The 72,089-nt window shown below is 35.2% G+C and overlaps 2 protein-coding genes and 1 long non-coding RNA gene across 11 annotated transcripts; 1 reads left to right on the forward strand and 2 right to left on the reverse strand.

The window, feature by feature from the left end:
* The first annotated feature begins 6,306 nt into the window (after positions 1-6,306).
* Positions 6,307-18,215, forward strand: LOC130589524 (exopolygalacturonase-like). Its single transcript, XM_057390797.1, has 5 exons — positions 6,307-6,504; positions 10,639-10,941; positions 16,341-16,636; positions 17,100-17,319; positions 17,952-18,215. Exons 1-5 carry the CDS (start codon positions 6,307-6,309, stop codon positions 18,213-18,215), a joined length of 1,281 nt encoding a protein of 426 aa, XP_057246780.1.
* A 10,024-nt stretch (positions 18,216-28,239) lies between these two features.
* LOC104898908 (uncharacterized) lies at positions 28,240-53,853 on the reverse strand. 9 transcript variants are annotated; one of them, XR_007276123.2, is made up of 7 exons: positions 50,506-53,853; positions 42,563-42,634; positions 41,119-41,189; positions 40,282-40,471; positions 40,126-40,200; positions 28,598-28,691; positions 28,240-28,489 (listed from the first exon to the last, which is right to left on the reverse strand). It is a non-coding gene; the product is annotated as an uncharacterized LOC104898908 (long non-coding RNA). The 9 variants fall into 9 exon arrangements; XR_008970116.1 differs by having other exon boundaries at positions 28,247-28,489; positions 40,126-40,471; XR_008970118.1 differs by lacking the exons at positions 28,240-28,489; positions 28,598-28,691 and having other exon boundaries at positions 40,018-40,471; positions 50,506-50,594; positions 51,238-53,853.
* Positions 53,854-61,034: 7,181 nt separating this feature from the next.
* LOC104898985 (extensin-like) lies at positions 61,035-62,377 on the reverse strand. The gene is made up of 4 exons (XM_010686123.2): positions 62,258-62,377; positions 61,897-62,166; positions 61,651-61,803; positions 61,035-61,529 (listed from the first exon to the last, which is right to left on the reverse strand). Exons 1-4 carry the CDS (start codon positions 62,375-62,377, stop codon positions 61,035-61,037), a joined length of 1,038 nt encoding a protein of 345 aa, XP_010684425.2.
* Between the last annotated feature and the right edge of the window lie 9,712 nt (positions 62,378-72,089).

Genomic DNA, 72,089 nt, shown 5'->3' on the forward strand with positions numbered 1-72,089 from the left:
GAACTCGTGCCGGTGCGGGCCTGAAATAAATTTTCTTGATCGTGACAGGCCCGCGGCCCACGTAGCGAATAGCAGGCCAGGCCGAGCCTCGAGCGGGCTCGTGCTTGGCCGGGCCCAAATCGTGTTGGGTCAGGCCGACCCGCGTGTCAGCCCGATCCATCCCACCTCTACTCACACATAATAATTGGATAAACGAAATAAACTAAGAAAGAAAACAAGATTAACAAAAAAAAAAAGATAATACAAAGAAGATGAAAACCAAAACTAGAAATTGATTTATTATCTAGAATTTGTATCTTAAATTACTAATTAATGAGACAAAGCAACTCTCAAAAGAAAACTAAATATCTACACACACACGCACGCACGCACGCGCACACACACACATACACACATACCTACGTACGTACATACATACATACATACACACACACACACACACACACACAAGGCCGGCGAAGGGCCTGTGCAAGCTGGCCCTCAACACAGGGCCCAATATGTCAGAGGGGCCCCATACAGTGAGAAAAAGAAAGGGTTGGAGAAGTACTCACAAATCTGAATGTTTGGAGCAGTGGTTCTCGATTCTCCGCGCTATTTTAGCAAGTTTGCAATACAGTATTGTAGGACCCGTGTTCGAACTCTATCATCATCGTTTTTGGGCCTACTTGAATACTTCTATGTTTCCTCTATGTTTTGGTGGGAAAACCTCCTTTTCCTTTTTTTTTTATATACTTCTTTCATGGAAAATCTTCAGTTTATTTTTTGGAACATGGCTATTAATATTTTCCACCCTTTTATACTCTATTATTTTTCTAAAACTAGGTGTCTTTTGAGCTTTGCCTTTTTTTTAATCAATTCACCTTGATAATTATTCATGTCCATGTGAAACGAAAATTTCCATTCCAAAAAAAAAAAAAACATAAGTCATCTACATTCTACACCTTACAAGTATGTCACTTATATCATATAAGTCTAGAAAACTTTAAATTGTTTATATGATTTTTTTTTTCATTTACCAATATGTAAAATATATAAAATTCTTTGGTTGTCCAATTATAATATAAGGAGTACTAAAAAAAGGTTGCTTGATTATGAAAAAAAAATGAAATATATCTCAAAACTCTTACATGTGATTTTATAAATAGCACATGGCCCCCAAATAGTTTAAGACGGCCCTACACACACACATAGTTATTCTTTTTTTGACAACTAACATTTTCTAACATAAAGATCATTTTTTCTTATATAGTTTGTGTTATGAAATGTGTTTATTCATACTTATATATAGTTTTAAAATACATTTAGATTTCCCTTTGGAGCATTTAGATTCATTGATAGGTTAATTATTGAATTTTACGTTATGTTATTCTACTCCTATTCAGTATATTTTCTTATTTTTGATGAATTTCAGGTATTGAGAACATACTTGGAGTATAATTAGCTAAAATTGAGTATAAGGAGCATTTCGAAGAAGGTACATTGCATAAGGATAGTTTGGATATGTCATAGTAGGAGCTTGGCTGAAAGCAAAGTAGAAAATCATTAGAACGTACAAATGTGAAAAAAAGTGTCATGTCAATAGTTCTGACTATAAATTTTAATGTGGTTTAAATAATTTAATAATTTCAATGGATTTAGATGGTAGAATTAAAGATATATGATCCGTGGCTCGCCCTGAGGATACTTCTATTCAAGGAGTTATGTTTTCTGGACATTCAAATTGTGTTTGGTGCAATTTGTTACCGTACACGCGAATCATTAATTTCGTGTATGTAATGATTATTAGACCTTCACTATTTTGTAACTTACTTTCCTTTTTTTATGGGAAAAGAAAAGTGCATTAATCAATCAAGGGATTTGTAACTTACTTTTCTAATCATATTAATTAAGTTACTTGATATTTTTAGATTAGTAAGCACTTCTTGTTAAGAAAACACACACATTTTCTGTGTCTCATTATTATTATTCATAGTTTCAGTATTAGTCTTCCTCTTTTGCTCTCTAACTTCTTAGTAGTAAACCATAACTTTATTATTCTTCATTAATTTATTAATTCTATTATTTCATTCTCTTTCTTTTTATTGATTTTGTTAATTATGTTTTGTAGATTTATATTTTATTATTTATTTCATGATTGAGTAGTTTTTATTTCCAGGCTTGGGAATCCATGTTTATATTCTATGAATCTTGATTAATGTTATAGATGATTCGATTAGTCGTTGTTATATTAACTTTGTTTATTTTGTTAATCTTGCAACATTATCAATTGTCTAATTAAATCTTGTTAATGATGAACCATAGGTTGAGCGATAATAACCTTTAGAGGCAAACCTACAATTAAACAATTTAAATATGTTAGCGACCACCATACTGCATATGTTGATTTGAGAGCGTTAGAACCAACCGAAGGATTAACATGTGCTCTAAATATCTGATCAATTGAACTACTACTAATGATATTTTGATAGATTATAATTATGAACATGGTGAACCATTGTCCGAGATACTTTTAGTTTGACTTTCTTTTCTTATCAGTTATAATGTTTCATCCCTCTATCTCTGATCTTGTTTAATTTTCCTATACCTCAGAAGCTATGTTAAAACTAAATCTTTCTGTGAATTCGACCCTACTTACCTCTATATTATTATGAGTTTTGGGTAGGAATTATTTTTGATAGGTGTATGACAGCCTATCAAAATGCAAAAACAAAACAGGTTTAAGGTCCAAAATGGGTCTCAAGCTTATTAGAAGTTTTGATTTTTTTTAAACTAGCGATCATCTACACCCATTCTTTTAGTTAATAAATTGATAAAATATGAAAATTATAGTCTAATACTTCTACAAAACATTATAAACTAAAACATCCACAACAAATTCACTTGAGTCCCTATCGCCAATGGATAAAGTGAAAAGTTGAGGGCTTGAGAACTTTAGTCACTTCACTCAATGGCTGCCTGGAAAACAAAATTCAAATGTTCGGGATAAAAGTTTTTACTAGTCTATATATATTTTGTATTATCAATTTAAAATATGTATATATTTCCTCCATAACAAAAAGAATGTAAAAACTAGGTATTATTTGTAAGGTATAAAATATTCAATTGTTATGTTCATTCTATTATGGAGGAAGTACTTAACATGCAAAATAATAAAGGGTATATAGGGTGAGTCTATATCCTGACCCAAACCCAAATTTGAGCACATGGACGGAGATATGATCCAAACCCATTCGGTCCCAACATTCTAGACTATTACCCTAAAAACAAGTCACGTCCAACCGAATCTGGATCGGGTCCAAGGTCAATGCCCATCTCTAACCTGATTTATTTCAGTTTTCATGCTAAAGAAGGTTCAAGAAGTGATATAAGTAATTTCGCACTATTAAAAGTCAAAAACATTTCTTGAGAAACCACTACTAAAAAAAAAACACCCGCACAAAGGCCCTGTTTTTTTTAGGCTGAAATGAGGTGAACTAAACTGAACTAATCATAATTTAACAGCAGTAATTTATAATTGAAAACTGGAGTACATTTATGGTGGCTACTAGAAACAGTATGTTGTTGTGGATATATACGATTAAAAGGGGAACAAGATTGGCTTGGCTCAATTGGTGTGGATTTACCTTATGACATCAAGCTTAGGGGTTTGAATACCACTAAGTGAATGAGAGTTGGAGGAGTATCCCCCTTACCTTTCCCCCCTCCTTCAAAGTGTCTAAAGTTTATTCATCTTACCAATATTAAAAGAGTCCTAAGTTTATTCATCTTACCAATATTAGAAAAACGATTAAGAGGGGGAGGTGGCAAAAACATTAAAAGTTATTGGAAGGATTGATTCCTTCAAAGTGTAAAGTGCAACTATCTCTGTTTCATAATACATGCACCATTCGCTTTTTCAAACACTTCAACGCTCTTATTTCAACATTAATATCTGTAAGTGTGTAATTTAATATTTGAAATTATAAAAAATTGATATTTGAAATCCTCGCACTGATAATAATTTAATAAGATCCCACTTGACTATGTTTTTTCTTACATAAATTTTAGAGAAAAATTGTGAAAGTTGGTTGATGAATTGTTTTCAATTTGAGAAATGTGCATGTATTGTGAAACGGAGGTAGTACTATATTATCAATTTATTGAACTGAAAACTTACATGGACCTGGTGCACACTAACTTATTGTGCATCATGTTGGTAATTGATATTAACTTCATATAGTGAGTTTTATAGAGATATAATGAACTTATATTAATATAGTGGATAATTTTATTAACTAAAAACATATAGTTAAATTATATGCAAAATAGTGGAGGATTTTGATTTTAATGTTTTATCATTCAGGAAGATATAGGTTGTGTATATATATTAACATGTGCTTTAAGCCTTTAACATATAGAAAGATGTAGTTTCTACATGATATAATGAGTTTATAAATGATGTAGTGAATTATTACATGATATAGTGAGTGTATGAATGATATAGTGTTTGTTCATAAATGATGTAGCTAGTTTATGAATGATATAGTGAGTTTTTTTTTTATAATATAGTGGGTTTCTGAATAATATAGTGGACTATCCCTGAATGATATAGTGAGTTTGTGCATGATTTAGTATGATTATGAATGATATAGTAAATTTATGCATGATGTAGTAGCTAGGTTTTTGGATGATATAGTGTGTTTTGAATGATATAGTAGATAGTTTAAAAATGATATGTGCTTTTGGTGTGGTGCATATTAATGTTAACGTGAACCACATCCATGCAAATTAGATTGTTTATTGAATAAAGCCCACAATAGTAGATGGGAAGATCCAAACAAATACATACTAGAATTTTTTGCACGTGATGCGTGCTTGAATTTTTTTCGAAACAGAAACTCGATTTTCTTCGGCATAAGAGTCAAAATTTGAACATTAGACGTACGAAGTATAATTGTTTTTAGTTGCAAAATTTGATTGGTTTAGTTTCTGTCACTTAAGTTTCTCACCATTCTTTTTCTTTTCTTTTTTTACTTTCAAAGTTAAATTCTATGAACAAAATAGATATTTTATTGAATTTATTTATGATTTCTAATATTATAATTTTTTAGTTGATTTTTTAATTATGTTCAATACTTTATAAAATTGTAAAGAAAATGGACACTTTGATTTCAAGTCAATTTTTTGATAGGTTGTAGTTTGTAAGTGAATTTTTAAGTTTTTGTAAAGCTTCCTCGTTTTAGTGATTTGCATAACGCAAATTATGCAATTTTCTGATTTTAGTTGACCTGTAAGTGATTGTTATAATTATATTTTTGGAATTTTTGTTTGAAGCCCTTTTTGATTTGTAAGTCAATTTGTAATTTAGAATGAGAAGGGCGTAACATAGTCTCTTAATTCGGGGACACCATAGTTCCGCCCATTCCCTTATATTATAGAGATATGTTGTACTTTACTTCTTGAATGATATTTTACATAAACCTTTTTACCTTGATAATTAATCGCTATTATATAATAGAAAATGATGGGTCTAAATATATGTAAAAGTTTCATTATATATAGGAAACACTATAAAAAAGTAAATAATGTTTTTGTATGTATTGACGTTCTAGGTTATTAGTTTAGTTTGTATGTAAATTTTAAATTTTAATAAAGTTTCCTGATTATTTGAGTGATTTGCGTGATTTTTATAACATGATTTTCTCAATTGTATGAGTGATTTGTAAAGTTTATTCTTTTAAGTGATTTGTGAGTGAGTGTTGTAAATTAATTTTCGATAGTTTTCTTTTAGTGCTGATTTTGATTTTGACATTCCTTTTGCAATTTAGAAAGGAAAGGGGGGCAAAATAGGCATTTCAAAAAAGGACACCATTGCTCCCCCTCCCCATATAATAGAAATATCCTTGTATTGTTTCCAAATTTTGAGAGTGTATCTGTAATTTGAGAGCCAAAAGAATACAATTTACCATATTATGCACCAAAAGAGCATACGATTTTAAAACAAGGGAAACGGTGATTTTGCATTGTTTTTTTCTTTTCTTAGCGCCAATGCTTCTTGTGAACTTCTAAATTAAGAACTATATGGTCAAAATCCAAAAATAGAATTTCCCTAAGAATTCTCTCAACTTTTGAATAAAATTAAACAGCTATAAAAGTAATAGAAAATCATGGTGAAGGTTACAAGTGAAAGGACATTAATAACAATCGATATATATAGAGTACAAGCCTATTATTCATCCATGCTGAATATCTTGCAAAAATAGAAAAACTTTCTCTTCATATCTCCTTTGTTGTCTTTCTTTCTTGTTATTTGGTTCTATGATAAAAATGGCTTTTCAAAGAGAATCATCCAGTAAAAGGTTCTTTATTGTTTTTGGCTTGGTTTTCTTCCTATACCAAATTGTAGCTGCTAGGCTAGTTACTGCTCATCCTAGCGGTCCTGCCGTATTTGATGTCACTAAATTCGACGCAAAAGGAAATGGCAAACCTGAATACACTGAAGATTATGAAAATGCCAATTCGCTGGTAAGCTCTACAATATCGTTTCTTGTTGCATCATTAAACCACACTTTATACGTCCTTTGTTCTATATTAATTGTATTATTCCCTAATAAATTCTCTATACCACTCTCTAATATTATGACATAGGCTTCTTTCATATATCTGTTTTTTTAATAGCTACCCACCTATTGTAGATGGATTTTGTTTTAGTATATAGGATGAATTTTTATTGAGAAATTTCCTAAAGGTAATTTGAGGTCTGACTTACTTCTCAAAAGTAACTTATTACAATTTGAATTTCAAAAATTAAGTTTCAAGAGTACCTTAGAAAATTAATTCAGTTGAGTTTCTCTGTGTAACGTGTCAAACCTTAGGGGCATATAAGGATATTCCAAAATGAAAGGGGTATTTTAAAAATTACACCAAACTTGAGGAGTATCTCAGGAATTTTCCATTCTAAATGTTCCAAACATACATGTTGCGCTGCAATTATAGTGAAACGCTCGAAGTAAATTATTTGAATCTTAAGTGTAATACCCCTCATGATTGCTTTGAAAAGATTTAGCAAGCTGCTTTAAAAAGTTATGCCTTGACAATCGTAAATATCAATGTAGATTAATAAGAGACGGAGATAATATACATTAAGGTAAAATTTGATATGTAAGAAAAAGCAATAACAGAGAAGACACAAATTTTTCATATGATGGAACAAATCTCTTTGTACATAATATTATTCACATGATAATAATTCACTGCACAAGTTGCATACTTAAAAAATTAGGTTACACGCATAATCGGTTGTGCAATACTCGTAAATATCCTATAAAAATTTATTTTTAACAATTCATACTACTTGTCTACCTTAACCTTAGACCGGTGAGGATCAAGAAACTATACGACTTTCCTCGTATCAACTAGTAGATATTAGAATATCTTTCTAAGACTTTGAAACATCCAATTAATCTAAAGGAAACATAAAACAACTTCAAAACTCAAATCACAACTCACCTTATGTAGAGTGATGCCAAAACAACTCTGGAACTTGATTCCTCCACTCTATATATATTTGTTCAAACACTATAATGGATCATTGTATTATGTGTACTCTTAACGTAATAATACAATCACGATGTTTCGTAATCCTCCATATAGTATCAATTACATACTATATAGAAGACTAGCTGAAAATGACCAACAGTCCCTATATAATTCAGTTCACTACACAGCTACCGGTTGTGAGAAATCTAGAGAGGACTCTCCCTTCTCTCTAGACTTCTCTAGAGAACCCTTTCACCGCCCCTTCCACCGCCTCTCTCAAAAGTCTTCCACCACCTTCTTAAATCTACAGCGCTCTTCTCCACTGCTCTCGCCTCATAGTCTCCTTCTCAACCATCTCCACCCCGATCTGCGGAGATTTGCCTCCATCATCAAGAGACCCATCAGCTCACTGCCTCATCGCTTCTCTTGGCGGTGCCGAGGTGGTGTTTGATGGTCGTCGCACCACACACCCTGAATTCTTGGCCCCCTATCTCAAGTTTTTTTGTCAAGATCTTGAAAATTTTCAGATCTGAAAATTTTTGACTCCCTCTCTTCGTCGGTGGGGCGATCTAGCCTCCACGAAGATGAGTGCTGGCCTAGTTGATGGTTCTTCATCGACTCCGCCCTCCGCCGCTGTTGGCTAAGCTCATCCACCACTGACGAGCGTTTTCTTCGCCAAATCTGGTCTTCGTCACCGGGATTGTCCACTTTACCCGCTTATGTGAAGTTCGAAGAATTGAACTCACGTCTTTGGCTCTTGTACTGCCTCCTTAAGGAGCTAGATCTAGATTTTCTTGGATTCTTTTATTTTTTTTCTTTTCTTTGTACTTTAGTTACTAGTGGTCTCTCCCTGAGATAGGGATTCCACTAGGTTAGGTGTCTAGTGATTTCTTCCTGAGATAGGAATTCACTAGTCCCTCCATTTACCTCTTTACAAAAAAAAAAATATATAGAAGACATGTGAAAGAGATTTCTTGAAAATAGGGAACTATAACGTCATATATGCATCTTTTATTTTATAATATTTTCCCCTCAAGCATTTCACAAATTAGAAAGTTGTATCAATAATATTCCTTGGGCTTTAAATAAATTCCTGCTAAATATTTCTAGTCCAAATCTATGCATTATGGCAGACAATGTAAAAACAAGAATAACTAAACTTAATTCATAGACAGAGAGAGATAGTTCCAATGAGGTCCACAGAGTTTAATGGTACAACATTCATTTAACATACCATGAAGATTATTTAGTAAACTATCTAAATAAGAATACAAGAAATCTGCTTCAGTACAAAATTTTCAAATCTAAGGTTATACATACAAATTGTTATTCAAAATCGAAAAGTAATACTACCTCTATTTTTTTTTATCTTTCTTACTTGGAATCTTGATACTATTCATACTTAGATAGAATCTTCTCAATTTTTTTCAATTTATAAGAAAATGTATAGTCATGTGGGGTCTTGTTTGATACGTCTCAATTAGTACATTATTAATATTCAATCGTTATAATTTATACTAATATATAATGAAAGATATTTAAGTTCAAAGATGTATATTAGGAAGCACGCACATGAAAGTGAGAATGATAAAAAAAAAAGGAAAAATTGATTCTACTTTCCAACCTGTGGGTCGTTCGCTCAAAATAATTCAACCTTTTGATTATTATTTAATAATCCAACCTTTTATCCCAATCCGCTCATAATGCACCGTGAGATCGGTAACCTGTTAGAAAGGTAATTTTTTTTTATTCTCTCCTTGAATCTCCTTCTAGCTTGTTCCTCCTTCCCTCCCTTGCCTCACTAGTCATGAAGAACCACCCCACCCCCCACTCCCTGCTCATGATCCTCACCCCTGCTCACGATCCCCTTATCCCACCCCTTTGCGAACAACCCCTACCCACCCTACCCCTTTGCGAACAACCCTTGCCCCACCCCCACCGTCCAGTCTCTCTTGTTACCCCCCTTCGTCACCAACATCCTCATTGTCCCCCTCTTAAACCTCTTCGTCCTCCTCCATTCGCCTTCACCCTTTTCGTCGACCTCCACTTGCAATCTCTGAGACGAGACGCGGATTTTCTTCACGGGCTGGTGATGGTTAGTTGAGGTTGGGGGCATTTTTCAAAGTGAGGGAGGTGGGGCTGGAGTTGGAAATTGAGGGAGTGGGGTGAGTTGTGGGTTTGGGATGGTGAGGTGAGAGAAAGAGATTTGTGTGGGGGGGGGGGGGGGGTAGGGTTTCACAGGGGAAGAGAGGGATTTTGGCGGCTGGGAAGGAGATCGAGAGGGTGGCAGTGGGTGGGCAAGGAGAGAGAGGGGGTGGCAAGGGGTGCGGGTGGGCAAGGGGAGGGAGGGAAGGGGGTGGGGATGGGGGTGGCAGTGGGTGGGAAAAGGGAGGGTAGGGTGGCAGTAGGTGGGGGATGGGGTGGGTTGGTGGCAGTGGGTGCGCAAGGGGAAGAAGGGGGTAGTAAAAAATGTTTAACTAAAGCACTAAGAATCAGAGCAAGACACGTGTGCAATTAACCCATTCTCTTGGTTATCAACCTTTTTCAACAGGTCACAGTGCATTATGAGTGAATTGGGATAAAAGGCTGGATTATTAAATAATAATCAAAAGATCGGATTATTTTGAGTGAATTGCCCTAAGGTTGGATTATTAGAATCAATTTTTCCTAAAAAAACAGGGGAGTATTTTGTAAGTATTATGAAGTGACAAGCTGTCATGATCAAATATGAAAAAGATGAATCTAATGAGAAGATATGGTAAGTAATGGGATATTGAAACTAAACTCGTTTTAGTTATCACTCGTTATTTCTTTTTTATTATTATCAAATTTATACTTCGTAAATTTCTTTTTTATAATGACACTTGCTGATTGTTATATTTTGAAATTACTAAATTGATATTTAGAGAATATGCATACAATGAAATAAATCTGATAGAGTCATATATGATAATACTATTATATCACGTTAGTGATATAAACATAGTATATATATGGATTCAAAATGAAAATGATGTTTGATGCGCGTATATCATATATCTTAGTTAACATTCCTAAGACTTCACCACCTAAATTACTTAGCATTTAATTTCATAATTTGAGATTGTTTTCTAAATGCAGTCATTTATTCAAGCATGGCAAAAGGCTTGCAACAACATAGGACCATCAAAGTTGGTGATTCCTAAAGGAACATTTGTAGTTGCACAAGTTTTATTTTCTGGACCTTGCCAATCTCAAGTAACCGTCGAGCTTCAAGGAACTATCACAGCGGACCCTGATCCTAGTGTATTTCCTAATCAAGAATTAATCGTCTTCCAACAAGTTGAGGGTGCCATATTCACTGGTACTGGAAGTATTAACGTTAACCAACCGCAACCACCGTGTGATTCAGAAAAGAGTTTCACCTTTATGGAAGTGATGCCTGTGAGTCAATATATACTCCCTCTCTTATTTTTTGGTCGCAAGAATTTGATCTTGATAATGTATATGATTATTATTTTTACTTTATATTCATATCAATTTAAGTTTATCAATAAGTTCTTTTTATTGAAGACGAACTCATGAGGGTGCGTTCTCCTCAACATAAAAAATTAAGTTTCAGCTCAAATAAGTTCAGATAAGTTGCAATAAGGTTCAATCAGGGCAATAAGTTTCAATCAGGTCTTATAAGGTCCAATAAGTTCCAATCAGGTGCAATAAGTTTCAATCAGGTGCAATAAGTTCCAATCAGGTCTAATAAGGTTGAATAAGTTCCAATCACGTCTAATCAGGTCCGATAAGGTCCAAATAGTCAATGTTCAATAAACATTTGTATTATTGTCTATTATTTTATGATTCATAATTTCATATCACAATTAGTTGATTATGTTATTATTAGAATTTTAATTAAAATACCATAATGATTATATAGTATAATACTTGTATTAGTGTCTATTATTTTATTAAATATTTGTATTATTGTCTATTATTTTATTATTCATATTATTATTAACTGATTATGTTATTATTAGAATTTTTTATTAAAGTACCACAATGTATAGTATTATACTTGTATTATTGTCTAATATTTGATTATTCATATTACTATTAGCTGATTATATTATTATTAAATAATATTATAATCATGGTCAAATAATAAAGGGTAACAATAATAATCATTATAATAATTACAATATTTTGCAATTCGTCTTTAAATAAGGAGTTAATTCATTCTACTACCTTCAAGTAAATGAAAGTGGAGTGAGATTTTTTCATATGTGCCAATTTTAACTTGTTAGCAATAAATGTTAATCAACTTTTGATTATCTACTAGTGCTTTATAAAATCAAAACAAGAATATTAGATATATTAGTGGTGAAAGTTATGTATAGGAAAATATATATATATATATATATATATATATATATATATATATATATATATATATATATATATATATATATATATATATATATATATAGTAAATTTTTTTTGTTAAATTAATTATCATAAGAGATAATTGATAATTTTTTTTAAAGGACGAATTTTAATAATTATTACTTCATAATAAATTTTAAGGGGTAGTATTTACGTTAGGGGTAATATTTATGTTATTAATGGTCAATTTTTTTATCTAATAAGGTCAAATAAGTTTCAATCAGTTCCAATAAGGTTTAATAAGTTTCAACCAGGTCCAATAAGTTTCAATCAGGGCCAATAAGGTCTAATAAGTTTCAATAAAGTTAATAAGTTCCAATCAGGTCCAATAAGTTCCAATCATGTCCAATCAGGTCCAATCAGGTTTAATAAGTTCCAATAAGTTCAGTTAAGGTTTAATATATTGGATTTAGCTAAGTTCAGGACCAATAAGTTGAAGAGAACACACCCTGAATAAACGAAAATTCTGGACCATAAGAATAATACACCATCATAAGACATTGTACTAAGATGGATTAAAACTTAGAACTTCGTAAACAAAAATCGATATATTGATGTCAAAGTTGGAAATTCAAGTATCTAAATCCATATTATTAAAAAAAAGGAACTTTTGAATGATTTTCGGAGGAAAGATTGACGTACTTAATAGAAATTTGTAGATGCACACGGAAGTTTTGATAGACATGAATAACATAATAAAATTTCATTTTTATTGATTACATCAATAAGAATTGTATTTATATGTATGAGAGCTCATATCTCTCACTTATTTCTTTGTAGAACCCTTATTTGTCGCCTTCAAAATATTTATAAGAGCTCTCTTGATTAGCTTACCTCTCAACTCATGCACATACAACATATTTATAGTTGTTGTATCCTAGTTTCTAGATTTGTTTACACTTGTCTAATATTAATTAATATTCACATATCTTTGATTTTTCCAAGATATTTCTAGATACATCATTAGTTGATTTTTCTACTTAATACTTAATGCAAGAATTTTCTAGACTACATACATTATATTTTTCATTACACATCTAAAATTTTCTAGATTAACATCTAACACTTCCCCTTAATATTGAAAAATCTTGAACTCTATAAATCTTAAATATGTTGATGCACCTGTCATCAACGACCCGACAAGACCATGTACTGAAATTATTTTTGTTAGCGCACATGTCACCAACTATCCTCAACTTTGTTTGTTCTTCACATTTTGTAGATCTTTAACTCTTTGCGTTGATACTCTTGTCACCAAATTGCTCCTCCTAATCTTAACTTTTTCATAATTTTCTCCAAAAATGTTTCTTCCTATTGCTTCTCATCTCCAATTTCTACTTTTGTTTGAAATTTTGTTGGTACTCATGTTACAAACCTCCATCTTCTCAATTTTATGATCTTTTCGTTGGTATTTGTTTCTTCAATTTTTTATTTTGTTGTGGTGCTCATGTGACCACCCATCACTATTAATGCTCATATATGTCATTAGGAAATTCCAAACTTCTCTTTCTGAATACTTTTTTTCTCTTTCCAAATCGTTAATGCTCTTGTCACCAAACATACTATGCTAATGCCATTGTAATTAGCATCCTTCAAACACTTCCCTTTTCTAATTTTTTTTCTCCAACATTTAATAAATTTTTCCATTTTAATATTCATTTACTAAAATTTATCAATTTCTGCTTTTCTTGTTGATACTCATGCCATCAACCTCACTCCTCATTTTTATTTATTTTGTTAGCGGTCAAGTCACTAACTAACTAATTCCCTAATTCTTTTTAATCTTTTTTTTCTTTTACATACTTTTTCAATTTTTATTTCTCCTCAATATTTTATCCTTAATGTATCTTCACAATTTTTTTAAATCTTCACCTTCATTTAAATTCTTCTAAATATTTTAAACTTCACACTTACCTCTTTTAGTTTGCTTCAACCTTCAACTTCACAATTTGCAACTTCTAGCTTCTTCTTGCTCCTCTAACGTTGGCATTATCACGTTTCAGCTTATATACCATGATAGAAATTTGGGGTTACATGTGGAAGTTGTAGTGGACCTGAATAATATAACAAAATTTCATTTTCTAGTGATTACATTAATAAGAATTGTACACTATATTTGTGAGAGTTCATATCTCTCACTTATCTATTTGGTAGAACCCTTGTTTCTATCCTTCAAAAATATTTAGCGAGACCTCCCTTGATTACCTCACCTCTCAACTCATGCATATACAGCATATTTATAATTGTTGTATCCTAATTTCTTGATTTCTTTACACTTTTCTAATATTACTTATTTCAATATCACATATCTTTAAATTTTTCCATGATATTTATAGATACATCATTACTTGATTTCTTCACTTAATGCAAGAATTATTTTAACTATATACACTATATTTTTCATTACACATCTAGATTCTTCTAAATTAACGTCTAGAAGTACTCAGAAAGTCAGACTATGGTTTTCCTTTCTAGTGTTTTCGATACCTAGATTTTCAACTTCAATATTCTTAGGGCCTGTTCTCCCCAGCTTATTTTCAATTCAGTTCAGTTCAGTTCAATTCAATTCAGTTCAATTCAGTTCAGTTCAATTCAGTTCAGTTCAGATCAGTTCAGTTCAGACCAGTTCAGTTCAGTTCAGTTCAGCTCTTGACAATACTTTTACTCTCACATATCACTATTCCTTTCAGTTCAGTTCAGTTCAATTCAGTCCAGTTCAGTTCATATCAGTTCAGTTCAATTCAGTTCAGTTCAGTTCAATTCATTTTAGTTCAATTCAGTTCAGTTCAATTCAGTTCAGTTCAGTTCATCTGTTTTATGCCGAAGAGAACAGGCCCTTAGTGTGCTTTTGTTGCCATAGTTCCTCGGACTTTTTCTCGTACATATCTTTAGAACAATTTCTACTAGCATATTTTGCATGATATGCGTACTTGTGATATTAACTTTCTTTTTCTCTCAATTACTTATTCATCTGTGTTAATTTTTTTTATTCAAACAAACATTTATAATTATTTTTTTAATACTTCCTCCATTTTTTTTTTTACTTGCAACACTTTTTTTTCATCAACTCCAATGCAAAATTTGGATAGGAGAGAGGTAGAGAGGAAAAAAAAAGAGGACCTCATGTGATTGGAGAGAGATAGAGAGAAAGGAAAAGCAAAAGTAAAAAGTGTTGCAAGCAATTAATTATTTTCCTTTTAGGAAAGTGTTGCAAGCAATTCATTATATCCCTTTTAGAAAAGTGTTGCAATTAAAAAAAAAACGGAGGAAGTATGTTTTTCTTAAATCAACGTTACGTTGGTTGTTTTAGTTATTTGCTCATCATTTTTCAATTATAGTATTGAGAGAAGGAAATATAAATCAAAAGAAAACTTGTGCTCAAATAAACTGGAACAATTTGTGTATCAGGTTCAATTGTTGAATATTCATAAAGTGGAAGAGTTTGAGTTATATAATAGAGATTATCGAATAATAATAATAAATATTTAGATTTTAAAATATTATCAGTATAAGCATTAATACGAAATTCAAGGTTTTTTTTCTTCTAGTTGTGTCATCAAGTTATATTGTGAATTTAATTTTTATCAGACTTTTTCACACATATATAAGAAGAGGTAAATTATTCTCCATAATTAAAAATTTATATTCAATTTCATTGTTAACATGTTCATCATAAATGGCAAGTGAAAAGAAGAAAAGTTTATCTAATATATATGACAATTTAACTTCATTAAAATCATATCAAACTTTGTACGGGACATCATCTCCTCCTTTCACTTATATAATAGAGATTTGATTGATAGCTCCTAGTACAATGTAATCCTTTATTATCAATTATTCCTGTTAAAAAATTCAAATAACGTTTCTTACTACCAGTAAATTTTTAATAAACTTGATTTACTAATGCTATTGTGATCATTTGCTCTCGCATGTGCATGCTTGTCTGTTAAAGCATTTTTTTGTGGAGAATATTCTAGTATCATGTTCCATGCATGGTTTATTAAGTGTATTAAATATTTATTTTAACAGTAGATAATATTTTCTCCATTATAATTGACAATTGTACATATAAGGAATGATAGCACTAGCTAGCGTAATTGTCAATGGTTGGTTTGGTATAAACTGTTTCATGGTAATCTTTAAACAACATGCATTATTTTATTGGTATGATGTAATAAAATCTCTATTGGATTCTCTTATGCGAGTAGAAAATACAATGTAGTACGGAATTGAAGTTGACAAACATATATATTAAGTGCAAACTTTAAGCAATAAATAATTCTGTTTAGAGAAATTATTATGATTTATTGTTTTATAATACATACTATAGCACCCTTGTTTTCACCATTTATTCCAGTTACTTATTCTAACAAATACATTCTAATCTTATAATCATTATGCTGCAGAGTATCAAGTTTAGTAATGCTACGAGTTGTGTGGTTGATGGTATACATTCCTTAAATCCTGCACAATTCCATGTGTTGGTTGAAAATAGCAATAACATATCTATTGTCAACGCCAACTTTGATGCTACTACGGTTAAGCCTAATACTCGGTCTAATGCAATCTACGTTAGTGGATCAAGTTTGGTATCAGTAGCCAACACTAACATCAAAACTGGCGATGAGTGCATCACAATTTCAGGAGGTTCAGCTGATATATCTGTCACTGGAGTTACTTGTGTTGCTGGAAAAGGAATCAGGTAATGACTTTTTTCTTTGTTGTTATTATCTTCTTCTCAAATTATCAATAATTTAACTACTTGTGGTCATTGTAAGCCAACAAATAATCAAATAATATATATATATATATATATATGTGTGTGTATGTGTGTGTATATATATATATGTGTATATATATATATATATGTATGTATGTGTGTGTGTATGTGTGTGTATATATATATATATATATAATATATATATATATATATATATATATATATATATATATATATATATGTATATATATATATATGTGTATATATATATATGTGTATATATATATGTGTATATATATATATATATATATATGTATATATATATATATATATATAATATATATATATATATATATATATATATATATATATATGTATTTCATAGCCTTATATAATCAAGTTTCTTTTATAGTAATTTCTCTTTTTTTATAAAAATAAATTACAGTGTTGGAGCCCAACTAGATGGTTTTCACCCTGATTACAATGTGAAGGGGGTAAAAGTTAAGAATTGTACTTTCAAAGGAACGTCATTTGGTGCAAGAATCAATGCTCGACCAACCGATAAAGTTGGTGAAGTATCAAACATCATTTTTGAAGATTTAGTTATGGATCAAGCTTTGAATCCAATTGGAATTAAGCAAGATTATCTTCCTTTACCTGACAAGGTAGACTACGTATATTCTTTCAGTAATATTTTTCATGTAGTTATACGTTACTACTTTGGTATTTTGAGAATCAAGGTTGGCCTAGTGGTTGTAAGACTCTCATTCGACCTTGGTGATAGTGGTTCGATTCTCACCACTTGCAAGATGGATCCCCCCACCCACACCCCCCTTATTGCAAGAGATTTCTCCTTACCTATTAAAAGAAATCCGGTATTAGATTTTGAAAAACATTTATATATATTTTGAACTTTTTCTTTCACATGACCTAATTTTGAGAATTGATTTAGCAACGTGTCTCCATCACTTAATCAAGGATGCATGGATTTAAAATCCTGGTGAAGGCAAGGCACATTGATATGCATAAAGTTCTGTTGTATAGGAGTTTTACTTATAATTGTTTGTTTTTTAAATATTTTTTTCGAATAATACTATACCACTAACCCTAATATAAAACAAACAAATTTATTATCCTCCCTCCCACATTAAATATATATTTATCTTAGTCTCCCACTAATATAAAAATGCTTGAAAAATATGTTTACTTACTCATTTTGACTTTTGGATGGATCATTAATTTCATTTGTAATCTTTTCATGTTACAAAATAAAAAATATTCTTTCTTTTGTGTGTAGCCAAATCTTGCAAAGATCACAAATGTCCACTTCAAAAACATTAGGGGAACAACAACAACAAATGCGGCAGTCTCTTTTGTGTGCAGTAAATTGGCTCCATGTGATGAAATAAAAGTGTCTGATGTGAATCTCAGTTTCACAGGAAAATCAACCTTAGTTGATAAATCATCCTTAGTTGGAAAGGTTGCCAACATTCTTTCAACTACATGTGTAAATGCAAAAGTTAAGTTTAGCGGGAAGCACGATGGCTTGAATTGCGCATAATTTGTTATTCAATACTTTTTGTTTAACATTAAGTGATCATTATCAGCAGTAACAATGAAAAAAATGATCATATGATAGGAGGATTGATGGTTGTGTGTATTGAAACCCTTCAAAATGATTTATATATACGATGGTTATTAGGAATTTAGAGTAGGACCTCTTCTTTGTAAATTTTTTTTCTATTTATATCTAGACAATATATAATTAAAGAATATGTTTTCAAACAACAATTAAGTTACTTCTTATCCAAAAAATATGTTAAAAGGCAACTCAAATTGTGACCAAAATAGCAGCTTGTGTACATTTATATAAACCACAATTGCAATTATGTATGTTTGTCATAGGCCTTGTACCATTCGCTAAATTAACATGCGTGTAAATAATTTCATTTGTCCTACTTTTTAGTTACTCGATATGAACTTAGCCAATTTTTAGTTCAACCTAAGTATTCAGGTTTGCAAGGATGATTCTTCATTGTTCATTGCAAAAATATGACCATCATATCTAATAATGAAAGTAAAGTGGCCTTAACACCACAATTAGTTCTACCAACTCAACCTCTCCTTTTCTTTTTCATTTGCTTTGCAAAAATTATAATTACTTATAATAATTTTGTAAAAACCAAAAATCAAAATCATGAAAATCAATTTAATATTATTCTGTCTCACCAAATTATTACTTAAATTGTCAAAAAATAAATCAAAAGATTCGTCAAATAATACTCACATTCGATTTCTCTCTCCCTCAACACCACTTCACTACTACACCTCATCCACAAAAACAGTTCACCGCCTCTATATAGCACCTAACCACCAATTAGACAGTCATCGTCTGGAGCCAAAAAACGGAAGATGTTGAGCCGACAAAGAAAGGATATTACGCGACCGTCACCGTAAGTAACTGTTTTTGTACTTTTTCGCCTGAAATCCCAAACACGAGCCATGGCTCACACATCCACATATCACGATTGAGCCATGATTCAAACGTCTTTCGTGGACGATTGAACTACGACCCAAACCCCATCTTTAGACATTTGGGTCACAAATGACAAGGAAGCGAGTGCTTTTCTTCAAACCCCGTGTCTAGACATTTGGGTACAAATGGCAAGGAAGGGAGTAATGTGACCCAAATGTGAAAGAAGGGACTACTCTTCTTCTTCTTCTTCTTCTTCTTCTTCTTCTTCTTCTTCTTCTTCTTCTTCTTCTTCTTCTTCTTCTTCTTCTTCTTCTTCTTCTTCTTCTTCTTCTTCTTCTTCTTCTTCTTCTTCTTCTTCTTCTTCTTATTATTATTATTATATTATTATTATTATTATTATTATTATTATTATTATTATTATTTTATTATATATTATTATTATTATTATTATTATTATTATTATATTATTATTATTATTATTATTATTATTATTATTATTATTATTATTATTATTATTATTATTATTATTATTATTATTATTATTATTATTATTGTAGCATGGAATCAACAGCTCTACACCGGACATGTGGACTCATCTGAGACGCATATGTGTCTCCGGCCTACAAATGAAAAGTAATAGGCCAAAAGAAGAGTAGATGAAGTACATATCCCTATTTGGGGAAAGTACTAGCCTAACTCCTTTGCTTGGTACACACTCAGACCCAGGATCTCAAAGAGCATTGGCATATGATTGGATGAGGTGTACTTCTCAATCATTTCTTGCCACGTGTCATACTCCCATTGCTTAGCGAATCAGGTGTTCTTAAATTAGCTAGGGTGATCTTAAGGTAAAACAATCACTCCAAACACTATAAATAGTCCTTGAAATCAAGAAAAAAGTACGTTTTTCAGATCACTGTACTATTACTCTATCACTATTTTATTTCTCTACTTTCTCTCTTTAAGCTTTCCTTATTACTCGTGATACGTTACTTAAGCTTCGAAGGGAGATCCACCATCCAAACCTCCAAGGTGGGTCCCTTTTTGCAGGTTCGGGAACGAAGCTCAGGCTCGGGATCATTTGACTAGGATATCGTTGTACAAGTCTCCATAAAAGAACGTGTTATAGAATAGAAGTATATTTACTAGTTTGAGGACTACGTAATATTTGGCGCCGTCTATGGGGGAGACTCAATGATGACTGACTATCACTCACCCAATATAGCATGAAATCAAAGTTTTGAGGTTCGAGTAAAAGACACAGTAGATGATGAAAGGCCACCACGAGGAAGGGATAGGCCTCCGACTATTGTCAACCTTCCTGGACGAAGTCGAGAGCCTGTCATTTAGGAGAACCTTGAGCGTCTTGTGACTGGTGCCCATCTAGAAAACGTCTTGAATTATTTTTTCAGACTAAGATGGTTACGATTGTTCAGGAGCAAATCAAGAGCAATATGTTATTTTTTCATGTAAACCCCGATCCACCTGCTGCCAACCCTCTTAGGGGGAATTCTCAGGAGGGTCGTCCAGGTCCAAGTCAGCATGTTCGTCAGGAACTATCTAACAGGCCAGCCAAAGAAAGGAAGCCAAAAGTTAGTGAGTAGCGAAGGAAGATGAACTGGAAGCTGGTAGTCTGAACTCAAGATACCGTTCATCCAAGCGGGCATCAGATGGAAACAGATGCTCGAGATTATCTGGAGGCAAAGAAGGCCACACCCTTGCAGCGTTCGGCCACAGGATCCACCCCATATATAAGGGATCCCTCGTAGAGGTTGCCATCCAAAACTGAGGGATGAAGTTTGGGACCTTCTGCTGTTCGGCCAAGGCAGGAAAAGACAATGTTACAACCTATGGTATACAGGCGACCAAGGCTCGCAAACACCTCCTCTAATCTAGTACTAAAGGAATATCGTAGGGAGCACATACCCACTGAGGGACAGCTGGGAGCTTTCTGGATTAACAGGTCGACTCCATTCTCGGCCAAAATCATGGAGGCACCCCCTTTCCAAATGGTTAAGCTTCCTACAATAGACCCCTTTGATGGAACAACTGATCCGGATGATCACTTATCTGCATACAAATACAAAATGTATATCCAGGCCGTGGATGATGCCACGGGGTATAAGAATTTTCCAGGCACCCTAAAAGGTGTGGCTAAAAAATGGTGTGGTTACAAACACCAAATGTATGTAAGAATTTTCCCCTAACTCATTGAATAATTTCACAGAACTTAGCTATCTTTTCACTAGTCACTTTGTGGCAAATCGGCAAGCACAAAAGACTAGCATGCACTTGGTTAAGATCATCCAAGGACTAAAAGAAGCTTTGAGAAGTTTTGTTAATAGATTAAATTTGGAGTCTTTGCAGATTTAGGATCTCAATGCTAGGGTGGCTTCTGACGCCTTCATTATAGGCTTGAGGCCGGGAATCTTTAAATTCGATCTTGTGAAGAAACAGATCACTACTTTAGCCGAGGCTCTCAGAGAGGCTGAAGCATTCATTCATGCTACTGAAGTTTGTGCAGAAGCAAAGTATACATAGACCAAAAAGGTTAAGGAAGAAATTCAGCTAAAGAAGAACAACCCTAGAAAGGCCGAGACATGGGGCCTGACTTCTACAGGCACTTCGTCCCGACGAAGCAAAAGCAGAGAGTAAGAAGGATTTTGATTGATACCAGAAGTTCAACGGATATCATAAGTGTTGATTGTTTGTCTAGACTAAAATTCGACGAAAGTAACTTAGTCCAGTCCATCACCCAATTATCGGGTTTGTGGGAGGAGTCATCCACCCAATGGGAACAGTTACATTGCCAGTTCGAGTTAGAGAAAAGGAGGCGTCTCAAACGTTGTTTGTTATGTCTTTGGTCGTTAGAGATTTGACTGCTTACAACGTCATACTCGGACGGCCAACATTGAATCATATCAAGGTTGTGATAGTCACCCATATCATGCTCATAAAGTTTGAATATGATGGTGGCAAAATTGGATCTTTATATGGAGATCAAGAGGCGGCCAGAGAATGTTATCTCACAACTTTGAGACCCTCATCATGGAAAGGGGAGAAGCCAAATCAAGTAAAGATAGTTGATGAAAGGAAAGCGGCCGAGTATGTAAAAGGCTAAGTGGACGCTTTGAGGTCGGTGGTTGAAAGACCTTAGACGCAGATTGCTTCGCTGAGCAAACCGTCCAACCTCTTGCCAAGAAAGAAAAGGAAATACATGACCGTCAAAGAATGAAATACCTTTGTCAGAAGAAGTGGTGGCTATCATGGTCGATGCGCTTGAGCGTCTAAAGCCTGTAGAGCACTAGAGAACGTCTGTTTGAACAATGATCGTCCAAAAAGGACGCTGAAGATTGGGGCTGCTCTTTCCCCCAGTCTGAAGGAAGAGCTAGTAGGGTTGTTGAAGGAATTCGAAGATGTGTTTGCGTACAATGTTGAGGAAATGTCGGAAATTGATCCTAAAGTGGTTGTTCATAAGCTGAATATACACCCAAGTTTGAAACTGGTTCGTCTGAAGAAAAGGCACCTTGGCCCGGCCAGGAATCAGGTCGTTGACCAAGAAGTGCAGATTTTATTGACGTGTAATTTCATTCGGGATACTCATTACCTGGATTGGATAGCAAATGTTGTAATGGTACCCAAGCCCAATGACACATGGAGAATGTGCGTGGACTACGTCAATCTTAACAAAGCTTGTCCTAAGGACAACTTCCCTTTGCCTAAGATAGATCGGTTAGTAGACTCCACGATCGGCCATGCTTTGCTGAGTTTCACAGATGCCTACTAGGGGTTCCCCCAAATCCCTATGTGGCCATAAGATTAGGACATAACGTCATTCATCATAGAGAAAGGGCTTTATGGATGGTTGAGGATGCCTTTCGATCTTCGAAATGCACCAGTCACCTTTCAGCGGCTAGTCAACACAGTTTTTAGCCGCACCTGGGGAGAAATATGGAAGCTTATATCGGTGATATGATATTGAAAGGCGGCAGGAGCAAGGTCATATTGACGACCTGAGAGAAACCTTTGAGACCGTTTGAAAATTCAAATTGAAGTTAAATCCCCAGTAATGTGTCTTCAGGATGGTAACAAGGAAATTCTTAGGGTTCTTGTTTGATCAAAAAAGGATAGAAGCTAGTCCTGAGAAGGTTCAGGCAATTTTACGCATGACATCACCATCCAAGATCAAGGAAGTACATCGTCTAATAGGGTGCTTAGTAGCTCTTGGACGGTTCTTATCCAAGTCAGGTGATAAATGTCGTCATTTCTTTTCAACAATCAAGAAAGAAACAAAATTTGAATGGACGAAAGAAGATGAGCAGGCCCTTCAGCAGGTTAAAGATCACCTCCGTCAACTACCCCGTTTGGTCAGTCCAGCCGAGGGGGAAAAATTGTTTGTATACCTGACCGTCTCACCTCAAACTGTAAGTGATGTGTTATTGGCCGAAAGAGAATCCATACAAGTTCCAGTGTACTTTGTGAGTCATGTGCTCAAAGATGCGGAGTGTAGGTATTCGCTAGTAGAGAAGTTTGGCTTGGCACTTCTTATAGGCAGCAGGAAATTGAGGTCGTGCTGTTTGGCCCACATTATACTAGTCTATACTGACCAACCCCTGAAGTAAGTTCTGCAAAAGATGGACGCCTTAGGACGAATGCTCAAATGGGCGATAAAGTTGAACATGTTTGATCTAACTTTTGTGCCCAGAAAGGCGATCAAGGGGTAGGCTTTGGAGGATTTTATAGTTGAGCTTACTCGGCCAACTATAGAACCTATAATAGATCGAGATAAAGGAAGGAAGCACTAGAAGTTCATGGTGGATGGATCATATACCGTCAATGGGTGTGGGACAGGAATAATTTGTCAATCTCCAGAAGGAGAAAATTTTGAATATGCACTAAGGTTCCAATTTAAAGCATCTAATAATGAAGAAGAGTATGAAGCGCTTTTGGCTAGGTTAAAAATGTGCAAGATGGCTGAAGAATTAGAAATTGAGGCCAAGTCAGACACTCTGCTAGTCGTCAGTCAAGTAAATGGATATTTTGAGTGTAAAGAGGCATCCATGAGCAAATATATGCGCCTAATCAAAGATGATGTTGAATCTTTAAAGTGGTTCGTTCTTGACCAAGTTCCAAGGTCATAAAATCACCACGCAGATGCTCTCTCAAAGTTGGCCAGCTCGACTGACTGTGATACACCAAGAACAGTATTTTGGGAGGTAAAATCAAAGAAAAGTATTGATCAAGAGCAAGTAATGTTTCTCAACCGAGAGGCAAGTTTGAAGGAGCCTATTATAATTCAAGAAAACAGGCCATCTACCCTCTGATCCTGTAGAAGCTAAGTATGTGAAAGCGAGAGACAAATGGTTTAAGCTATGGGAGGAGACTCTATACAAGAAAGCATTCAAATGTCCTCTTCTCAAGTGCATCACCGAAGAAGATGGATTTGAGGTACTGAAGGAGCTCCGTGAAGGAGCTTGTGCTTCTCACATAGGGGCAAGAGCATTGGGGGAAAAAGCCTTAAGGACTGGGTATTACTGACCTACCTTAAAGGAAGACGCCCTCGTCTATGCCAAAAAGTGTGATAGTTGTCAGAAGCACGTTAATATTCACCAGAAGTCGTCCAATTATTTGACTCCAGTTTTGTTCCCACTTCCTATTGCCAAATGGGACATGGACATCCTGGGACCTTTTCCCATGGCAGTTGGGCAGAAAAAGTTTGTGATTCTAGCTGTAGACTACTTCACTAAATGGGTTGAGGCTGAAACTATTCGGGGAATCACAACAAATGATGCCAAAGGTTTCATTTGGAAAAATATTATAACGAGATTCGGCATGCCACAATCCATCGTCTTTGACAATGGACCACAATTTGTGACACCAAAACTCAAAGGCTGGTTGGCAGAGCGAGAGATCAAGGCTCAATTTGCGGCTATAACTCATCCATAGGCCAATGGGAAGGTAAAAGCATTCAACAAAATCTTGTTAAATGGCATTACAAAGAAGCTAGAAAATGTTAAAGGACTATGGGTGGACAAATTGCAGTTGGTATTATGGTCCATCAGAACTACAACCAAGAATTTTACTGGGGAGACCTCGTTCATGCTCGTCTATGGCACTGAAGCTGGAATACCGATAAAAATAGAAGAACCTAAATTAAGGGTCATGCTATACACAAAAGAGGCCAACTCGGCTTCCCTGCGCACGACCTTGGATAAGGTACCAGAGGTCAGGGGTAATGCATTGCTATGAATGCAGTTGTATAAGTTTCGAATGGCTCAGGATTTTAACAAGAGAGTCGCCAGACGTCCACTCAAAGTAAAGGATCTGCTCCTAAGGAAGATGGAAGTCGTCGGAAGAGCCAAAGAATTGGGCAAACTGACACAAAACTGGGAAGGACCCTATCGAATCGTCCAAGAGGTGCGAAGTGGTATACCTTTCGTCTTCAAGACATGAATGGTTGTCCTATTCAGCAAACTTGGAACTTAGATACCTTGAATGAAATATCACGTCTGAGTCATCAAGAAAACGTTGTGATTAAAAGATTTTAACACAAGTGCTTCGGCACAAAAAAAAAGAAGAGATAGATACATATACATGTACCTTAGTAACTAGCCAAGCAAAATTCATATAATACAATTCTACTTTCTCTCTATATTGCTTCTTTAATTTTTACTTAAAGTTATTTACTTAGGGGCATCTTACCATGAGCTTAATCAGTGGTCTAATAAGTAACTTTAACTAAGTAACACAGTAAGTAAAGGCAAAAACGTCCATATTATTAACAAAACTAGGAAATATTAATTTCCTTGACGCACATTGCTTCCATAAGGAGATCGGTCAAACCTGTTATAGATCTATAAGATTTGGTACGTGATAGATGGCATGCCATTAATCATCTCTAAAAAGAGCAGCATCAATCTCCTACAAGAAAGCGGCCAGAAATAGGAGACCTTAGTAAAGGGATCTTACTTTCAACCATAAGGCCAGCCAAGTAATAACTACCTTACTAAAGGAGCAAGTTATTACAGATAAAAAACGACTATATAAAGAGAGCTGGCTGGAGCCATAAGTTTCTCGAACACTCTTATCCTTATAAATTCATTATAATTACCCAGTACTGTTGGTCGTTTTCCTTCTCGGGACAAGGTGGCTTTATAGTAGCATCCGCTTCGTCCAAGAAGAAGGGGAGAGCCAAGATATAGAGTAATTCCGGTTCGAGTAAAGTTGAATCCGTCCGAGAATAAGTAAGGACAACAATCATCTAAAAAAGCCAGGACGAATTGCTATTTGACTAGCCTCGACTAAGGAAATGGCCAGTTCATGATCATGGACAGTTTACCTCGGATGGCTTGATACTTGGCTTAAAAAGCACAGAGGTGGGAACTAGTCTATAGCAGTGGTCGAGTGTCTCTAGCTCTTGGGAAAACCATGTTAAGCCCTATCTGGCAATCATTGGTCTTCCAATCGTTTAGACGAAGGGGTTTTTCTCTAAAAACCATTTAAAAGACAAAAGATGTCACTAAAGTTAGACAAGCAACGCTAACAATTGTAAAATTCTCTAAATAAGAGTCGTCTAGTAAAAAATAGTTTAATGATCATCAGAGTACTGTTTAATTGAAGCACTTCTATGATTAAGGACGAGTGACTTCAGCACTTGAAAAATTCAAGTATGAATTAAATTCGTCCATTAGTTATAGCAGTATTGGACGATTTATTTTTGTACTTAGAATTAAATTATCCTTAGAAATGGACGAGTGATTTTGGTACCTAGTAAACAAAGACAAAATTGGACAAAAAAGCTATGATATATATTGATTTGTTCAAAATATTACAACCTAAACAAAAGGAAAACAAAAAATGCATAGTTAGCTTTAACTTGCTCTCCCGACGAAGGCCACCTAAAGAAGGAAGCCGGCCTGAAGAAGTCAGCAAGCAGAGGTCAAAGGTTCTGGTCGTCCTCCTTAAAAGAGGAGATCCTCGTCCTAAAAATAGATAAAGGCCTGAGTCTCTAGACGAAGGCCACCTGAAGAAGGAACCCGGTCAAAAGACCGTTGGCCGCTTCCCCTTTGGGAAAGAGCCTCGTCCTAAAAGTAGACAAGGGCCTTAGTTTCCAGACGAAGGCTACCTGAAGAAAAAGTCGGCCAAAATACTGTTGGCTTGGAGTAAGCAGAAATTTCGGGTACCCAGACCCAGACCCGGTATGGAACCGCCGGGTTTGGGTCCAAAAAATGGACCCGGTTGCATCCGGTTCCAATTTTGGGTAGAATTTTGTCGGATCTGGTACCTGGTGGGTACCAGGTTTGACCGGTTCCGGCTCTGGGTACCCGGTTGGAGCAGGTCTGGGTCCGGGTACTGATAATTGGTTTTTTTCATATACTCATATAAAATTTGTAATAGGATAATACACTAGTAGAAAAATACTCAAATGCTCCGGTTAAAAAGCCCAGAAATGCTTCGTATTTGACGCGTAGCAGACGTCATACTAGCATTTGAGAATTTCACAAATGCTCCGGTTGAAAATCAGAGCATTTAGTTTATCCAATGCTTCGGTTGTGATTAAAACCGGAGCATTTGATGTATTTTTACATGCCTAGAATAGATCAAATGCTCCGGTTTATAGGAGAAAACCGGAGCATTGGTGGAAACAAATGCTCCGGTTTAAGCTTACAACCGGAGCATTTCTACAATTTTATTAAAAAAAAAATTATGCACAGGTTTAAAGCAGAGGCACCTTCTGTCATACATTATATCATACATATATATTCCAGCAACAAATTACATAAATTAAGCAACTAACACTTGAATTCTTCATTACTTTGTGTGTAAGTCAGAAAGAAGCAGATAACTTCCAAAATGCAAACATCCTATACTAAATCATAAAGCAACCCCTAAATAGCATAAAAATAATCATTATGCTTCCTTCTATTAGCAAGGAAAGATACAAATTTCACCCTAATCAGACTTAACACATATCAAAATCCAACTATTTATAATTGAACATAGCACTGCTTATCAAAAATTAAGCTCCTAATATCTGAACCAACAAAACAAGATAAAACCAGCAATTACATTGATAAAATTAAACATTTCACTTATGCATGTTTTCGCACCTTACAAAGTACAGGTGATAAAATTTATAAACATTTAATGAGAAGAGGCAAACTTTGCGCAATTTACTCGTGAATATCTTATTTACAGCAAGTGACAGTTCTAGTAGTGAAGCATGTTCACAGCATACCAAATGTCTATTTCGCAAGTCTGCGTGTGCGACAAGAACGAGTGACTGCAGCTGCATAGGTGTGAGAACCATTGAGAAAAGCCTCCTGTCTCTGGCATCACTTCACATCTCTATCCTTTTTCTACAAGTGGAACAAGAATAGAAAATAAAACTATGAACCAAGTGAATTTGGCAAAAGCCCACTTTCTAGTTGAATCATGAAATATCATTAAGAAGGAAACATCCTTACTTTCGGCACTTCCTCAAGTACAGGAATTACGTCAGTTTCAATAGTCTCATGCACTGCTGCCTTTAACTCCAACTTGGCAAGATAAATATTTCTCCTGCAAATAATTGGAAATGATATTAGCTAGGTTAGAAGGCAACTAATATTATGAGAAGACTTGCGAATATATAAGCAACAGTAGTTCCTGATTTCGCACCAAAACTTTACGAAATTCCTCAAGATTGGTAGCAAGAGTCTCCCACATTAGATTGGTTTCTTGCAGATCTAGACAGTTGTTGACCCTTGAGTTTTGAAGATGACTTAACCACAAAAGATATAGTGTATTTTATTTATGGTATTGCTAGGTAATTCATTCTTGAGCGAAGAGAATAGTTGATTGAGGATTAAAACGGAGAATTAATCAAAGATCGAAGTGAAGATGTTCGAGTGATGAAGTATCAAGCTTGGAATGAAGACTAGAATACATTATGGTGTATTTAATATCTTCATGTTAAGGTTGAGTGAAAGCTTAATTCAGTTTGTGATGAATTCTCAAAAGGAACTTGGTTCCGTTCCTATGAAAGGAACAGACACTAGCACAATTAGGAACAAGGTTAAGGAACAAACTTATAGACATCATTAGGAACATCTAAATAACTTCTAAGTAGTGCGCCTAACGTTTGTTGTGCGCCTAACAAGTTAGTTAGAAGTTTTAGGATAGTTTTGACTACATCCACTATTTTAGGGAGTCTGTTATTAGTTTGTTAGGAAAAGATTTAAATTGATTTTTCTGATTTTATTAAGATAAATATCTAACCGATTTTAATCTTATCTTTTATATTTTAATTAAACTAAAAGATTTTGTTTTCAAAATTAAATATAGTTTTCGGTTTTAAAAAGATTTTCGTTTTAAATATAAAAGTGATTTTCGTTTTAAACAAACTTATTTTTCAAGATATTTTTCTAAAAACTATTGAAAGTAAATATTTTATTTACTCCCCAAAACTTTGTTATCTCGCCTAAACTACTGCTACACATTTGTAGTTAGTGGTTAGTGGGCTTAGTTAATTATTTCCCAAGTCTTAATTAATTTAAATAGTTTAATTATTCCCCAAGTATCTAAAACCACGTAATACTTACTATTTCTTAGTTTTAAGTTAAGTAGTGGAGGAAGTGGATTAATTAATTCTCAAGGAATATTTAATATAAACTAATTAATGAATTAGAATCATGGACATCATGGGATAATGGATTAAGTAGTGGATAAGTTTATGTCTTGTCTAAATTGTCTATAAATAGGCGCCTAAACCTTATAACAAATTGTGTCTGACTTAGCTAATATTCTTAGTTGTCTAAAAGAGTCAGTGCCTTTCCTAAGAGAATTCATACTTACTTTATTCGAGTTATTACTCTTCCATTGTTCTTACAAATTGTATTTTTGAGTAAAGGGTTTGAGTGAACTCTTGTAAGTGTGAGAAACTTTGAGTGAAGCAAGAGAAAGAGAAAGAAAGTTCGAGTGAAGTTGAGAGAACGACAGTTGTGGGAACTGTCGTTGGGAACTTGAGTTAGTACTTAAGTTGGATCGAGAGAAAAGTAATAGGTTGTAAACGAGTTGTTTTGGCCTATTATAGTGGAAAGTTGTTTAAAACCCTTGTGGTCGAGGTTGTTTCTTCCTACTGGCCTAGGAAGTTTTTCCTCGCTAAAATCTCTCTCGTTCTCATTATTAGTTCCCAAGTTAACTTTTAATTCCGCAAAAAGTATAGTTTATTCTCACTATAATTCACCACCCCTCTTATAGTGATCATATTATACAACAATTGGTATCAGAGGGGGAACTCTAAAATCAGGAAACCCTGTTGAGTTCAAGATCTTGAAAAATATGAATACTAGAGAGAAACTGGAAGAAGGGTACTCTACGCAGAGGCCACCAATGTTCAATGGTAAGTTCTACACTACTGGAAGAACAGAATGGAGATCTTTATCAAAGCCGACAATTACCAGGTATGGAGAGTCATAGAGGTAGGTGATTTTGAAGTCACTACCACTAATGACAAGAAGAGGTAATTCCTAAATTATCTGATTTTGATAAAGCAGATTTCGAAAAATGGAAATTAATGCTCTTGCTATAAAACTGCTTCATTGTGGTCTTGGACCTCATGAACACAATCGTGTCATGGGATGCAAAACCGCAAAACAAATTTGGGATCTTCTTGAAGTCACTCATGAAGGTACGAGTGAAGTTAAGAGATCAAAAATAGATCTTTTTGAACCAATATGAACTTTTCAAATGAAATCAAAAAGTCTATCCAAGACATGTTTACACGCTTTACTAATATATTAATGAGCTAACATCTCTTGGAAAGTGATTACATTGAGGAACAGGTACGAAAGGTCCTAAGGAGCCTTCCTAGGGATCGATGGATGGCTAAGGTAACTGCCTTACAAGAAACTAAGGACTTTACAAGTTCAATTGGAACAACTTGCTGGTTCCCTTATGACTCATAGTTGCAATTGGACAATGAGAATGGAGACATGTCCAAGCAAAAATCGATTGCCTTAAAAGCTGATGAAAGTGAAGACTCAGAAAACTGATGAAGAAGAATCCTCTCTCATGGTCCGAAAATTCAAAAGAAGTTTAGGAACATGAAGAATGGAGATACAAAGGTAAGAATAAGAAATATTCTAACAAACTTGTTTGTCATAAGTGTGGCAGTTCGAGCACTTATCAAGGATGTCCCCAATGGGAACAAGAAAAAGGCAAAGGAAGGGAACGAAGAAGATAGGAACAAGGAATACAAAAGTTCCTATACTCATCTGAATGAAGAAAGCTATGGTTGCTGCATGGGGAGACTCTGACTCCAAAGAAGAATATGATCCTTAACCAAATGAGGAGACGGCAAATTTTCGTCTCATGGCTCTTGACAATTCCGAATCTAATGAAGAGATTGAATCTCTTGAGGCAAGTCTAGACACATCAAAACTCGTCTTAATTCTTTAAGTAAAGAAAAATTATTTGAGTTTATTGTTGAGCGTAAATGATTGCAAAGATGAGTCCATTAAACTAAAACAATGTCAACATGCTTTAAGTGTTGCAAAGGAACATACCTCTTGGCTTAAAAGTTTCGAATTGATATTGAGAAAAGATTTTTGAGTTGTTTGACAAAAATCTTAAATTAAAAGAGGATTTCGAAAATCTTAAAAATGAGAACTACTTGTTAAGCTTGAGTTATCACAATAAAAAGTTTATTCCTGAAGTGAGTTTCTTTTATATTAAGTCAGTTCCCTTGCCAAGTTTCAAATCTGAAATAAACGAGTTGAAAAATCATGTTTCGTTTTTGGAAAGAGAAAAAGAACTTGAGGGGAACTCACCTAATAGGAAGAGAAGAAAAATGCTACCTATTCCAAATGGATTAAGAACCCTCAAACAAAACGAACGAAGGTCTTGGTTTTAATCACAAAAAGAAATTTGAAAAACCTAAAAAGAGAGTTGATTTACCAAGTGATAAAGTTTGTATGTTTTGTGGGAACACTGGTCACTTTAGGAACTCTTGTCCTAAAGACTTGGTCGCTTATGACAAACTTGGAAACAAGTAAATAACTTGGAAAAAGAAATCTATTGTTCCTGAAGGAAAGGAACCCAAGAAAGATTGGGTTCCTAACTCTAACAATTAGTTTTCTTGCAGGTTGGAGTGAGGGGAACAACACATGGTACCTAGACAGTGGTTGTTCTAAGCATATGACTGGAGATAAATCAAGATTTCTCTCACTCTCAGCCTATAATGGTGGAAGTGTGACTTTTGGTGACAACAAGAAAGGTAACATAGTTGCCATGGGCAAAGTTGGAAGTCATCGTCACATTCCATAGATAAGTTTTTCTAGTTGATGGTTTAAACATAATTGTTGAGTATTTCCCAATTCTGTGATAAAGGGAACTGTGTGAAGTTTAATAGTGAAAAATGTTTAATGTCAACAAAGCACAAAGGATGTTTTTGGAAGGAACAAGAAAGGGAACACATATGTTGTGGATCTCAACCTTGTTCCCAAAAAAAGTTTACATGCCTTAGTGTTATTGATGATGATTCTCTTTTATGGCAATGCGTCTAGGTCATGCTAGTTTTCTTGCTTGACAAACTTCGTTCTAAAGAACTAGTTTTAGGTTTACCTTCATTAAGTTTCATTTAGATCATGTTTGTGATGCTGGCTAAAGGAAGCATGTTAGGTCCTCTTTCAAGTCCAAAATGTGGTAAGTACCACAAGACCATTAGAGTTATTCATATGGATTTTGTGGACCTATGAGGATCAAAGTAGGAGTGGAAAGAAATATGTGTTGTTTTGTAGATGACTTCTCTAGATTTACTTGGGTTATTTTTCTTTCTAGCAAGGACGAGACTTATGATGAGTTCCTTGTCTTTGCAAAGAAAGTTCAAAATTTGAGTGGTCAAAAATTGTTACACCTTAGATCCGACCATGGCAAAGAATTTGAGAACTTTAAGTTTGATGACTTTAGTAGAGACAATGGCTTAGATCAAATTTCTCGCCCCTAGAACACCTCAACAAAATGGTGTTGTTGAAAGGAAGAATAGAACATTAGAAGGAAATGGCTAGGACTATGTTATAGCTAGTGGTCTTCCTATGAACTTTTGGGCGAAGCTGTGAATACTGCTTGTCATATTATAAATCGTGCCATGGTAAGACCTTTTTAAATAAAACTCCTTATGAGCTATATTTTGGTAAAAAGCCCAATATTACATATTTCAGAACATTTGGATGTAAATGTTTTGTTCATAATAATGGGAAACAAAATCTTGGAAAATTTGATGCTAGAAGTGATGAAGCTGTATTTCTAGGATACTCTTCTAGTAGCAAAGCTTATAGAGTTTATAATAAAAGGTCTATGTGTGTAGAAGAAAGTGTGCATGTTATTTTTGATGAAACAGATAAATTGTTCAAGCACACAGGTTGATGATGACTTCAAATAATTGGTAAAAGATCAAATCTTATTGATGAGACTTTGGAAGAAGAAGAATCATAAAAGGGAACACATCATGTTCCTGTTCCCAAGGAAAAGAAGAAGAACTAGGTGAGAACACAAGTGAATGAATCCACTATTGTTGAACCTGGTTCCCAAGAACAGGGAAGTGAAGATAATCAAAGAAATCAAGTTTCCATCCAGTATTTCCAACCAAAGCATTGGAAAACTCATCATTCCCGTCGAGTAGAACTCATAGTCATATAAACAAGGGAACTCAAACGAGATCTCAAATTAGAAATTTTTGTGCTTTTCATGCTTTTCTTTCTATGATGGAACCCAGGAACCATGAAGAAGCTCTCACTGATGCTGATTGGATTGAGTATGCAAGATGAACTTCATCAATTTGAAAGAAACAAAGTTTGGCACCTTGAACCTAAACCTAAACACAATAAGGTTATTGGTTTAAATGGGTTTTAGAAACAAGTTGGATGAGTTCGGAACCATAGTGAAGAACAAGGCTCGTTAGTTTGTAAAGGATACAATCAAAGGAAGGTATAGATTATGAAGAAATTTTGCACCTGTTGCAAGATTGGAAGCATTAGAATTTTTATTGCATTTGTTGCTTTCATGGGTTTTAAATTGTATCAAATGGATGTGAAATGTGCATTTTAAATGGTTATCTAAATGAAGAGGTTTTCGTGGAACAACCTCCGTGTTTTGAAAATAAAGATTTTCCAATCATGTCTTCAAGCTTGACAAGGCTCTTTATGGGTTAAAGCAAGCTCCAAGAGCATGGTATGAAAGACTTTCTAAGTTCCTTCTTGAAAATGAGTTTAAAAGTGGAAAATTGAATCGAACCTTCTTAGTAGTTTAAATATATGTTGATGATATTATATTTGGTGCCACTAATGAATCTTAGTGCAAGGACTTTGCTAATCTCATGAGTAAAGAATTCGAAATAAGCATGATGGGTGAACTTAACTTCTTCTTGGGGTTGAAAATCAAGCAAATAGAAGAAGGAATCTACATCCATCAACAAAAGTACATTAAGGAACTGCTGAAAAAGTATGATTTGGAGGCATCCAAAGTAAATCATACACCTATGGGAACTTCAACCAGATTGGATGAGGATACGATAGGAACAAGTGTGGATCAAACCAAGTATCGAGGTATGATTGGCTCGTTATTATATCTAACTGCAAGTCATCCTAATATTGCTTTTAGTGTAGGGCTATATGCAAGGTTTCAAGCCAATCCAAAGGAATCTCATCTCACAGCAGTGAAGAGAATCGTAAGATACCTCAAAGGAACAGACGATTTGAGCCTATTCTATTCAAGAAGTGACATCTTTGAACTGAAAGGATTTGCAGATGCTGACTATGCAGGAGATATGGTTAATAGAAAGAGTACATCAGGTATGGTTCAGTTCTTTAGTCATAGTTTGGTTTCTTTGAGCACCAAGAAGCAAAACACAATTGCTTTATCTACAGCTGAGGCTGAATATGTTGCAGCAGCAGCATGTTGTTCCCAAATGCTATGGATAAAACAACAACTTCGTGACTATGGAATTTACTTTGAGTGTGTTCCCATCTATTGTGATAATTCTAGTGCAATTAGTATTTCTAAAGATCCCGTACATCATTCTAGAGTTAAGCATATCCATATTAGGCATCATTTTCTAAAGGATAATGTTGAGAAGGGCCTTATTAAAATGGAATTTTGTGAAATTGAGCGTCAAATTAATGATATTCTGACTAAGCCCTTAGATAGAGATAGGTTTGAAAAACTGAGACTTGAACTTGGCTTGATTAAGTTGAAATGATTGCTATAATCTTTCTCCCCATTGGTTTGACTCTTAGGCATTATGTATGTGTGAGCAAATTTGATGTTTTTATCTGTTTAAAATGCATCACAATCTTTATATGATTATTTCATATGTATGAGTAAAAATGTCAGCAAACTGCTCACCAAGGTCCAATAATATTCCCTTTATTGTTCATAAGACAATTATATGCCTTAAGAGTTGACAAGGGATTAAATGATTAATTATGTTCCAAAGTAGCAAAACTTGTTATTTCCATTCACTGTTTCCAAACGCTGTTCCCAGCGTATTAAGTGTAGGTTTTATTTTTCAAATTTCTAAATTCAAAATCCAAAAATATTATGTTCGGAATTTTTCTCCTAAAAATCTGATTCTAATCCCTTTATTCTCTCCTAATATTTCTTAAGTTAGTTGGGAGATATTATCTTTAATTTCTTTATTTATTTTTCTTTATCTTCAAACCGTGTACAATACACGGTTAAGTAAATTTATTTATTTTCACTTTCCTTCATTATTCCCTAATTTTCCCCTTCAACCAAAATAACACCTTTTCACTTCCATTAAAACCGGAAAATCTCCAAAAAATCATGAACACCAAACAAATCTCTCATTCTCTCTCTAACCAAAAACCCGAAAAACCCTCTCCCTCTTCCATTAACACCGAATCTCCAACTCCCATGGATATCTCTCCTAATCCATCAAAAAGGATCCTAAGAAAGAGGAAGAAAATTGAAGAAACAATGGAAATGGAAGTAGAGGAATCACATGCAAGCATTGAGGGGGAATCGACGGTTCTTGTGAGAGGAACAACCAAGGTTGCAAAACAAAATCCATAGCAACACGGTATGTTCATGGTTTATGCATTGATATTTCTTGGTGTAGAAAGGTTAATTTTAGTCAATTGCTTGAATTAATTAAATTTCAAGGTTGGGAACACCTTTTCGAAAATTGTTATGGACAATGTTTAATTCCCAAACTTATGGATGAATTTTGTGAAAATTTTTCAATTGATGAAGAGGGAAATTGTTCTACGCTTGTGAAGGGAACTCAAATTGACTTCAATGCTGAATTTTTGGGAAATCTACTCGGTGTTCCTGTGAGGAGAACCGATGTATATTTCAAGATACAAAGAGGCTCTTACCATTTTCTGATATTTCCTTTGATGAATTGATTGTGAAATATGGTGGAAAAAGAGGCACTACCTTTCTTGATCACAATCTTCTTTCACCTTACCACAAAATACTTTTCCACATTCTAAAGAAAGCCCTCTTACCTTGCCTTTCTAAACGTGCTCAAGTTAGCATGTTAGACTTGATTTACATTCACTTCCTAGCCTCCCATAAACACATAAATTTTCCTTCTTTGATGATTCAACACATGAGTCATTGCATTGAGAACGGTTTTGTTGTTGGTTATGGAGCTCTTGTTACAGAAATTTTAATTAAGTTTAATGTGAAGATTTCTGGGGTTCCAAATATTTTTGTGTCTACGGGAAATATGCTAAATGTTCATGCCTTGAATAATTTAAATGTGTGTATTGTGAATGGCGAAGTGATCAAAGGAAGAGCCAATGTGGATGAGGATGAGGATGATGATGAATGTGATGATGAGGAGGATGAAGAAATCGAACTTGAAGTTGAGAAGGAAAAAGAAAAAGAACAAGAGAAAACCGAAAAAATAGAAAAAGAAAAAGCAAAGAAAAATGAAAAATTGGAAAAACAAAAACAAAAAGCAAAAGAAAAAGGGAAGAAGGTGGTTGAAAGAGAAGAATTGGTGAAACTTGAAAGTTCTAAACTCTCCTTCACATGATGAGGAAGAAAGTGTTGATGAAGATGAACTTAGAGTAATCGCTAAAGAAGTGTATGATGCTTGCATTCCTCCTTCTAGGGAACAGTCTCCTGTTCCTATGGATACCATTACCCCTACTACTTCATCCCCACCAAAAACTGCATCTCCACCTCCTTTTGCACCACAAAACACTTCAATCCCTCCTCCTACCAAATCTCGTCCATCTCTTGTTCCCAAAGAAAAAAAACCAGCTGTTGTTCCCATCCCAGAGGAACACCCTGTTGTTCCTGATCTTAAAGAACAACCTGCCGCCACTAATCCTCCTAACACCTCTCCTTCTTCTTCCCAAAACCCTACCATTGGTGCCACTTATACCCTAGCTCATGCTAGAAGGTTGGATTACTTGTTTACATTGGTCATGGGTCACTCGGAAGCTATGATGGAATTTGCAAATAAAGCTAGGGAGTGAATGGGTTAGTGCAAGGGTTGATGAGCAAGGTTGACAAGGCTTCGGATGGTCAAAAGTTGATTATGGAGCAACTTGGTGATATGACCACATCCCTCCAAAAGATGAACTCGAAATTGATGAAGTTAGAGGATATTGTGCTCAAGCTTGATCAAACTGTTGCCAGAAATCATAAGGAAGTGATGACTAAATTGGATGATGTGGTAGAAGAAGTGGTCGAACAACCTTCCTCTCATAATCCTTAAACACGATTCTTAGTTTAGTTTTCTTATTATGGGGATAAAACTTTTTATTTTATGTCTTTTCTTTCTTTCCTTCTTAAGCATGCTACAATGGAACTATATTAATTTGATAATTCTATGTTAAATCTTTTTGCATGTGTGCGTCTCTTGAATGGCTAATATTCTTGGAGTGCGGTTTTCAGATTTGAATGTGTTATTTTCTTATACTAACCAAATTGTTTCTAACAAAGTTTGGTGGTGTGATGTATTTTGGTAGATACATTTCATCTTTTCAAAATCATGGACTAATATTTTTGAAGATGCCAAAGGGGGAAAGAGAAAGGCACTAAGAGTACATACTTATCTAGTCATGGTTCATGTCGTTTTTTTTCTTACTTCCAAAATAAAATAACAAGTCTATTAGAATTTGTTTAACTTAGTTGAATTACTTTGTTAAAAGAGTTTTATATGACTTTTGTACATTACATATTATATTATTATATTATATTTTATGCCTTTTGTTGTCATCTTCAAAAAGGGGGAAATTATTGACCCTTGAGTTTTGAAGATGACTTAACCACAAAAGACATAGTGTGTTTTATTTATGGTATTGCTAGGTAATTCATTCTTGAGCGAATAGAATACTTGATTGAAGATTAAAACGGAGAATTAATCAAAAATCGAAGTGAAGATGTTCGAGTGATAAAGTATCAAGCTTGGAATGAAGATTAGAATACATTAGGGTGTATTTAATATCTTCATGTTATCATTGAGTGAAAGCTCAATTCAGTTTGTGATGAATTCTCAAAAGGAACTTGGTTTCGTTCCCATGAAAGGAACAGACACTGGCACAGTTAGGAACAAGGTTAAGGAACAGACTTATAGACAGCATTAGGAACACCTAAATAACTTCTAAGTAGTGCGCCTAACATTTGTTTTGCGCCTAACAAGTTAGTTAGAAGTTTTAGGATAGTTTTAACTAGATCCACTATTTTTGGGAGTTTGTTATTAGTTTGTTAGGAAAAGATTTAAATTGATTTTCTGATTTTATTAAGATAGATATCTAACCAGTTTTAATCTTATCTTTTATATTTTAATTAAACTAAAAGATTTTGTTTTCAAAATTAAATATAGTTTCCGGTTTTAAAAAGATTTTCGTTTTAAATATAAAAATGATTTTCGTTTTAAACCAACTTATTTTTCAAGATATTTTTCTAAAAACTATTGAAAGTAAATATTTTATTTACTCCCCAAAAATTTGTTATCTCGCCTAAACTACTGCTGCACGTTTGTAGTTAGTGGTTAGTGGGCTTAGTTAATTATTTTCCAAATCTTAATTAATTTAAATAGTTTAATTATTCTCCAAGTATCTAAAACCACGTAATACTTACTGTTTCTTAGTTTTAAGTTAAGTAATGGAGGAAGTGCAATAATTACTTCTCAAGGAATATTTAATATAAACTAATTAATTAATTAGAATCATGGACATCATGGGATAATGAATTAAGTAGTGGATAAGTTTATGTCTTGTCCAAATTGTCTATAAATAGGCGCCTAAACCTTAGAACAAATTGTGTCTGACTTAGCTAAATATTCTGAGTTGTCTAAAAGAGTCAGTGCCTATCCTAAGAGAATTCATACTTACTTTATTCGAGTTATTACTCTTCCATTGTCTTACAAATTGTATTTTTGAGTTAAGGGTTTGAGTGAACTCTTGTAAGTGTGAGAAGCTTTGAGTGAAACAAGAGAAAGAGAAAGAGAAAGTAACTTCAAGTGAAGTTTGAGAGGAACAACAGTTGTGGGATTGGGAACTTGAGTTTAGTAACTTAAGTTGTGGCTCGAGAGAAAAGTAATAAGATTGTAACCAGAGTTGTTTTGGCATATTATAGTGGAAAGTTTGAGTTAAAATCTCTTGTGGTCGAGGTTGTTTCTTCCTATTGGGTCTAGGAAGTTTTTCCTCGCTAAAATCTCTCGTGTTCCCATTGCTAGTTCCCAAATTAACTTTTAATTTCGCAAATAGTATAGCTTATTCTCTCACTATAATTCAACCCCCCCCCCCTCTTATAGTGCTCATATTATACAACAGTATTTGCCCTTCTGCTTCTGTTTCAAATTAACATATATAGTTTGCTTCTCTATGACCGATCACTAGGTTTCCATCATACATACCAGTAGTACCAGCAAATAATATATTATTAATATAATATTCTGCTTACAATTACGTAATATAGCAGTACAGAGCATTAAACACCAATAAGATATTCCAACTATGTCTTAGCCAACCTTATCTTTACGAAAATTAGAGATTTGGTCCCCTTGCTTTAGTGCATCATTGATACTAGAACCCAAATCAGGTTGCTATAAGCAAAAAAAACATATTAAACCAAAATTTAGTGCCTATATAATATCATTAAGATACAATTCAAACTTAGCTTTTACCATCAAAAAATGTACAGTTGGATCAATTTCCTTGTATCCGGATATTTCTTCTCTCCACAAGAAACTGCAACACCTCACACTAGTGGGAAAATACTCAAATGCTCCGGTTAAAAAGCCCGCAAATGCTACCCGTAGCAGACGTCATACGAGTATTTGTTTATTTCTTCAAATGCTCCGGTTGTTCCTAAAACTGGAGCATTTGATATATTTTACAAGCCCGTAATATATCAATTGCTTCGGTTGACAAAGCAAAAACGAAGCAGTTGACAGCATAAATGCTCCGGTTTTAAGGAAACCCGGAGCTTTTGAGACCCCAAAAAAATAAAAAAAAAATATTCGCATTTTTTTTTACCAAAAATGATGCCCAAACTATTACATATACATAAAAGCTTGAATTTCCATGGAAATTTCTGTTATTGATACAAGATATACTGAAAATAATTTGAGGATACACTTTACAAATAAAGTACATCCTAACAGACTTGTGGCTACTCCCAGCTGGTACAAACAACTCTTTTCTTGGTTTTTCCACATATACTAACCATTGAGCAACAAGGTTCAATAGTACATGCAGTAGCATAGGCAGCAATGAGATGATGTATAACAATTTAAAGCTCATTAGTTTCTCCTTAGTTTAGTGAGTGAAAAGATGTATAACACTGCAAAATTAAATCACGCAAAACTGCTCTTAAAAAGTCCAAGATCTACAGCTAAAGTTGCTAACAGCTTAAGAAAAATGCACAAGAGAATATGCAGCACATATAATCAACTCAAGTGAGAATCTGAAATGTTTGTGAGGGGAAGGGTGAGAACAATGGCTCTAAACCAACATGTTACCTGCAAAAGTAAGTGTGAAAAACGGCAACAACATCATCTGGCCCATCTGAGAGTCCTCCGTTCTCCAAGTCCTGCACAATACTCAAATATGAGACAAAAAGTCACGAACAAGAACCACAAAAAAAATAAATTGCAGATGCTGATATTTTCAAAAAGTGCAAAAATCTAAATAATTGGAAAAAGAAAAGGGAAGAGAGCATCAAAATAGCAATAACATGTCATTAGAAACCATTCTAGTTAAAATATGCAATAATGAACCCAAAACCCATGTATACATAACGAATACTTCATAAATAAATTGAAATGAGAAAACAAACAATGAAATACTTTAGATGGCTGCAAAACTTTCACTAGCAATCACATAAATATGAAATATTCTAAATGTTATGGGCTTGCAAGAGATACTAGATTTTACATTGCTACTATTGCCTTTACATTGTCAACCTCTAAAATTGCATCTATTATAAGCTTCAATTATGTAACCAAAGCCTAGTTCTTTAGCTCTTTATTTTTTCTAACTCCTTGGCATGACTAACATTTAGTGCACTACATCAAACGCTAGTTCTTCCTATATAATGTAAAGTCTAAAACAACCACATATTGTTCATTTTCAAAAAAGGAAAAAGTGTTTTTCATACACAGGTAGGGATGGGCATGGGTCCAGGACCCTACCCGGACCCTGTTAGACCCGACCCTAATTTAAGGGTCTGGGTCCAACTTTTTCAGTCCCTAAGGGTCCGAGTCTGGGTATGGGTCCAAGTAAATTTTTTAGGGTCCGGGTCCGGGTTTTAAAATTTTGGACCCAGACCCGACCCTTAGACCCTAAACTTATTTAATATATACATTTTAACTTTTTTTTTTTAAAAAAAAACTGATTTTCTAAAAGACTAAAACCTAAACTAAAACACCAAAACACCTATTCTGAACTCTTATGTAAGTTGTGTTTGTTTCGTTTTTTTTAGTTTGTATGTTTGTGTTTTTGTTTCGTTTTTTTCACTTTATATGTTTGTGAATTGTGCTTGTTTCGTTTTTTTTCAGTTTATAAGTTTATGTTTGTGTTTGTTTCGTTTTTTTAAATTTATATGTTTGTGTTTGTTCATGCGAATTCTTAAGTTTGTTTCATGCGATTTTTTGTGTTTGTTTCATGCGAATTTCAGATGATTATTGATATTAATAATGCTGAAAATTTGGCAAAATAAAAAATTTAGGCCTGGACCCTCCAGACCCTCTAGACCCTCCAGACCCTAAGGGTCTGGGTCAGGGTCCAATTTTTTCAGACCCTTAGGGTCCGGGTCCGGGTCTGGGTCTGCAAAAATATTTAGGGTCCGGGTCTAGGGTCCAGCTGGACCCGACCCAGACCCTACCCTTGCCCATCCCTATACACAGGGGTGGGGAAAAAAGGTTGCACAGGATATAACTATTAGCTTATGAGACAATGGACAACCTGTTATAGTTATTGCTGTTGTAACTGGTCTTGTTGCTGTGAAGAAGATTGCTGATTCTGACCCATTTCAATCTATAAATAACTCACAAAACCAAAAAAAATCAAGAAAGTTTTCAATCTCTATTAAGCACAAATATACAGTCAAAATTTTGCTGAAACATACAACCTCACTGGCTATTACTTAAGGGGGAAAAACTGCATAATAATTAATTGAGCATAACATACTAACAATACCAAAACTAAGCTTTTATAATATGAAACTGTTGATATAACTGTACTGCAGAACTAGAGACACAACAATAACTGCTTTTATAATGTGAAACTCTATTCTTCTCAAAGCACAAATCTACAACGCCATCAAGCAACATATATGGCAAAGAAACCGGCAGAACAGGATGTGTGAACCACTGCAAGGAACTTCATTGCCATTATAATAGAAACAAACTAACAGATTGCAGGTTTCCAAATAGGATACAAATAAAGGCTGTGTGAATCTGATAGCAAGATTTTAAACATAACCAAAACAAACCTAAATTCAATAGGAAATAAAAGGTTATATTAATTGTAAAAAGTACCACATGAGCCCTGCTTGAAATAACTAATAGAAAATAGAAAGCACATTGCCACGAAAAGAGATCCATATAGACAAAAGAGCCTTATAAAGGAATAAGAGGAAATAAATCAAATCAAGATTCAAACAGGAAATGAGCTCTTTACAAGCACCAATCTAGATTGCCTGCTAACAAAGTGGCAACAACCAACACAAAGATAGAATCCAACAACCTTTCACATGATATTGTTTCCCTCTATCCCACCCGCTTCTAATAGACCCAAATAGGGAGGAAAAAATAAGAAAATATATAAACATGATTAGCAGTCAGTGTTGCAAGGAAAGAACACATTAAAAATCAAAAGGATATGTTTTAGTATAGATTTTCCATTCAAAATTCACTTTCACATAAATTGAAAATATATTTTCCACAATTATTCTTAAATTGATGTAAAGATGCCACATTTCACAACTTGCTATGACATGAATATAACTAAAATAATAACAATGAAATCAGACACTTAAAAACCGATGAGTGTGTGACAAGGCAGCATGCAGTGGGCAGCGAGGTTGTGAAACAGAAGTGCAGTGCATTGAATATGAGGAAGGGAGGTTTGGTTGTTTGCTAATATTCAGAATGATAAATTCATCAGTAGAACAACAATCCAGTTCTACTAACTACATCAAATGAATACAAATTATTATGAACCTGTGATTCGAACTTTTACGACATAAAGAACAAGTAAATGAAAGTCATCAATTCCACTAAATTTGACAGTGTGTTGTTCGCCGGCGAGATGGAGGTTACCGAAGACGATGACAATCATGGCTCCGCATCTGGAAGAATCACGAAAGATGGCGAGATAATTAGGGTTACCTTTTGGATCTGAGAACAAGGAGAGCGAAAGTAAGAATACTGCACCACCATCGCTGCCACCGCTGCTGAGGAACAAGGAAATTTTTTTGAAATATATTCAAGTTTATGCAAGAAAATCTGCTTCTCCTTAGATGTTAAGATAACGAATCCGAATTATAAACTGGATTCATCTCTAAATCACTTCGTCTAACCTCATTCCAAAAGAACTCCAATTTCGTAAAAAAAAAAAAAAAACCAAATTCGAGATGAAAATTAGGGGTTTTTACTGTTAAGGTAGCTCAAGCTAACCTTTTATCAAGAACAAGCATTCCAGAAATTAGAAGAAATAGTACAGAAGAAGAGAAGAGCAGAAGAGAATAGAAGAGTAGAGAGAGAAGAAGGATAGAATTCAGAGAGAGAATTGTAGAGAAGAAGAAAGAAGATTGAGACATGTAATGTTGTATTGATAGTCTGTTCTAAGCTTATTACATCAGCTTATATACATTCATTCTCAACCATCTTGTAACTGACTACCAACTAACATAACAACTTTCTAATCAGCATAACAAACTTGCATATTATTTTGGCGCCAACTCTCAAGGCCTAATGTCCTGTAACATTCCTCCCTGCTTAAGATGAACTTGTCCCCAAGTTCACTCTAGCCATAAACTCAGGATACTTAGCTTCAAAGTCCACAGCAGATTCCCAAGTAGACTCATGAGCAGGCAAGTTAAGCCATTGAACCAAGTACTGCACCTGAGCTTGATTCTGAAACTTGACAAACTTCCTGTCTAGAATAGCAGCAGGTTGTAACTGCAGAGAAGAGGGCTGACCTTGCAACCAAGATGGAATGTGGGCAGCCATAGGAAACACACCACGAAAAGCTTTGAGTTGAGATACATGGAAAACATCATGTATCTTAGACTCCAAAGGCAGCTGTAACTTATAAGCAACTTGTCCCACTACAGCCAACACTTGAAAAGGCCCATAATATTTAGGAGAAAGTTTGTGATTGCTTCTAGTTTGCACTGACACCTGTCTATAGGGTTGGAGCTTCAACCACACCCAATCACCTACCTGAAATGATCTTTCAGACCTGTGTTTATCAACCTGCTGTTTCATTCGAACTTGGGCCTTATGCAAATGAAACTTCAATAGATCCACCATCTGTTCCCTTTTTATCAGGCTTCTATCAATGACATCCACTGAAGATTCTCCAGGTAAATAGGGAAGGTGTATAGGAGGAGGTTGACCATAGACCACTTCATAAGGAGTAAGCTGGGTTGAAGAATGAAAGTGGGTGTTGTACCACCATTCAGCTAATGGTAACCAAGCCTGCCATTCCTTAGGTCTTTCACTACACATGCATCTGAGATAAGTCTCAAGACATCTATTTACCACTTCAGTCTGCCCATCAGTTTCAGGATGATAAGCTGAGGACAAAAGGAATTCAGTGCCATGTAAAGAAAATAACCCCTTCCAGAACTGACTAAGGAAGATGGCATCCCTGTCACTCACAATGCTTCTAGGCCAGCCATGTAACTTAAAAACATTATCCAAGTAAGCCTGGGCCACTTGTACAGCAGTAAATGGATGTGAAAGAGGAATGAAATGACCATACTTACTAAGTCTATCCACCACCACAAAGATCACATCCATACCAGCAGACTTAGGAAGTCCAGTGATAAAGTCCATGGATATGTCCATCCATACTGCTTCAGGAACAGGTAGGGGTTGCAGTAACCCAGGGTGAGCTGCAGTGTCATATTTGGAAGCTTGACAAACTTGACAGTGTTTCACAAACTCCCTCACATCCTTTGACAAACCCTTCCAATAGAACAAGCCTTTAACTCTTTTAATTGTCAAATCTCTACCTGAGTGACCACTTTCAGGAGCAGCATGGAGCCAAGTAATAACCTTAGCTTTCAAGTGAGTGTCAGGACCAACAACCAGCTTACCCTTCCTCCTTAACAACCCCTCAACCAAGGTATAATGACCCACTGAGGAAGCTTGTTGAAGCTGGGCCAACAACTGCATTAAACTATCATCCAGAGCATAACTAGCTTGAAGAAGACTAGTGAGGTCTGAGGAAAGAACTGAAATAGCTAAACATAACACCTCTGCCCCTTGTACTCTAGATAGAGCATCTGCAGCAATATTATCCTGCCCACTCTTATACTGAATTTCATAGTCAAACCCCATAAGCTTTGAAAGCCAAAACTGTTGAAATGGAGTTGAAACCTTCTGTTGTAATAACCACTTTAAACTCTTCTGATCAGTTCTAACAATAAAGTGAGAATTCATCAAATATTGTTCCCACTTTTGTACTGCAAACACAATTGCAAGCAACTCCTTCTCATATACCGAAAGTTTTTGCCACCTTGGACCAAGGGATCTGCTGATGTAGGCCAACGGGTGTTTGTCTTGCATTAAAACAGCTCCTATTCCATGTTTGCTTGCATCAGTCTCAACAATAAAAAGTTTACTGAAGTCAGGCACAGCAAGGACAGGGGCAGAAATCAAAGCTTGTTTCAAAGAAACAAAAGCTTTCTGAACTGAATCAGTCCAAGTGAATGCACCCTTTTTCAAAAGGTCAGTTAGTGGCTTGCTGAGAATAGAATAGTGCTTCACAAACTTTCTGTAATACCCAGCAAGGCCTAGGAAGCTTCTAAGCTCCTTGACTGATTTAGGAACAGGCCAACTCTCTACTGCTGAGACCTTGTGTGGGTCAGTTTCAACACCCTTAGCAGAAATATAATGGCCCAAATACTCAATCTTGTCCACAGCAAAACTACATTTGCTCTCTTTGGCAAACATTTGATGTTTCCTCATCAATTCAAAGACTTGAGTTAAATGCAGCAAGTGATCAGCCTGATTTTTACTGTAAACCAGGATGTCATCAAAGAATACAAGCACACTTTTCCTTAATAGAGGCTTAAAAACACTATACATCCAGCTTTGGAAAGAAGCTGGGGCATTAGTCAAGCCAAAGGGCATGACTAAAAACTCAAAATGCCCTGAGTGTGTTTTAAAAGCAGTTTTATAGATGTCTTGTTCATGCACCCTTAATTGATGGTATCCAGCTCTCAAATCCAACTTACTAAAGATGGAAGCACCAGCTAACTCATCAATAAGTTCATCAATGATTGGAATAGGGAACTTATTCTTGATTGTTTTCTGGTTTAGCTCTCTGTAGTCAACACACAATCTCCATGTGCCATCTTTCTTGCCTACTAAAACAACTGGAGAAGCAAAGGGGCTTGAGCTATTTTGGATAATTCCCCTCTCAAGCATTTCTTGTATCAATTGCTCAATAACATCCCTCTGTTTAAGTGGATACCTATATGGCCTTATGTTAACTGGTCTAGCTCCAGGTTCTAAAGGAATGGTATGGTCAAAAACACCCCTATGAGGAGGAAGGGACTCAGGATCTGCAAATATATCTGAGTATAAGTGTTTCAAAGCAGAAATATCTGCTGACAAGCAATGGCAACTAACCTCAGCAGAAGAAGAAGAGAGGCTAGGCAAGAAGGTAACATCCCTCACCTGCAATACACACAACTCCACAGCACTACTGACCATTTTAGCAGAAGGAGCTCCTTGGACCAGCTTGATTTTCTGAGGATGTACTCCTTTCAAGGTAAAAGAAGTGCCCTCAATTTCAAATCTCATAAACAACTCCTTGAAGTCCCAACAAATAGGCCCCAGTGTGGTAAGCCATTGGACCCCCAACACCATGTCACAGCCACCCAAGTCAATCAGCATCACATCAGCTACAAACACTGTGCCCTGCATGGTCCACTGAAAACCCTTGCAAACATGTTGACAATTCAACTGGTTTCCATCAGCTACTGTGACAGCCTGGGAAGGTATGCTTGTAATGGAACAAGCCATTTTCTTAGCTAACTTCAAGTCAAGGAAATTATGGGTACTTCCAGAGTCAATCAATATATGGAAGTGTTTATGATGCCTCATCCCTTGTACTCTCATAGTATGGAAGGTCTGACTTCCAGATAAGGCATTGATAGATATAACAGGTTCCCCTAATGCTTCCTCCTCAGATTCTGCATCTGTATCACTATCTGCCCCTTTTTCATCAGTTTTAGCAATCTCCACAGTGAATAATTGTGATTCCTTGAACAAACATTTATGATTTCTGTCATATGGTTGATCACAATAATAACATAAGCCTTTTGCAATCTTCTCAGCTCTCACATCAGCTGGAATGTGCCTTGGATTCTTGTAATTTTTGGGATTGTATTTTGTTAAGGACAGATTGTGTGGTTTCATAGAAGGTGTAGGAAGAAGAGGTGGTTTGTTACTGTTTAAAGGAACTGCTGGTATTGGTTTGTAAGAATAAGAAGAGGTAGATTTGTAAGTTCTTTGTGTGGCTGCTAATGCCTCCTCTTGTAATCTAGCAAACTCCACAGCCGCAGCTAATGTAGTAGGTTTAAAGGCCTTTACAAATGGTTTAATTCCAGGTTTCATTCCCCCAATAAAGGTGTCTAGAATGAATTCTTCAGGTAATGAATGATGAGTCTCTAGTACATCCGACTTCAAATTCTCAAATTCATCCAAGTATGATTCAATAGAATCGGTTTGCTCCAGTTTATTAAACTTTTCCACAAAGTTGACTCCCCTATCATCCTTCAACCGCGCTGTTACATCCATTACAAACTCCGGCCAATCAACATTCCTTCTTGAAGACAGGTAGCTAATCACCCATTTTTCTGCCTTATCACTCATATTGAGTGATGCTAAGTCAACTTTCTGATCATCAGCTATATTGCACAGCTTAAAGTACTTGCTACATCTTTTAATCCAAGTTCTACAATTAGAACCATCAAACTTAGGAAACGAAAGTTTAGGAATATACCCTAGAGGTCTAGCAGAATTAACCTCTTTTCCACCTCCTGATCTGGAACCTTCAGTAGAAGATTCATTCAGTTTGCTCCTCATTTCCATGATTACAGCTAACAAGTCATCTATCTTCTTGGATTGATCTTGAATCTGGACAGATTGATCATCATATTTTTGTGATTGATCTTGAATTTTCTGCTCTAATATTCGCAATTGATCTTCCATTGCTAAGGTTTTTCGAGTTTGAGGAGCCAGAGTGAAAACAATTCAGCTGGAATTTTCACAATTTTAACAAAAAATAGGGTGAATCCTGTAGGATTCAATTTAGCTCAGAATTAGCTAAATTTTGAATGATTGAATACAGGATGAAAGGAAGATTGCAACAATCAAACTTCCACAATTTATCAATAATTCGGAAAAATAGGGTATCAAATTGCGAATGAGATACAACTCATTTTGAAACAAGTGTTATATGTATGAACTCGAAAACTGTCAGAGATTCAACTGATCTAGTTTTCATACGTTTTGATCAAAATATTGATCAAAATTTTGCTCTGATACCAATGTTAAGGTAGCTCAAGCTAACCTTTTATCAAGAACAAGCATTCCAGAAATTAGAAGAAATAGTACAGAAGAAGAGAAGAGCAGAAGAGAATAGAAGAGTAGAGAGAGAAGAAGGATAGAATTCAGAGAGAGAATTGTAGAGAAGAAGAAAGAAGATTGAGACATGTAATGTTGTATTGATAGTCTGTTCTAAGCTTATTACATCAGCTTATATACATTCATTCTCAACCATCTTGTAACTGACTACCAACTAACATAACAACTTTCTAATCAGCATAACAAACTTGCATATTATTTTGGCGCCAACTCTCAAGGCCTAATGTCCTGTAACATTTACGCATAAGATTAAGAAGATAGAAAGAATCGAAAATGAAAATGATGATTGAGAAGAATGATTGACGGTCGAATTGAGGAGAGATAATGTCAGAGAAGCGCTGGAGAGAAGGGAGGAGAGATATTAGGAATTTGAGGGTTTTCAGTGGGCGAAGAACAGTTACGAGAGAGGGTCAATTTGAGGAGAGAGAATGTGAGAGGGGGCGTTGGAAGAATACCCAGAGGCTAGGGTTTGCTTTTCATTTCAAGCGGTTAAATTACTCAAATGCTATGGTTAACCGGAGCATTTGACTCATTTTACATTTTTTTCAAAATTTCGTTATTTTTATGATTCCAAATGCTCCGTTTTTATTAAAACCGTAGCATTCGTAATGTAGCAAAAGAGTTTTTTTACCACTAGAGTCAGCAGTCAAATTACTCAAAATAAAAAGAGTAAAATAGGGGGTCAGAGTGAAGAAGCAAACTGTGATACCCATTTTGGGGGATTTCACCTTCCACAACCTACCCAGAACCACCAATCATCAAGCTTCTAAAGGATTGTCACCTAAACATCACTGACTCAATATCTCCAAAGTATTTGAGCGGGGTACAAAGATAAAGCTAATTTTTTCTCACTAAGTATTTGAGCGGGGTACAAAGATTTAATACAAGATAGAAACAAATATAATTTGTTCTCGCTAAGCCAAAAGTGCAAGCCCTTCTAAACTGAGATATCCAAGCATAAAGCCTATACAAACAGATAAGATCAACCAAAAATGATAATGATAAAAAAGGAAGTACTTGGGCCATAAATCCTTTAATTATGAGGTGGAAATTCGTTCCCTTAAAGTGTAAACGTTTCGTCATAGTACCTCCAACACCTTTCTCACCTGAGACATACAAACAGCAAACAGATATCTTCATTCAGTGAAATATATATGGAGTGCAAAAACCCACAAAGAAGGCTGAGTCATGGTTCTTGATTCTATTTTTATACTCTTAAAATTGAACAAGGGAAATTTCATTGCTTGGCCAGAACGAGTTGCAATCACGCGAACACGCAGAAAATCAAGAAAAGGAAAGACGCAAGGGTTTCATTGAGAAAAAGAAGAGGAGTTACCTGTGCAGAGAACCCAGAAGTTTTCTACAGATTTAGTAACCAAATCAGGCAAAAGTTGCAGGCAAGCATATCAACAAAACAACTTACTAAGGATATATGTATGTGCAAAATGAGAATGCCTATATCACTAGAAAGGATCAATGAAATTAAAAAAGAATGAGTCTAATACCATTACTTCTATTACGATTCTTTGGACAGGATCCCCACAAGTTGATACATCTAAAAACACATGAGGGTTCTATACCTTATCCATATTTCTTCATAGTGTAGAACCTAAAAAGGTAGTCCATCTCAAAATTATGATCAACTCCAACTTCGTCAGATACTAAGGATATATGTATATGCAAAATCAGAATGCTTATACCACTAGAAAGGATCAATGGAGATACAAGAATGAGTTAAATCTCAATTACCTTTATTACGATTCTTTGGACAGGATCCCCACCAGTTGATACATCTAGAAACACGTGAGGGTTCTATATCTTATCCATATTTCTTCGTACTGTAGAACTTAAAAAGGTAATCCATTTTAAAATTATGACAATCTCCAACTTTCGAAAAATTGAAAACTTTCATCCTTGAAGAAAAGAAAGTATCACCAGTTTCATTCGTTTAGCGTCACTAGTGATTAGAGTTTGAAGCTATTAGAACATGCACTTCAAGAAATGATAACAGTAATAGCTAGCAGCCGACGTCAAGTTCCCTAACAAATTCAGATAAAAAACACCATTGACATAATAAAATCCATTCCTAACTTTTATTTTCTTTTGTAGAAACTAGAGTATTGCACCTATACCAACCTAGCAGTCTTCTGCCTCATCAATAAGTGGCTTGCTTAGCCAGATAGTTCTTCCTTTATGAACTAGACTTAACAAGGGAAAATACGTTTTAATCGCATAAACATTCTTAAAAGCCACGAGAAAACTATAGATGATCTTTTTTTATGGACAAACAGCATATTGGAAATTTGAATCTACAAGTAGTAACAAATATTAAATTTATACAACTGCTAAAAGTAAGGGAAGACTCTGTCCTGCCATCTTGAGACCAATAAATGACCTGTATGGTTTTTGAGGTTCCCTTCACCATTTGTGTGGAAGCATCATCAAGTGAATTTAGAGGATAAAACGCTAATATGCACCAATAAATATGAGTCCACTCAAATAAGACCAACAATATTATGTTAGTAATAGCAACACCAATCATGCAATTCAAGCATATGGTTCTTAAATCCATATATTGCGTCAACATTTTTTTTAGGGGAATATATTCTGTTAACATTTTGAAACAACAATAATATTAATTAGCGATTTAAACACTAGAGGGTATGTGAAATAATTAGACTAAGATGAGATTCTAGCAATATTATGAAAAAAAAAATCTGGAAGCATAAAAAATCTTAGAGCCACCACCAAAGGACTCAAGTCATATAGTGATAGCGAGACATTAGTGGGGCTTGATTTCGCTAATACAAAGGTAGTAGCTAGTGAGATGTATGAATCAAGAGCCAATAAGTGAGTAATTGAACATATTACCAGAATTTCAGAAATGTTTTTACTTCTTACGGCTCCTTTGCTTTCTCCTTTAGAGTAGCTGTATAAACTTTGTCATTTAGCTCTATTTGCCGCATCCATCAAATTCATTATATAAACTACACTTAAACGAGTTAATTATAAGTTAATAGCAGTATAAAGGTTATTGAATAAGGGATTTTAGATAACCGAACACGAGTTATAAGTTACTAGCAGAGCAATAATTGCTCGTAAACAAACATGCTAGGTATTATACAGGTTGGTTGGTGTTAAGGTTGTTGTTGTTCTATACTTCATTTTTTAGCTCGCTAGTTAGGTAAATAGTATGGTTACCCATGTTTCATTTAAATAGCTTTTAACCATAACCAGATAACAATGCAAGAGAGCATTAATGACTCTGCAGGCAAGATAGAAACCCATAATAAATTATTTTAATAGCTATAATCAACATCCACATTGCAAATTTGTAGCCATACATAATTGCTTTGATGTTTCTCAACATCATTATATAACTTACACAACACATTGCAGAGAAGTTGTTACCAAAAGAGTTTGTGTGTCAATCTTCACTGACTAATAATCTTCTGTTGCTGCTGTACTCTGCAAGCTCTATCAAGCATCTCTACCAACAGACAGATAGCCACCTACTCGCTCAAAATGTTTGCATATTTAGTTCCATAAGTTCTGCAAAAACTGAACCCTAAGTTAGAATCATTCAACCAAAATTAATCCTACTAACTTCGTATAGAAAAAAAGAAACTAAACTTCGCGAACAAATATGAAATCAATCACTGAACTAATGAACAACAATGAAAATAAACCTGGCCAATTCGCTCACGAGCGACCAAATCACAACCATTCATAGCCATACCAAAGATCATCCATTAAAAAAATGAAAATATATTTCAACGGCTGTAAAAAAACAAAAATTCGAAAGTCAATTAGGGATTTGCGCTTCATCTTCTTCATCCGCCTCTCATCCATTAATTAAGGCTTTTTAAGCTTCAAATGAACAATAGGTTCAACTAATTCAGAGTCTCTTCTTCTCCTTTTCGCTTTCTTTATCGTCCTTTTTACTAGTCTGAGTTTCGTTTCGAATCTAAGGTTTCATTCTTTGTGCTCTTGATTTTCTTCTCGGATCTAGGGTTTCATGTTTCGATTTCTTCGATTGGCCAATGCTCTCTCTTCGATTGTTCCATTAGATTAAACCCTAGAATTGATTCGAGTAATTCAAAAAAAAAACCCATTGAAATAGCGAGGTCAACGCCTTGTCATGCAACCCATTGAACTGCGGCGGACTTGAGAGAGGGGAGGACTTGGGAAGGAGGGATGTCGGAGGGAGGGACGATGGACGTTTCAATTAAGAGAGGGTCCAATTGAGAGAGTCGGGGGACTTGGGAGGGAGGGAAAACAATGGAGAGAGAGAATGTCTGATGAGGAGAGATGAAAATTATTTTAGCACGTTCAATGTGAGGTTTCATGAATTGAGAGAGGGTCCAAATGCTCGGTTGACTAATCAACCGAAGCATTTGATATCAAATGCTCGGGTTGACTGATCAAATCGAGCTTTTCTGAAAATCTAAAATTCCCAAATGCTCGGGTTGATTAGTCAACCGGAGCATTTGATAAGTAGCAAAAGCAGTATTTTCCACTAGTGATAGTTGTTAAGTAAAAAGTTAGTACGTAGTAGGCCTTTAGGCCCATTTAATTTTTTTTTAAAAATTTTATAGCTCAATTGGCCCATCTTAGTATGTTGTTAAACTTACAACTTGGTACTTAGTTCTGGACCTGGTACCCACAGGTTTCGGGTCTGGGTCAAAAAACTTAGGACCCATTTGGACCAATTCTAATTACAAATATTTAATACCCACTAGGTCCGGGTCTTAGTCTGGGTCCGGATCCGGGTCTATGAAATTCTACCGGGTACCCGGTTGTGCTCACCCCTACCGTTGGCCGCTTTCCCTTTGGAAAGGAGCCTTGTCCTAAAATTAGATAAGGGCCTGAATCTCCAGACGAAGGCCTCCCAAAGAAGGAAGTCGGCCAGAAGTTCGCAAGCCTCTTTCTCTTTGGGAAAGAGCCTCGTCCTAAAAATGGACAAAGGCCTCAGAGGTAAGGACGACCTCGGTGGTCGTCTATCTCTTTTTGAAGGTACTCATTCCAAAAACCAGTTCATATACTCTGGACGAAGGGTCCAGTCTGAGAGAAATCAGTATGTTATTGTCGTTCACATTAAAAAAAAAAGAACCAGAGTATCCGTCCTCTTTTCAGAGCCAATTTTGTCGTACTCCTTCCAGAGATAGTTGGTAAACTTAAACATGTTGATGTCTCCCGTCCAAGACTTCTTCAAAGCAGTTTTGGCAGGAGCTGTTGGATAAAACATATCATTAGTAGGGGCTAAGTACTCAGACGAAGAGTTTTACTTAAGAATTAAAAGTTATACCTCTATCTTCGACCAACCACAAGCCAATAGCGACCTAGAAGTTATCACTATAAAAGCGTTTCCTTAAAGGTTATCCAATTGGACGATCCCTTAAAGGAGGACCACCACCACAATTACAATTACTATTAGGGGGCGTTTGGTTGGAAGGTTTCAAGAAAGAGAAAGGGTATTGAGTTCCTTGTTGTCCTTTGTGAGTGTTTGGTTAGTGTGTCTTTTCAAATCCTTTACCCCTTTTTCTTATTAGGATTTACCTCCTTCCCCTTAGATTGATTCCCCACAACCCTTCAGGTTTGGGATTACCCCATATCCGTCTACCAGATCATTATTATTATTATTATTATTATTATTATTATTATTATTATTATTATTATTATTATTATATTATTATTATTATCATCATTATTATTATTATTATTACTATTATTATTGTTATATTATTATTATTATTTATTATTATTATTATTATTATTATTATTATTATTGTTGTTATTATTATTTTTTTATTATTCTTATTATTATTGAATAATAATTATTATTATTATTATTATTTCATAATAATTACTATTATGATAATTATTATTTATTGTTATTAATATTACTATTTATTGTTTATTATTACTATATATCATTATTATAATTTATTGTTATAATTATTATAATTATTTATTATTATTGTATTATTTTAATTATTATTATTAATTATTATTATTAATTATTATTATATATTATTATTATATATTATTATTATTATTTATTATTTTAATTTATTATTTTAATTAGTTTATTATTAATTTTTAATATTATTTTATTATTTTTATTAATATGTATTTATCATTATTATTTATTATTTATTAATTATTTATTTTTATTATTATGATTTATTATTATTATCAATTATTATTATTGTTATTATTATTATTATTTAATAACAATAAAAAAAAATTCATTTTCTTTGATGTTCCTAACCAAACAATATTTTTAATCAAAGGAAAACCCTTTCCATTCCTCTTGTAACCCTTTCTCATACGCTTTCCCTTTCCTCTCAACGAACCAAACGCTCCCTTACTATTACTATCACTATCACTATCACTATCACTATCACTATTACTATTACTACTACTACTATTACTACTATTATTATTACTATTGTTATTATTATATTCACTCCGTTTCCTAATGATCTTCCCTCTTTTACTTCATTCCTTATTTGGAATTTTTTTTTCTTTTTACCCTCTCATGTACCTATCATATGGTCCACCATTACATTATTAATTCAATTTTACTCCCTTTCTCTCTCTTACTTTAACCCCTCTTTATTTGTTTATTTATCTTAACCCCTTTCTCTCTCCTACTTTACCCACCCCACACAAATGGATCCTCCTTGGTTTCTATAGGAATAGTAACAAGGAAGATCTTTAGGAAATGGAGGGAGTATTACAATTATTATTATTACTAATACTATTATTATTATTACTATTATTATTATTATTATTATTCTATTATTATTATTATTACTATTATTATTATTACTATTATTATTATTATTATTCTATTATTATTATTACTATTATTATTAATACAATTTTTAATATTATTATTAATATTATTACCATTGTTATTACTGCATTATTACTATTACTATTACTATTACTATTACTATTACTATTACTATTACTATTACTATTACTATTACTATTACTATTACTATTACTATTACTATTACTATTACTATTACTATTACTATTACTATTACTATTACTATTACTATTACTATTACTATTACTATTACTATAGAAGAAGAACTTAAAGTATAGAAGAATTTCGATTGTTCATTTATCAATTGGACACTTTTTTTTAATGATTTATGTGGATTATTTATGTAATCAGGTTTGTTGGTATAGTGGTAGTGGTCTGATTAATTTTACAAAAGAGTTTTTGGAGTATCCTATAATGTTGCTAATCTGCTAGAAAAGAAGCTCCTTTATAACTCAAGTTATATGATTTCCGTACTGATTGTTCTAGAATTTTTTTTCAGTTATTTACTTTTTCATATGTATATAGCTACATCTTTCTTTTTACTTGTGGGAATCATTTCTAGTTTAGCACACGGCCCCTAAATTATACGAGACGACCCTGTGCCTGGCCAACCGGGTACCCCCATTTTTGGGTGACCTAAAATAAAAGCATACAAGACCCCAACACTATAAATAGCCCTTGAAAATCAGGAGAAAGGTAACATTTTAAATAGTGTGCTCATACTCTGCATAAATTCTTTCTCTTTTTCTCTCTCTACTTTTCCTTTACATTTTTGATACATGACTTAAGCTTCGGAGGGGAAACAACCACCCAGACCTCTCGGATGAGTCCCTTCTTTTACAGGTTTGTGAACAAAGCTTGGGTTCGGGTAGCGAGATTCGGACATCGTTGTACAAGTCTAAGTCGAAGAACATTGTGAATAGTCGAAGCTTACTTTCCAGCCAAGTAACCCTTAACATTTGGCGCCACCTGTGAGGAGACGTAGTGATGACTGATTTTCATTCGTCCAATGTGGCAACGAATCGAAGTTTTCAGATTCGAGTTGAAAAGAAGGTAAACGATGAGAGACCACCCTAAGAGAGGGATAGACCTTTGTCCGTCATCAATGTTCCTGGTCAGAGTCATGAACCTATCATTCAGGAAAATCTTCAACGACCAGTGACTGTTGCTCACTTGGAAAACGTCCTAAATGACTTTCAGACTAAGATGGCAGCAGTTGTCCAAGAACAAATCAAGATTAATATGTTATTCTTCCAAGTTAATCCAAATGCAAGTTAATCTAGATGGCAACAGACGTCCAGGTGCAAGTCGACATGTTCGTTAAGAACCCTCTAAGAGAATAGCTAGAGAAAAAAAGCCAGAAGGCAGTGAGCAGCGAAGGAAGATGGAGTGGAATTTATTGGTCAAGACCCAGTATAATGTTCTTCCAAATGGGCATACGATGGAAACAGATGTCAAGGAGTTACCTAAACGCAAAGAAAGCTGCTGCATTACAAGGGTCAGCCACCGGGTCTACACCATATTTAAGAGATCCTCCTTTGAGGTTATCATCTAGAGTAGAAGGAAGAAATTTGGATCTTCTCTTGTTCAACCAAAACAAGAGAGGATTGTAGTACAACCAACGGTTTATAGGCATCCAACCCCTGCAAACACGTCATCTAATCCTGTGTTGAAATAGTATCATAAGGAGTTCATACCCATTAAGGGACAGCTAGGAGCCCTTCAGATCAACTGGCCAACTCCATTCTCAGCCAAAATCATGGAGGTGCCCCCTTCCCAAAGGTTAAGCTCACTAATATAGAGCCTTTTGATGAAACAACTGATCCAGACGATCACCTATCTTCTTATAAGAATCAGATGTACGTCCAACTTGGTGCGAGAACTTCCTGACTACTCTGAATGGAGTAGCTCAAAGGTGGTTTAACAATCTTCCCCCTAATTCAGTCAATAACTTCACTGAACTTAATTATCTGTTCACTAGTCACTTTGTAACCAATCGGCAAAAACAAAAGATAAGCATGCACTTGGGCAAGGTCCTCCCAGGACCAAAAGAAGCCCTTAGAAGTTTTGTTAAGAGATTCAGTCACTAGTGGAAAAAAGCTTATTATATATCACTTAGTAACATATTCGGTGATTGTAGAACCGCATCCGAAAATCAATATTAAAAATGGGAGGGAAAGCTGGGAGGACAATCTGATGCGATCCTCTTGTGGACCGCATTAGATAAAAGAAACTAATGCGGGTTTTTTAAAATCTGATGCGAGTTCCACTTACTCCCTAGTTCAGCTCCATTCCTCCCATTGCTAAATTGGTCCAAATCATTATCTCCAGCCCAATTCTTTCTTTTTTCTTTTAAGCACACTTTTTCTTTTGCCTTATCTCACATCCCAAATCATTGTTTCCCTCTCTTCTCCCACCCACAAAACCCTAAACACCCCCACCACTCCTCCCTTGTCTCTCTCTAAACCACCACTCCGGTTCGTGAGATCGAAAACCGCCACGACTCCCAACCAATTTCGTTTACCACGAACAACAACAAACCACCACAATCAGGTGAAGAAACAAAATGCGAAGAAAGAACTGCAATGAACCGCCACCATCCGATTCATCGTCACTCGTCATCCTCTCTCAGCCGTCACTCTTTCAATGTCGCTCACCGTTTCTCTCACACAACATCTGGTCGAAGTCAATTCGAGTATGCTCCATTTCTTTATCTTTTTAATTCAAATTCATAGCATTTTTTTTCTTTTTAATCAAATAATTTGTTAATATTTTCTGCAATAATTATGTTCAGACATTTGGTTGTGATGGAAAACAACCTAATTCTTCGTTTTTTTTTTTGTCCTAATTTTGCTAATTCTAGCTTTGATAACTTGCGCCGGAGATTTGTGAATATTGATTCATGTGGTAGATTTGTTGTGAAAAGTTTTCTTAATTGATTTATTTGGTGCTATTATTATGGGTCCCAAAATTATAAAGAAAGAGAAATCCTTTTTATGATATTATTGGAAAAAATGTAACATAATTACTTAATTAGTAGTTGATTGTTGTTTCATTATCACTGTTTTAGTTTCTATATTATAATACTTCATCCGTTCTGAAATAAGGGAAACACCTCTTTTTTATGTGAAATCTTTGTTTCACTTATTTCAAAATCGAGGAAGTAAAAAAAATTTATCTATCATCTACAAAAGGTACATAAACATTATAGTATGATTATATTTTGGGAAATTCAATATGGTGACCCTCAACTTTTTAAAATTCTATTTGGTAGACAATTTTTATCTTTCCTCTATTTGGTAATCCTCTACTTTATTTTTTCTATTTTCTTTAACCTTATTACATTTTAAAATTATTTTTTTAAATAAAAACTGATTTTTTTATTACAAAAAACTGATTTTAAAATGAAAAAAAAAAACCTCGAACCCCCCCTCACCACCCACCCACCCACCCCATCTCCTCCCCTAGCCTAACCCTGACTCACCATGCAACTCTCCCCTCCCCCCAGACCCTTCGACAAACCCCCACACACCGTGCCCCCTTTCCCATCCCTGTTTCCGGGGCCCCCTCACCTTCTCCATTTCTGACCTCCTCCCCTGCCGAAAACAACCCCCCTCTCCTCCCCTACCGCTGCAAAACCACCTCCCCGAAACCCATTTCCGTGAAACCCAAACCTATCAGAAAGGCGGAAAGGATGGAGGGTGCATGAAGGGGAGGGGGGGTCAAAATTTGGGACGGGGTAGGGAGTTGGGGTCGTAATCGAGGACAGAGAAGGGAGGGGGCCAAAATCGGCAACGGGGATGGGGGGATGAAATCGGGAACGGGAAGGGGAGGGGTGGCCGAAATCGGCAACGGTGATGGGGGAGCTGAAATCGGGAACAGGGAGGGGAGGGTTGGCCGAAATCGACAATGGGAATGGGGACTGAAATCGGGAACGGGAAGGGGAGGGGTGGCCGGAAACGAAAAGGGGAAGGAGGGTGGGATGGGTGGTTATGGTGGGGGAGGGTTTGGATTTTTATTTAATTTCAAAATCCGTTTTTTGTAATTGAATAATCAGTTTTTTAGTTGAAAAATGATTTTAAAATGCAATAAGGTTAAAGAAAATAAAAAAAATAGAGTAGAGGGTTACCAAATAGAGGAAAGATAATAATTGTCTACCAAATAGAATTTTAAAAGTTGAGGTTCACCATATAGAATTTCCCTTATATTTTATAGAAAAATTCATGCAAAATCCATTAAACAAAAGTCGTTCAACCGGTGTGTAGCCAAAAATTTAAAATTCAAAAAACTTGTACCAAACACTAGTTAAACTTTTGGTCCCAACCGAGAACTTGATATTTCAAAAAACTTGGATGGGGACAGGGGACAAGTAGTGGCAAATGACTGTATTTCTCTACAATTCAATGAATTTTCACTTTAAGGTAATCTTCATCATTCTAGACCCATGAACTATAGTGGTCTCATCAAAAGCATAAGAATATGCATCTGCCATTAGACAAGTCTCTCCACTAGTTGAATCTATCAAATACAATCGACATAGAACCTCGTCCTAACAACAACGTAAAGTTCTAATTAATTATGTAAGATATTATTTGAATAAAACACATGTATATATGATAATTAATTGTATAAAGCACATGTATATAAGATAATTATTTGTATGAAGCACATATATATATATAATAATAATATGTACCTTCAGCTAAGGAGAATGAGTGTCGAAAAATCCAGATAGTGGACTACGTAGCTGAGTGGGTTGTGAAGCAACTAGCCCATGACATGACCCAGTAGATGGTGAAGCAGATGATGGAACAAATGATGGAATAGGTGGCTGAGTGGGCTGTGTAGGAGATGGCACAGCAAATTGCCCAAGAGATGGCCCAACATATGGCCCAGCAGATGGCCCAGCAGATGGCCCAACAGATGGTGGAACAAATGATGGAATAGGTGGCTGAGTGGGCTGTGTAGGAGATGCCAAAGCAAAGGGTGAAAGAAAAAAATGATATAGCCTAACAGGTGGCTGAGTAGGTGGCTGAGTAGGTGGTTGTACATGTGAAAGAGATGGAACAACATATGGTGAAGGAAAAGAAGGATATGGCCCAGTAGGTGGCTGAGTAGGTGATTGTACATGTGAAGGAAATGGAACAGCATATGGTGAAGGAAAAGAAGGATATGGCCCAGTAGGTGGCTGAGTGGGCTGTGAAATCATCACATTCTGCACATATGTGGCGATAGTCCTCCCGCCACCTTTCACTCATTTTCCGCATGAGTTCTTCCTCTTGTTCCTTACTCGATCTCCAATAGTTCCTACGAGGTACATGCCCAAACGCCTTCGTATGGCCAACATTCACGCCTCCAAAACCATAACAATGACCCGAATGATCTGGCTTCTCTTCAAGAACAAGAAAAAGGGGGTCTCTGTTACGTACCGGAATGAACTCACCCTTGGCTTGCTTCTCCTTGTACTCCAACTGCCCAAAAAGCAAGTTACAAGTAATAATGTAGTTAATAAATGAAAAAAATATTCATGTCAAACTAAAAGTAAATTATAATGATATACATACGTATTTGTCAGCTGCAATCTTTGTTTCCTCAACTGGAATAAATCGCTCTTTAGTAACAAGATCTTTCTTTTGCATGGCGCACCACCAATCATCACCCCGGTTAAAAGTCAAGGACACCGAGGAGGATGGTGTACTGGATGATGATCTAGAATCAAAACTAGGTGGACTGAGGTTCTCCTGCTTCCACAACTCTCTTGCATCCCCATAGCTCCTTTGACCTAAGTGCTGATGATGTGTGTTCTTTTTTGTAATCTCGAGCGCGTTCTCTCGCTTTTTTTGCAAAAAAAAAAAAAAAACATTAAGTTAGTAGAATATAATTTAAATTAATAAAACCAAGTTAATAATTAGATTATAAACTTACTACAGCCACATCTGACGTCATCTTTTCTTTGAAGGTGGCCCAATCCTCCTTCTTGATGTGCTTGTATACATCTGGCGGACTATCACCTAACTTCTCTTTCTTTGATCTAACTCTCGTCATTGTGATCCAACCAGATACTAATTTGCTCTTAAAATCCCTCCATCTAGTGTTCACAGCAGACAAGTACTGCTTCTTATATGAAACCTCGTCGGGAATGTGAAATATATTCTGTTTTTCAAAATGGGCTAAAATGGCTTATTTGGCTCCAACTTGTCTATATTTTGTATTACCAATTAAAAATACCATTAAACACATGAAACTAATTATATATGATATGTTTTAGGTGTTTACAACTTAAACTAGCATGAAACTATTCATATTCATTCATTTGGAAGGAAAAGGGCCCAAAATGGGCTTAAATCACTTATTTTGTTTCTAATTTTCTATATTTTGTATTACCAATCAAAATTACCATTAAACACATGAAACTAAGTATATATATATATGATATGTTTGAGGTGTTTACAACTTAAACTAACATGAAACTATTCATATTCATTCATTTGGAAGGAAAATGGCCCAAAATGGGCTTAAATGGCTTATTTTGGTTCCAACTTGTCTATATTTTGTATTACCAATCAAAAATACCATTAACACATGAAACTAAGTATATATGATATGTTTAAGGTGTTTACAACTTAAACTAGCATGAACTTATTCATATTCATTCATTTGGAAGGAAATGGCCCAAAATGGGCTAAAACAACTTATTATGGTTCCAACTTGTCTATATATTGTATTACCAATTAAAACTACCATTAAACACATAAAACTAAGTATATATGATATGTTTGAGGTGTTTACAACTTAAACTAGCATGAAATCCTTCATATTCATTCATTTCGAAGGAAAATGGCCCAAAATGGGCTAATATGGCTTATTTTGGTTCCAACTTGTCTATATTTTTTATTACTAATCAAAACTACCATTAAACACATGAAAATAAGTATAGATGATATATTTGATGTGTTTACAACTTAAACTACCATGAAACTATTCATATTCATTCATTTGGAAGGAAAATGACCCAAAATGGACTAAAATGGCTTATATTGGTTCCAACTTGTCTATAGTTTGTATTACCAATCAAAACTACCATTAAACACATGAAACCAAGTATATATGATATGTTTGTGGTGTTTACAACTTAAACTAGCATGAAATCCAAAACTACTATTAATTACATGTCTTACCATAGTGTATGTCTACATCAAATCCAACAAGGTAGGAGAAATGTGTCTCCATGACCAATTCATGTTAAGCTTCCATATAGAAAGACCGATCCAATACCATACTTGGCTCGCCATTGACCTAATACAGCAAACAATTAGAAATCCAAACATAAAATTATAATAAGCATGATAACTTATAACTATTTACCTGTTGGTCTTCCCAAATCATCGATCAAACTATAAGACCATATCTCCTGTGTTGTGGAGATTCATCGTGGGACCTCTTTTACTCTTTCTAGATGCCTTTGGATTCCCACTTAACTTCTTCCCGCTCCCTTGCGCACAATAATATGCAGTGGTCTGACATGGATCTAAGAATCAAAATAAGGAAATTAAAATAGATAATGAACAAGTAAATTACATATTCAATATTTACAATAATCAAAGCACCTAGTTTCATCCTCTCCATCCAAGCATCAAACGCATCTGCAACACGATCACTGTCCTCTCCCTGGTCAGCCTCCTTTTTCTGGGTGAAAAGGTGCATCGGACTCCGATGAATGATCGCTCGAACCGTCACTAGCCATATCTGTAGCATATACATAGAAACAAAAAAAAGTGTTAACGAAATTTAAAACATTATACACCATCACATTATTGTAACAAATCTATTATAATACATCAATTATATCAATTACTCATATAGAACATTTTTTACCTTTAATTTTGGTCAAAATACCTTCTTGGTGATCCATTCGCATGTAACTATTTTCAGTATCAGACACATTCATCATATCATTATTTGGGATTGAGAAAGGGGGATATCATCAAACTTATCATATTCTTCTTCGTGTCAACATCACCTACTCCTAAAATTCGCCTTTTACCATTAACAACAATGCACCACTGATGTCTACAATCAGATACATAGAACACTTGTTTTGTTGCGATGCGAGGATAAAAGGTTCTTCAGGTCACGCAGACGACTCATATCGACTAGAGTAAAACCGCACTCATCCTTTGCAAACCACGTCTATTATCCGCCCACTTGCATAAAAATAGCATAGTGAAGTCACAATAATCGAGCTCCCATATTTCTTGAATGATCCCTAATATGATTGTTAGCATCAATCGGAGTTTTATCCTTTGCACTCGCATACTCCCTAGATGATGCAACATTGAAACCCCACAATTCTGGACCACCTTTGATTTCTTATCCTGACGTTCAGTGTAAAAGGTATAACCATTGATATCATACCTTCATACGAGTTAAAACTTCACGTGGACCTGTATGCCAACCACTTAATTGTATCAGGTACATGATGGTTTTTCAGACAATTCACATTACTTTATTGTGAAACCAGTCAATGAACGACCTGTTATGCTCATTCATCAATGCCCTCTCCCCTTTTGACGGATTTTTGTGACGCAATTCACGCATATGTCTTTCTAAGTATGGATTAACTTCAGTAACATGGTGCAACACGAAAAGATGAGCTTTATCAACTCACTCAATGAAGGTGAAATATGTCGCATTCCGACCCCACCTTTGCCTTCTAATCTACCCTCGTGTCTGACTTTGGAAGACCTATCGTACAGCCTTAGCAAAATAAGAAGACAATATCCTCCAACCTCTTCGGCAATTGTTCCTTGAATAATACTCGCCTCTGGTCTTGCTGGATTCTTCACTTTCTTTTTCAAAGAACCCATATGTCTCTCAAAAGGGTATCCCCATCTTAAAAACACAAGACCACACAGTTTATCTCCCTTACCAAATGAAGGACTAAGTGAACCATAATGTCAAAAAAAGAAGGTGGAAAATACATCTCAAATTGACAAAGTGTGATCACCACCTCATTTTGCAAAGCATCCAACTTATCAGGATCAAGTACCTTGTTGCATATGGTATTGAAAAATGAACACAACCTCGTGATAGCAAGCCTGACATGTTTTGGAAGAATCCCGCGTATTGCAATCGGCAAAAACACTTGCATCATCACATGACAGTCATGAGACTTCAACCCAATTAATTTCAGATCAGTCATAGAAACAAGTCTTCTCATGTTAGATGAGTATCCAGTGGGAACCTTAATACCGTATAAAACTCACAGAACAATCGTTTCTCTTTCCTAGACAATGTATACAAGCTGGAGGCAAATACGTTGTTGTTCCCTTTCCTTTCTTAGCTTTTTCCTTAACCTTTGGCCATAAATTAGGCCGAATCTTCAATTTCTCCATATCTCTACGAACCTTAAGACCATCCTTAGTCTTTCCCGGCATATTCAACAGAGTACCGATAATTGCATCACAAACATTTTTTTCAATATGCATTACGTCGAGACAATGCTACTGGTAAGTATTTCCAATAAGGAAGTCTCCAGAATATAGACTCTTTTTTCCAAATGACACCATCGTCTTCCGAAGGTTTAACCCCCTTACCAAATATTGTTCCCATCCCCTTAACACGATTATAAACTTCTTTTCCGTTAACGGTCTAGGAGCTGGAGCATTTTCAACAAACCCGTTAAATGGTGCTTTTTTCTTTCGATATGGATGAGAACTATGTAGGAATTGCCTATTAATGATATAGACATGTTTCCCACAATGTGGCAAATGTGTAGCCTCCATACCATTCTCACAAATGGGACATGCCTTTTTCCCTTTGACCTTATACCCCGATAAATTCCCATAAGCAGGATAATCATTTATAGTACAGAATAGCATAGCAGAAGCCTGAAATCTTCATTAGAATACGCATCAAACACCTAACACCTTCGTCCCACATCTTTTTGAGATCTTCGATGAGAGGTGCAAGATATATGTCTATATCATTTCCCGGCTGCTTAGGCCGGAAATTAAAAGAGACAACATAATATATTTCTACTCATGCACAACCATGGAGGAAGATTGTATATCACTAAAAGAACAGGCCAAGTACTATGTTGACTACTCAAAGTACCGTAAGGTTCATTCCGTCCGTACACAATGCAAGTCTCAAGTTCCTAGCTTCTGACCAAATTCTATATCTGGAATCGATAGCTTTCCATTGAGGAGAATCTGCTGGATGCCTAAGCATCCCGTCTTTCTTTCTCCGATCAGCATGCCATCTTAGGTTTTGTGCATCTTCGTTTATAGAAAAGAGCCTCCTAAACCTTGGCACAACTGGAAGATACCACAACACTTTCGCAGAAGGACCCGATTCCCGGTCCGGGCCAACCCCATCCGGCAATTTGTAGCGGGACTTACCACACCTCGGGCATTCATAAAGGTCCGCATACTCATTTCGATAACATGCAATCATTCGGACATGCATCGATCCGCTCATATTCCAAACCCAAAGGACACATTAATTTTTTGGCATAGTAGGTAGATTTTGGTAACAAATTACCCTCAGGAAACATATCTTGTAAAGCTTCTAAGAGTTCTGTGAAGCCTACATCAGTCAAATTATGTTTCGCTTTTATGTTGAAAAGAGTTAAAACCCCACTCAATTGAGTGTATTTTGTACACCCTGGATAAAGGGTTTCCGGCAGCTTCAGACAAACTGTCAAACACTCGTGGCCGCTCATTAAAATGGTCACGAGCCCCTTCCAACATCTCACCTAATCGATCACCAAACTCTTCATCCTCAGTGTCACTATTATCTCTGTTGTCATTTTCATCACCTACTACATCATCACCTTCAATCCTAACATGATCTTCAATCACAACTTCATTCTCAACCCCGACATTCGACATATCAATTTCTAATGAATTACTAGTGCCAACATCAACATTAACCCTATCCTGAGTATATTTTCCCTTCTCACCATGCCATAACCAAATATAATACTCAGCCCTAAATCCACGATGAATAATATGATCCCTTATGGTCCTAATATCAGAAATCATATTCACATTGTAGCAATCAACACATGAACAATAAATCTCAGCCGCGCAAGTAAGTTGTTGATGTTCTACAGCATGTTTACAAAACTCATTCACACCTTCTACGAACTCCAACGTATTCCGCTTTCCATACATCCAACTTCGATCCATTTCTAAAAACCCCAACACATACATACATACAAATTATTATCAATTTAAAATTCACATAACTCCAACACAACAAACTAATATTCAATGCATGCTTCCATTGGGTCCTTATCACTCCAACCTAACCCATCCTTAAACGTCCAATCCCACTAGTGAATGCATGTATCATCTTTGATTCTAAGTAAAATTCGGCAACATTTCCCTTCAGTTCTCCAAGTACACGATAAAGATAATTGTTTATCTTATATTACCCGGAGAACAAATTAGGGAAATGACTAACCGTATTTCACTTAGAATCAAAGAATCAACACACATTCACCACTAAGTGAGATGTGACTGTTTAAGAACAGTCCCAAAACGGGGACTATTCAAGACTTACTCCTAACGAGTAAGTCTTGAACGGGTATCTAGGCAATATGATGTATATAAAAACAATCGCATTCAAGCGATTCCAAGTATTCACCAAACAATAATCGCATTCAAGCGATTTCAAGTTATCACAAACAACAAGTACCAAACTATTCCTTAGATTTCCCTTCCCCTCCCATTGGTGAGTCTATCAATATAAAGGCATTGCATATCACTTTAAATAAAGAATTAAAAATATCACAAGAACTTAAGCATAAATACACTCGTATAACATTTTAGGGCATACAAAAACTTAAGCAAAATCATCACAAATCAGTTTTTAATACTCAAATCTTATAAGTAATCATATATATACTTTATACTAAGCATTTTAAACTACAATCTAAGCCAAATTTTTCATTAAAATACTAATTAAGAAAAAAAATTAAAAAATAACCTAATATGACAAACCCTCGCCGGGAATTCGAGGAGAAGCGACGGAGGTGAAGGAGTGGCGCCGGAGGTGAAGGAGTGGCGCCAAAGGTGAAGAAGTGGTGCCGGAGGTGAATGAGTGGCGCCGGTGAAGGTAATACGGTGGAGAAGCGAGGAGAAAAGGACGACCCAAAACAAAGGAGGAGTAGCGAATTAAAAAAAACCCTCGCCGGTAAATCGTCGGCAGCAGTCGCCGGTAAATTGCTCACACCCAGTCGCCGGAAACAAACTCGCCGGAGTGTGAGAGTGTGTGAGAGAGTGTTAGAGGAGAGAGAGAGAGAGAGACTTAGAGAATATCGAATTTTTTGAGATATTGCTTAAGGGAATCCCGTGTTCGTTTTTTGGTAAGTGAGAAGAGCAGCAAATATTGCTGCGGTTTCCCTCCCAAAACCGCAGCAAGTCTCTAGGTTCACACAATTTCCAAAAACTATGCGTTGAACAATATTGTTGCGGTTTTGGGCGGGAACCGCAGCAATATTGTTATTTTTTTTTTTACGTGATATATTGCTGCATATATGTAAAATCGCAGCAATATCACCGCAGCAATAAGCATTTATTCTACTAGTGAATTAGGGCCCCAATTTGTAGGTATACCCTTACATTTCTAAAATCTCTAAAATGGGGTCGGGCGAGAGGCGACAAGCATACGTGGCAATTGAAAGGCAGAAACTGTGGTGAATGCTTATGAAAAAATTGAAATAGTTAAAATATTAAACTCTTAAATAATATGAATAATTGATTCTAATAATACAACATTTCACCAATTAACTTTTATTAAGTCTTGCTTTCAATTATTTTTGAATAATGCAATCTTTTGGGAGTATTTGCTTTTGATGGGTTTTGACGTGTTGATAATCAGTTTTTTTATAAGCCACATTTCCTAGCTCGTCCATTTTAAAGGTATAAAGGTTGTATTATTCAAGAATAAGTGAAATATAGGTTTATGAAAAATTAATCGGTGAAAGGTTGTATTATTAGAATCAATTATTCCTAAATAATATGTATAATTCAAATAGTAACATAAAAAAAACTTGGAAAAGATAATGTCAAAAGAGTTGACAACATATATAAAGCACAGATGGATTTTTGCGAAAAATAAACTTCATATTACCCTGTGTGTGGGTACACCCGTAAGGACTCAGAGGCCACAATACCCTCTAGAGTATAGATTTCGTACAAGAAACCACGTGTAAGATATCGAGTACGATGGCTTTTATGGAAAGACAAAGTCATGCTCATATAGCATCGTGTGTTTTGTCTGGGTGTAGTCCTTCGTGATGAATGTGATGGTCAAGATTGTAATAGATCAACTATGTGGTGTTCACTGATTATCTGAAACCCTAGAAAGAAAGATCTCAACTAGAGATCAGTCATCGATACATAAAACCAGAAGACGTCACTGTCCCTCTCTCTGTAAACTAAAGTCACACCAAATCAAAGCACCGATAATGCTCCCAATGCACTCCTTCTATTTAACATACTCCTCGCAACTGATACGGGACAACACCCTCAAATATAGATACTATCACCATTTTGTATTAAGAAATTCATTTAAAAATTTATATATTCTAGTTCGTGTAGCGCCTGGATGACCACGATACCCTCTAGAGCATATATCTCATACAATAAACCATGTGTATGACATCGAGTAGGAGGGGTTATGTGGAGAGACAAAGTCATGGTCACATAGCATTATATGTCTTGTCTGGGTGTACAATCAATCTCGCTCCATAGGTAGTCCTTCGTGATGAATGTGATGGTCGAGATCATAGTAGATCGACTCTATGGTGTCCCCTTAGTAGCTAAAAAATAGAAAGAAATATCTCAACTAGAGATCGGTCATCTATACGGAATAGCGGAACTCGTTCGAGGTCCCTCTCTCTATAGATTAAAATCGAACCAAACCGAATCCCGATAGTACTAGTGCAAAAACAAGTAGACATCCATCTAAATGATGCTCCCAATGCAATCCTTCTCATCAACATGTTCTTCATTACTGATACAGGACAACACCCCTCGAATACAGATACTATCATCATTTTACATCAAGAAATTCATTTAAAATTTGAATATTCTAGTTGGTTTATGTTATAAATATAATCATTACATCTAATAAAAATACTGTAAAACATATAGGAAAACCTAATTTTTTTTACTAAGGGAAAAACAACAAACAAGTATTTAGAAATATGAAAGGCCTCACGAAATTGCCCATCATATATGTGAACATTTTCAGAAAAAATTGGTAGATCCTGATCTATGTTATTTGGACTCATTTTTACTTCTTTTTTCTATTTTTTCAAGTTAAAATAATTTCGATTTTTTTAACAAGTACCCCGAGTTTTTGAAAAAGTCACAAGTTACCCCCGAACTTTTCAAAATACATGGGTACTTCTAAGTTTCACAATAATACACTCAAATACCCTTAATGACTAACGACATTAACTTTCGTTACTCATTAACCCTAATGTTATGTTTTAAACCTTATAACCCTATAACGCTAACCCAAACACTATCCTCTACCTTAACCCTAATCCTAAACCCTAACCACACCTCCCCTACCCTCCCACCACCCCTGCACCCTCCCACCACCCATGTACCCCCCCCCCAACACACACACAACCCTAGCTACCCCCCACCACCCCCGTCGAATTCCCTACCTCTCCCCCATACCCGCCGTCGAATTCTGCATCCCTCTCCCACCCCCCGTCAAATTTCGCACCCAAAAGTAACGCTTATTGTGCATTGTGGTTGTGGATCCTAGAACGTTGGGATTTAATTTCCGTACCTAATCCTAACACCTGTCGTGATTGTAACAGCCTAGCGCGAGCCATCTATTCGCAGAGTCGGGGGAGGGGAACGAAAATCAGTGGGGGTGTTTAATAGCTCTTATTTAGATTAAAGCTCTATTATATTATTATTAATTGTTTGGGTTTAAAGAAGGAGAATTCATCCGATTAAAGTTTGAAAGTTTGTTATATCTTTGAAATGATTAAATAGTAGTTTTAAAATAATGAGAAAGTGGAGTTATTTGCCTCAAAGTTGTGTATTAAAGAGTTTGATTTGGTTTAGAAATGAATTGATGTGTTTTGGAACGAGATCTCTCTCGAAATGGAATGATTAGAGTTCAATGCAAACTAGTTTTCCCCTTTGTAGTTTTTGCTCCTTGATGAACCTAGGCATTGAGTTGAAGCGAGACACAAAGATGATGGCAGAATGTAGGCTTGACTCTTAATTCCGAAGTTTAGAGCTCTTGGTTTTAAATGTTTGGATTTTTATCATTGTTTTATTTTTAAGTTTCGAGGACGAAACTTTTTGCAAGGGTGGTATATTGTAATACCCCTATTTTAAAGTGTATTTTATTAAGTGCTAAGTATGATTACTAGCCTTATTATATAATAATATTTCTCGAGTGTATTTAAAAGAAATTGAGTTTGACCATGCAATTAGTGAATAGCTAATATTCTTTATTTAGTTAATCGTATGGTAATATTTTAGTGGAATTACTTTTAATGTAAACTCTTAATAGTAGTATATAACTTATATTTTGAAAAGGAAAATAGATGTTTTCTTTTAGATATATATATGTATAAGGAGAGAAGTTTAAGATATTTCGGCCCATTTCTTTTGCACTTGTCGGTTTGTTTGGATGAGATAAACCCAAAAACCCCAACACTCCTTATGTGTCGGTACATTAAGCAACCAAAACCCACCAAATGTTTTCT

This window comes from Beta vulgaris, chromosome 7, assembly GCF_026745355.1.
Source record: "Beta vulgaris subsp. vulgaris cultivar EL10 chromosome 7, EL10.2, whole genome shotgun sequence".
Lineage (NCBI taxonomy): Eukaryota > Viridiplantae > Streptophyta > Magnoliopsida > Caryophyllales > Amaranthaceae > Beta > Beta vulgaris.

What these genes read in the sequence shown, in the direction of transcription:
- LOC130589524 (XM_057390797.1), top strand. Translation starts at nt 6,307, where the DNA reads ATGGCTTTTCAAAGAGAATCATCCAGTAAAAGGTTCTTTATTGTTTTT. An exon ending in GTTGCTGGAAAAGGAATCAG is followed by an intron (nt 16,637 to 17,099) that starts GTAATGACTTTT and finishes AATAAATTACAG; the next exon opens with TGTTGGAGCCCAACTAGATG. An exon ending in ATCTTCCTTTACCTGACAAG is followed by an intron (nt 17,320 to 17,951) that starts GTAGACTACGTA and finishes TTTTGTGTGTAG; the next exon opens with CCAAATCTTGCAAAGATCAC.
- LOC104898985 (XM_010686123.2), bottom strand. Translation starts at nt 62,377, where the DNA reads ATGACGAGAGTTAGATCAAAGAAAGAGAAGTTAGGTGATAGTCCGCCA. An exon ending in AGATTGCAGCTGACAAATAC is followed by an intron (nt 61,804 to 61,896) that starts GTATGTATATCA and finishes CTTTTTGGGCAG; the next exon opens with TTGGAGTACAAGGAGAAGCA. An exon ending in ATACGAAGGCGTTTGGGCAT is followed by an intron (nt 61,530 to 61,650) that starts GTACCTCGTAGG and finishes ATGATTTCACAG; the next exon opens with CCCACTCAGCCACCTACTGG.